This window comes from Alnus glutinosa, chromosome 3 (assembly GCF_958979055.1).
Source record: "Alnus glutinosa chromosome 3, dhAlnGlut1.1, whole genome shotgun sequence".
NCBI lineage: Eukaryota > Viridiplantae > Streptophyta > Magnoliopsida > Fagales > Betulaceae > Alnus > Alnus glutinosa.
Window position 1 is genome coordinate 5,679,301 of NC_084888.1, and position 72,089 is coordinate 5,751,389.

The 72,089-nt window shown below is 35.8% G+C and overlaps 1 long non-coding RNA gene and 4 pseudogenes across 1 annotated transcript; all 5 read left to right on the top strand.

The window, feature by feature from the left end:
- The first annotated feature begins 3,446 nt into the window (after positions 1-3,446).
- Positions 3,447-32,075, top strand: LOC133862716 (U-box domain-containing protein 33-like; annotated as a pseudogene).
- A 3,803-nt stretch (positions 32,076-35,878) lies between these two features.
- Positions 35,879-41,521, top strand: LOC133862717 (U-box domain-containing protein 33-like; annotated as a pseudogene).
- Positions 41,522-47,776: 6,255 nt separating this feature from the next.
- On the top strand, positions 47,777-49,022 carry LOC133864909 (uncharacterized). Its single transcript, XR_009899581.1, has 3 exons — positions 47,777-47,896; positions 48,550-48,672; positions 48,917-49,022. It is a non-coding gene; the product is annotated as an uncharacterized LOC133864909 (long non-coding RNA).
- A 6,536-nt stretch (positions 49,023-55,558) lies between these two features.
- Positions 55,559-59,912, top strand: LOC133862720 (U-box domain-containing protein 33-like; annotated as a pseudogene).
- Positions 59,913-63,300: 3,388 nt separating this feature from the next.
- Positions 63,301-68,778, top strand: LOC133862722 (U-box domain-containing protein 33-like; annotated as a pseudogene).
- The last annotated feature ends 3,311 nt before the right edge of the window (positions 68,779-72,089 follow it).

The following is a 72,089-nucleotide window of genomic DNA, read 5'->3' on the forward strand; positions in this document are numbered from 1 at the left end:
GCTATCTTACACACCACAATTTCACTGTACGTCATCCCACTCAGTCCTACGTGATATTTTAATTTATTTATTTATTTTCTTTCTTCTGAATCCCAAACACATTTCCCCCCATTCCCCTCTCAACGCGTTTTGCCTCTCTCAGATCCACGGCAATTTGTGTAGCACTTTTAACAATAATTTAGGCTTCTTTCCTTCTTCATGTTGTCTTCTTTCCTAGCCTTCATCTTTTTCTAAGGAAAAAAAAATCCAAAAAAAGTTTTGAGAGGTTTCTGCAACTAATTCTGACCGCAACAATTAAAAGCTTTTTTCGCTCTAAAATGTTTTTCTCTTCATTCTCTTCGATCCACGGAAGTGGGTTTTGAAAGAAAATATAATCGAATGGAAAATTAAAGATGAAATGCGGAAATAATAAAATAAGAACACAAGAGATTTTATGTGGTTCAATCGATGACCTACGTCATAGAGTAAAGCTCAAAGGGCTACATTATGCTCTTATTACTTGATATTTTCATAATACAATAAACCCCTATTTATAGGAGGGTTTGTGTAGATAAGTATGATAATCAATAAATGTGATTTGATTACCATCAATTAAATATGATTACAAATTAATTAATCAAATCAAATCAATCAGATTTGATTGATTATTATTACAATAAATTGCTCAAATCAAATCTTCTAATATATGGAGAGTATATTCTTTAACAGGTTCTCTCTCTCTCTTTTAACACTAGTTTCCTTTAGATCTGAATTTTGGATTATGGGTTTTTACTATTTTTTTTTTAGATTCTCTCTCATTCTTCGAAATTTTAAAGGCCTTTCTTTTGGTATGATTTTTTCATGGCCCACCCGTCTTCTTCTTTTCAATTTCATTGTCTTCTTCTGGCCCGTCTTTGTCAAAATTCCCTCTTCGTTTCCGAGTGACCTGGTCAGTGAAAAATGAGAACTTGTTCTGCAACAAGAAAAATGGTCGGCGAAAGTTAAAGGGAGAACGGTTGTTCTCCCCCCCAATCTCTTTCTTTTCTGGCGAAATCCGGTGGAGATTCCATCGAGAGAGAGATTATCAGGCAAGAAGAACACAGAGAGAGAGAGAGAGAGAGGGGGGGCAAAACGTGTTTTTCCCTCCCAACGCGCTTGGGATTCAAAAGATAGAAAAAAAAAAAAAAAAAATTAAAATATCACGTAGGACCGAGTGGGATGGCAGTGGGATTGTATAAGGTAGCATTTCTCTACATATTTAGTTAGGTTCTAAATTTTTAAATATTCTTTGGTCAATCGCATAATAGCTAGCTTCTAAGATACTTACAAAAATAAGATATATATATATATATCTCTTCAAACCCCTCCCTCTCCTTTTTCTGGGCGAATGGTCTTTGATACCTTACTAGGGGAGGTTGTGCATGTCGACGTACAGTTGAGTGTATTGTCTTTTAGAAATTCTTTTATGATTTTGTTAATTAATTTTCGACCTATTGAATATAGCATTTCTCATATGGGTAATATAATATGTATCAAACTTTCACTACCAAAAAAAAAAATCCTTCTTTCTAGTCGTTTTTTAACTGAGAAGAACTGATCGATAAATGACAAGAAACCTAACGTGCCGTTTTTTATTTATTTTTTTTCTCGTTCTTCGGGTTGGGTCTTGATATTGTTATTTATGGTATCCATAGTATCCGCGTCTTCTAAGACAAACAGACGACGTACGTGAGTTGATTTGTGGAGTTTGGGAGCTGCGGGACATGTTAGATATTGCCATATTGGTCCTTAACTATTTCGTATTAATTTTCGTAAAATTTACATAGAAAAATGATACATGCACTTATGGTGCACAATAAGTGCACTACCACAAGACACAATAGAGTGAGTCCCACTGTATAGGGCCCACTCCATTGTGCCTTGTGATGATGTATTTGTTGTGCATCATGATCGAGTATTTTGAGCATTTCCCCATTTAAATAGGATGAAAAAGAGATGAATTTGTATCATTTATCCAGATCTACCAGCTATTTTGAAGATACGTACAAAGAGATAGAGATAGAAGATCATGCATCTTTTTTTAGGACCCTTATTCTTTTTTTTTTGAAACATTTTAACCCTTATTCTAGATTCTCGTCATTTTAAGTCTGTGTTCAACTCCCGCGGAACTCACGGGTGACGAGTCCATGCCAGAATTTTGGCATTTGAAATTTTTGGGTAAAATTTTTAAATGCTCCGTTTGTTTCGGCGTTAAAAGATTTTTGAAAAATTATTTTGATATTTTTCGATGTTTGGTGAGGGCGAAAATAATAGTCAACTGAAAAATGATTTTCGTTTGACAAAAAATACTTAGTAAATTTCAGAAAATGATTTACGCTTTTTAAAAGCGAAAATCATTTTTCCCAGATGGCAGATGCTGTCGACCCTTTTTTAAGCAACGCAGTCGACCATCGCCGGAATCTGGAAATTTCTGCCAGAATCTGGCGACGTCCGACCACCGTCGCCAGAATGGTCGGACGTCGCCGAATTTTGGCAATACTATGCCAGATTACGGCCGGGATCCTGGCCATCTGCTCGGGATCCAACCATTTCGGCCAGATCCCTGCCAGTTCTGGCCGGAATTCAGCACAAATGGCCAAATTCCGGCAAGCACAAATGGCCGACCACTTTAAAAATAATTTTTTAAGATAATCCCAATTTTAAAAAATATGATTATCGTTAGTCAATGTGTATATTTTAATTAAACATAATTTTTTAGTTGTTTTTTTATATTATTTTACATTAATATTTTTATGTTGTGAATAAAAATTGATTTTTATAATTTAATATGATTGAATGAAAATATAAAAAATATTTGTAATTTTTCGTACGCGCCAAACATTGAAAAATGTTTTTGACGAAAATTATTTTAAGCCGAAACAAACGGAACGTAAATGACAAAATTAAAAAATAAAAAAATTTCAAAAATAAGATTCTAATTTTTAAAGAATTGTAATAATATTTTTTTAAAAAAAAAAAATTGAGGAAAACATGGTGACAAACAGTCCCTTTTACTCAGAAAACGTTCAATCCAGAGAAGCTACAGCAAGACCTCAGAAACTTCACAGAACCAACAAAACCCTTTTTTTTTTTTGGATGAATTAAAAAAAAAAAAAAAAAAAAAAACCCTTTACCAAGTCTTCGCTTTTAATACTTAAAAAAAGAAAAAAGAAAAAAGTCTATGCTTTTTAATTTGTCAATTATTTTGTGCTGAAGAATATTTGATTCTTATAAATATTCTCTTCAGAAAGTGAAGGGTAGTGATTAATGATTATAGCCAAAACTTTCCGGCCAGTACTTGTTGCAATATTAATTGCTGTGGGGTGACTTGTGAATCCCTGGTGTCTGCATTGACTTTACTAGCTAGCTTTTCAAAAGAAACATTTGGGATATGGGAAGCATGCAGGCATGAGAATTTAGAGGATCCGATGGCAATCGTGATTGAGGATATGATATACGTTGCTGTGGGAAAAGAAGTGAAAGAGTTCAAATCAATCCTGTTGTGGGCTTTACAGAACCCTGGAGGAAAGCCAATTTGCATCCTTCACGTTCATCAACCTGCACAGCTCATCCCCTTTAGTAAGTCCCAAATCCATGCAAATCCGATCCATGTATTATTTTCGGCTGGGGTTCTATATCTGATGAAAATTAATGCACTTTTTTTCCTCTGAAGAATTTGGCTTTTCTTGCCTAATTTCCAGTATTTTCAAGTGGGATTTATTTGAGTTTTTTCCTTCTTGATTTGCATTTGCAGTGGGTACAAGAGCTCCAGCAAACTCACTGAAGGAAAAGATTGTGAGGGAGCACCGGGAAACTGAAAGGCAAAAAATGCATGAGATCCTGGATGAATACCTTCTTTTCTGTCGCCAAACGGGGGTATAGATTCGATCTTCTGCCGTCTCAAAAATTTACCACATTTTTTTGTTCGTTTTATTCACTTTTCTTTTTTCCTTCGCCGTTAAATTTAGATTAGGGAAAACTTCATTTATAATTCCTGATCTTTCATCACTTTTATTTGAAAAATTGTACACAAACTTTAAAAAATGTCAATTTAGAGTATCTATCTTTCAATTTTTTTCAATTTCAACTCACTGTTAGAATTTTTTTGTTAGATCATGTTAAAATTCTTAAAATACCCATTTATTTTTTAGGAAAAAGAAAATAATGATTTAGGTGATGATCAGAATTGAACGGAATCTGAAAACATACCCATGCCTAACCTGAATCTTTGAAAAAAATTTATAATTTTTTTAAAAAAAAGATAAGTGCATGGATATTTCGAAAATTTTGATATGATTTAACGAAAAATTCACGGAAGATTGAAATTGAAAAAATAAAATAAAAATTGAAAGATTAATACTCCAAAATTGACATTTTTTAAAGTTTAGATACTTCTTTTCAAAAGTGATGAAAAATCACATGTTATAAGTGAAGTTTTCTCTTTAGATTATCTAATTGTTAGAAAGATTTTTTTTTTCTTCTTTAAATTGGGTTGGAAAAATTTTGTTTTTTTATTAAACTTAATAAATTGGGATTTGATTCTTGTACAACACCAATACAACAACTGTACAACAACCCATCACATGAGGGTGGGCCCCAGTATGTAGAACCCACCATCATGTGAGAGATTGTTGTACAGTTATTGTATTAGTGTTGTAAATCTAACATTTTCCTTATTTTAAAATCTAAGGTACGGGCACAGAAACTGGAAATTGAAATGGACCGTATCGAGAAGGGAATTTTAGAACTGATCTCTAAGCACCAGATCAAGAGGCTTGTTATGGGAGCAGCGGCAGAGAAGCACTATAAACGGTACGTACAAACAACATGATCGAAAACTTTTTCCAAACCATCATGCATGTCCATTAATGATCATCATATCTAATGGATTGAATTGCTCTACTACTGCTCTTGACATTGCAGAAAAATGACAGAACTCAAGTCTAATAAAGCTAAATATGTGTGCGAACAAGCACCTATTTCCTGTCATATACAATTTATCTGCAAAGGCCACCTCATCTTCACCAGGTTTGGCACACGTACAGTTTCTGTTCATTACTCTTTTTCATGCAACCGTGACATTATATTAGTAATGCAAAGTAGCATATGGAATATAGGGAAGCAAGCACAGAGATGAGTGGAAGGGGAGAATCAAACCTTATGAAATCACGGTCTGTTACTTTGGGGTACGAAAGGAACAGCATGAGTGAAATCCGAGAATCAGACTATTTGAGATCACAATCATCTGTTGCAGCGGGGCACAATAGGGATCGGATAGCAGTGGAAGGAGGATGAGCATCTTAGATATGATCTCTTTACCGGCAGGCGGCGCTAACGAAGAGGCTTCATCTCCAAAGACTAGTCCTTCGGCTTCTGATCATGAATGGGATGGCTTAAGAAGGAGTCCCTCCGGTTCGGTTTGCTCAACAAGCTCTCCCAGAAGAGTGGTTGATGTAACTGTGACTGCATGGAAAGAGGCGAATGAGAATGGGCTACCGCCGTTTAGCGTACTCTCTCCGGCGTCGGCTTATTCAAGAAGCTCTTATGTGGAAGTCGGATCTCCATTGCCGCTGCCACACAGTTCAAGATTGGTTTCTAGTGCAAGTACCATCTCAACAAGCTCTTCTAATGGAGCTCTAAGTGTTTTGGTATGTGCAAATTAAAAATTTTCATTTTTGCCTTTCTTCCCTTTTTTATTTATTTATTTATTTATTTATTTATTATTATTATTATATACAATTTTTCTGAAGCATTAGCCTTTTTGTAATTGTAATCTCAAATTTTTAATTTTTGCAATGTCGGTATTTTAAGAATTTTTCTCTCCCACATTGTGGCCGTGGGTTAGTCCAAATCCACGACTCGCCGTGAGTCTAGAGAATTTTCAATTTTTTTTTGAAAGGGTCATTTTGAGCATTTTTATAATAAAAAATTGATGAAATTAAAAGGAAAAAGTTATTGGAATACCGACATTGTAAAAATTAAAAAATTTGATGTTATAATAGCAAAATGCATAAACTTTGGGGCTAATCAGCTAAGTGAAGTTTTCCTTGTATATTTATGAAGCATGTGGAAGCTTTGAGTTATGGTTTAAATTTTGGATTAGAATCCTCTATAATTATTTGTCTGAATTTGAGAGAATTCAGATAGGTGATTGTGAGAGACCACTTATGGGACCCACCTGATCAAATAAAAATTGGGCTGTCCAACCACTTATCCGGTCAAATAGGTCTCATAAGTAGTCTCTCACAATCACCTGTCCGAATTCTATCAAATTCGGACAAATAATTGTAGAGAATCCTTATCCTTAAATTTTGGGGTTTCTATAATTAAAAAGCATTTTACCTTTCTCTTTAGCATTTATTCATCGAAGTTGATCAAATATTAAGCAATTAAGGGCCCATTTGGGTTTTATATTTCAAATAATGAGATTTTAAAATGTGTTTTTAAATTTTAAAAACGTAGTTAAAAGTTTGACAAAATTGTAGTTTGACCTTTAAAATTATAGTTTTAGCCTTTAAAATTATGTGTTTTCGATCAAACAAGCATCAAATTGTCTGCAATTTGAAATCGCAATTTTATTAAAAAGCAATTCTAAATATTCGTTTTCTACGGTTTAGTTTAAAATCGACTTTTTGTCTACGAAATCATGATACTAGACGCATACTAAACAATATGAAAAGGCTTTAAATTTAATCGTTTAAGGGATCCTAGCAGGACGGAAGTTTAGATAATACTCTTTATGAGCAACTTTAACAAGTGATGGCAGAGAATGAAAAAGAGACACTCAGGCGTCAGAGAGCAGAGAGAGATATGATTGATGCTAAACGCCGGGTAATTAGGATTTTAGTTATTTTGAACTTCTTCGCCATTTCCTGAAAGATAATATGATGCAAATTGTCGATCGATGATCCAATGAACAGGGCCAAGAAGAGTCAAGGCAAAGAAAAGAAGTGGAGGAAGCGCTGGTGAAGGCGAAAGAAGAGATTGAAAAAGTGAAGAACCAGAAAGACCAAGTAATGGAAGAACTCGAGAGTTCTCAAGAAAAGGAAATATCATTAAAGGTTCAAATTGCAGAGTTACACAAAACGATGAACGAGTTGGTGATGGAGCGTGATAATGCACTGAAAGAAGCTGAAGGGCTAAGAAGGATGACTGATCATGATCAGTGCTCTGAGTTCCCGCTCTCTAAGCTCGAAGAAGCGACTCAGAAGTTCGATGAATCCAGGAAAATTGGACAAGGAGGATATGGAAACATTTACAAAGCTCTCGTGTCAAAAAGAGGTTGCAATGAAGATGCTACAATCTCCTGGCGCCCACGGCACCTCGCAATTCCAAATGGAGGTTTGTCTATTCATTCCAAAATCACTACAAATTCTACAATGATTTATTTTTAGTTAAATATTTATGAATAATATTAAATAATATACTTCTATTTTACCCCGAATATCTCATTGGACTGATGTGCTAGTATATGTTAAAAAAAGAAATAAAAGGAAAAGATAACGTTACATACAAATTAAACACTATCCATGGCTGTGCCTATCAACATTTGATTTTTATTTTTATTTGATTTTTATTTTTTTATTTTATTAACAAGAGTTTATCAAAGGGCCGATGGGTACGTAGCCCATCAGCCTAGTAGGATCAATGAAAGTAAGATGAGGATATAGTATTTGGCATTACTCAAAAAAATCTAAGAATTGATTGGTATATATAGTATAATATGAGTAATTCTAAATACTCAACTCTCATACTATTGGACTAATTCATGTGACAATGTCCATCAAACTTTAATTTAATTTTTTTTTTAATGCAAGCTGATTCAAGGACTTATGGATATTGCCACATGAAATGAGAATTGAGAATGTGATATTAGTCGTATGATGTTAGCACCTGGACCAGGTTGCTTTGGTTTTCTAGGTTGTCGAATTTATTGATAGGTTACATACGCTTCCATGAGCGGTTCACAAATTATTTACTTTTTAAATTGTTAAAGTATATATATATATGCAACAAGAGCAATTTGCTTTTAATATATATATATATATACCTTGAAACAGGAGTGCTTACTTTGAAGTCTGACGTTTACTCGTTTGAAATCATATTACTACAATTGTTGACTGGGAGACAACCTTTCTTGATATCAAATGAAGTGAAAAATGCCCTGGATGCCGGAAATTTGAAAACTCTCTTGGATCCATTGGCTGGAGACTGGCCGATTGCGGTTACTCAAAACTTGGCTCACTTGGGATTGAGATGTTGTGACCGGAACCAAAGGAGCCGGCCGGACCTCAAGTCAGAAGTCTGGAAGGTACTTGAACCAATGAGGGCCGCTTCATGTGGAGCCTCATTTTCATCCCAGCTGGGATCTTGAAGATCATTTTGCCAATTAATTAACCACTTTTTTTTGTGTGTGTGTGTGTGTGTGTTTTTTTTTTTAATATTCTTATCCTTTCCTGTCCTTTTTCATCATCATCTTTTAAAAACCGACCATTAAAATTGTAAGGATAAGATAAGCGAAGGTATGAGCTCTATTCAATAGTTAATTTTAAAAAATAAAGGATAAAAGAAGGATGAGAAAATATTAAATAGTATTTTTTTTATTATTCATGTGGAGTCATTGATCATTAATATATATAGTTTAGTTTACGATTTTAAAAAGTGTAATTTTAAAATATGTTATTTGAAAATGTGATTTTTAAAAACAAAATTAATCGTTCGATAAAATTACAATTTAATTTTTAAAATCGTACATTTTTTAAAACACATTCTTTATCTACGATTTGAAACACAATTTTTTTATATTTTTAAATCATAATTTTTTAAAAAACAAATAGCCATATATATGAAATGTGGGGATTGTCATATAAAATTATTAATAGATTAAAATTTAAGAAATATATATATATATATATATATATATATATATATATATATATATATATATATAATATTCCTATGTATAAAATGACAGAAAATCGACTGTGATCAATGTCTTTTTCTTACGTTGTTCTTTGTGAAATGACGGTCTTGTTTGATAGGTTACGGAACATAACAGCATAATGCTGTTGCTATTTATGTAATTTTTTTTATCACCAATCAATATCAAAATATTTTTACTTTTTTTATTTTTTATATTACATCAATAATTTTTTATTATTATTCAAATAAAAAAATTTACTACAATACAATTTTTTTTTTTTATACAAATTTTATTTTATTTTATATCACATCATCACTTTTTACTAATTTTAAAACTAACAATTCACTACTTGTTCTGTTCTGTATACGTCTTTGTTAAACAAACTCGAAAATACAAGCCTGACGCGAAACAGCGAGATGTAGATTGGCATTATTAGGCCTACATAACATAAAGTGATAAGGATTGATTAACATTAACCCGTGGCATCCAGTGAGGTCCACGGTCCATTTCGGCGGCTGAATCGTAGCTGGATTGATTGATTTAGATTTTGCAAATCATCCAATATTTTCTAGGGCTGAAATTTCTTTTATGTGATCCAGCAAACTGGATACATGCACGAATTCAACAATATATTAGGACGTTAGAATTGAGAAATTTTATCCATTTGATAATATGAATCAAAGTAAGATTGACATATATAATAATGCTTTATTATCTAAATTTGATACGTAAAAATAAATTACAACCCCTAATATTTTTTACTGAATGAGTGTCGATCAATATGAGCAAAGTGTACTTGTTAATGTGTCAATATGAGCTACTAATATTTTTAATTTTCCCTAATAATTTTTCTCTTAATTATCAACAAAATGGTGGGTATAACCTTTTAAGTCGCATCATTATTAGTTTGATTTCAAATTTCAAGTTCTCTCAGTTCTCGCATGATGCAAATTTTTTTCAAACTAATTTGTAATTAGCCTCTTAAAGCGACATGTGTCATTTAAGTTAACATGCCATTAAAAAAAATATTTATATATTTTTCATATAAAAAAACACATGTCAATATTAGAGTTGGTTTGTAGATGCCTATGTTAGGTAGTATGTTAGTGCATCCTTATCAATTTGGATAACAATTTATTTTAGTAAATAAAAATCTAATTGAGAAATAAAAAAATAAATAAAGGATGCTTTTTTCTAAATTAGATTGATTTTTTTTTATTCATTTTGTTAAATTATTATTATATTTAAAATATATAGTAATTGTATATAAACTTTTAATAAAATTAACAGTAACTTGTCAAGAAATCAATTAATCATAATAAAGACACAATAAGGCATTTACATAGAGCTAGCCAAAATAGCTATAAGGTTATTTTGGTTAGTTAAAAATTCTCATAATAGCTAACAATTTGATGAGCACTCATTCTCAAATAATTTATAATTTATATTAATAAAAAAAATTAATTTGATCTTTTTTTTTTAAAGAACAGTGAAAGTAGATAATTCTCTCATTTTATTTTTTTTATTTTTTTTTAAGAATAGTGCAAGTAGATAAAGAATGAATTTTTTAAATGAAGAAGTATTGAAAGTAAGTAGCTAATTATAAAAAAAAAAAAAAAAATAGAAGTATTCTTTAGCTAAATTTTAACTAAATATTTACCTAGCAAATATGAATGCTCTAAACATAAAGGCAATGGAGTACAACAGTTAAAGGCCAGCTATTTTGTACATATGCAAGCCCCTAGATCACGCGGGTCAATGCCATTAATACACTGACAATTGATAGTCTATAACGAGACAAGTAATGCTATACATTTTTATTGATTTTTAAAATTATAATTAAATTTAAAATAAATTATTATTAAATTTTAAATTAGTGGCAATTTTAAAAGCCATGTCAAAAAGCATGAGAGTTAAAATAAAGTATACATAACATTTCTCCTTTTGCGCCGATCTCGGAAGCTACCGACAATCAACAAATTAATTAAAGAATTTATATTAAATTTACCCAAAGTTTTATCAAATCAAAACACCTATTTTTCAACGAAAAAAATAAAAGAAAAATGATAAATTTATAACAACACCACAACAATTGCACAACACTCTCTCGTATAGGGGTGTGCCCCACACACTGAGCTCCACCCCATGTGAGGGGTATTGTGAAGTTGTTGTGTAGGAATCAAGGCCCTACCCCCTCGCATGGGGTGAAGCTCAGAGTGTTGGGCCCGGAAAATGTTAGATTTACAACACCAATACAACAACTGTACAACAATCCCTCACATGAGGGTGGGTCCCACATACTAGGGCCCACCCTCATGTGAGGTGTTGTTGTGCAGTTGTTGTATTGGTGTTGTACAAGAATCAAATTTCGTTGGGCCCACCCTTATATGAGGAAGTGTTGTGCAGTTGTTGTGGTGTTGTTGTAAATTTATCATTTTTCTATGATGAAATATAGATGGGCATGTAACAATCAAATACATTTTGGCTGGGCTTTCCTCGCTTAGATATTAATTAGGAATTTATTTGATTTTTTTTTTTTTAATTGGTTTGCGGTGGGTGGAAAAGCTCCAGCTAGCTCACTGAAGGAAAGTATTGTAAGGGAATACCATGAAACTGAGAGGCAAAAAATGCATGAGATCATGGATGAATATCTTCTCATCTGTCGCCAAAAGGGGGTATAAATCCTTCTTAATTTATTTTTTTAGAACATTTTTCTTGTTAATTAGTTTTTTTCCTTTTTTTTTCTTTTTCTTTTTCTTTTTTTTTTAAAAAAATTGTGGTAAATATAAACAGAAATAGTTAAAGATGTAGACTGCATATATGCATGTCCAATAAAGTTGACATAAGAGTTGGCCGGTGATAAGTTCAAAACTTGACAAAAATAATTAGCACGTACGTACCAATTCACATTTTAGACCCAATGACATAATAGGTGGTTTTTTCCTTAAGCTCTAGATAATATTATACGTAATAGGGTTTAAGGCTTTAAGCGTTCAATTAATTAGGTTAATTATCTAATAGTTCGGAACTTCCAAGTTTCGCAATATTTGATAGCTAGTACTTTAAGTCGTTCCAGTGAGTCCTTTCCAACAATTGCTGATTAATTTCTGATATATTATTATATTATTATATTTATATGGTTTTTCAAAATCTAGGCACCAGCTCATAAGCTTATAGCAGAAACGGGTTGTGTCAAGAAGGAAATTGTACAACTCGTCTCTCGGAATGGGATCAGGAAGCTTGTCATGGGAGCAGCAGCAGAGAAGCACTATGGAAGGTATCCAAGAATATACCTTTATATCCCACTTTTAACTTAGTTATTATGCTGGCGTGGCAGGATCTAAAAATATTATTGATGTCAAAAATGGTGCTTTAATTTTCAGTCTGTTTTCTTGTTAATTAATTTGTTGAAATTTCTTATATATGTTGGTGATCATGATTAAATACCTTATGGTTAATTTTCGGGAGCTTGGTGCTTGTACACTCACCTTTGGATCGATATTTGCTTCACTACTCGTTGACATTGCAGAAAAATGATGGATCTCAAGTCTAATAAAGCTAAATATGTGCGCCAACATGCACCAGTCTCCTGTCACATACAATTTATCTGCAAGGGCCACCTCATCTTCACCAGGTTTGTTTGACAGTTTTGTTAATTAATTACACTTTAATGATGGTATGCATAAAACTACTGGAAAAATATAAGAAAGGCAAAAGGCATATTAGATTATTTGTATTTTATCACAGAGATATGTAGAGAAATATGGTGTCCAATTATTAAGAACAACCGATTCTCAAGTAGTGCAACAAAGTTACATTAGCCCAAAGACTCACAACCAAAAGTAGAAGAAAGATAAAAACTAATGCTCCGTTTGTTTCGACGTAAAATGATTTCGGCATTTTACGGTGTTTGTAAGGGCGAAAATAATGGTCAACGAAAATCATTTTCAGTTTGACCGTAAAAGCTTATTTAATTTTCGGAAAACGATTTACGGTTTTTAAAACCGTAAATCGTTTTCCGAAATTAAACTCTTCGTCCTTACACGCACGTTTGATATCCGATTGTCAGAATTTAGCAATTGTCGGTCGTCAGAATCCAATCGGCGCCGGAGTCCGACAACATCCGGTCGCCGGTATCCTGCCGGCGCTGGATTCTGGTCATCGACGCCGGATTCCGGCCACCAGATTCTGGCTGGAATATGGCAGGAATCCGGCCGGCTCTTGCCAGATCTGGCCAAAACGGCCGGATATGACCGGATCCGGCCATTGATCGGGCTGGATCTAGAAGATTCCGATCGGATATGACTTGATCTGGCCATTGATCCAGCCGGATCCGGTCAAACTTTCTCGTCGGAATCTGACAACGGCGACCGGACGTTGTTGGATTCTGGCGGCATTTGTCAAACTCTGATTTCTGCATTTTGTAATTTTTTCGTGCGAGCCAAACACCGAAAAATATTTTCGAGAAAATCATTTCTCCTGAAAATGATTTCGTCGAAATTATTTTACGAAGGAAATCATTTTACGTCGAAACAAACAGAGTATAAATGGAAAATGTTCTTCTTATTTATGAAATAATACAACAATAGAAAAAACATGAGTTGGACAACACACTAGCACAAGATAGAAGAAGGTTTTGGTGGGATATGATGGAATGAATGACTTGGAAGCATGCCTAGGGTATATATATAAGGTTTAGGGAAGGGTTCTAGAGTATTCTCACACTTAACTAGGAAGATAAGCATGACTTTTCATGTGACCAAGGAAGAACAACGAATTTGTACATGAAATAATAATAATGTTCCTTGGTAAGGTATAAGGTTGTATTGAAAGATGAAGTGGGCAGAATAAGGGTAGTGATGGTTAGATGACCTAGGTAGAAGATGGTAGGGTGGAAAGACTAAGAAGGAGAGAATGACATGTGTCATCCATCATGTGCAAGTGAGTCCCCCCACATTTAAAATTACGTTAGTTCCTCACTACATCACTCAAAACAAGAAAATTAATAATTGTGGATTCTAGAAAATACACTTTAAAATTTAACACTCCCCCTTAAAATGATTTTCTAGAAATGATACCAAGCTTCTCTCTTACGAATTCAAATGGACCTTTAGAAAGTGACTTGTGAAGATGTCAGCAATGTTGTCCTTACTTTTCACATCCAAAACTTCAATTAAACCCATTAGCACCTTTTCACGAATAAAATGATGCTCAATCTCAATATGCTTTGTCCTTGCGTGACAAACCAAATTTGTTGCGAGCTTTAAAGTACTTTGATTGTCACCATATATAATTGTTGGTTTGTGAATTGGTGAATAAATATCCTCGATCAGCAGACGTAGCCAAACACATTCTTGTGCAGCAAGAGAAGCCGCTTTGTACTTTGCCTCAGTTGTTGAAAGAGATACCAAATCTTGTTTCTTACTACACCAAGAAATATAAGATGAACCACATGAGAAAGCATAACCGGATGTAGACTTCCGGTCATCCAAGTCACCACCCAAATCAGCATCGAAAAATCCATGTAGCTCAAAGGCACCTCCTTTCTTAAAGAAAAGGCCCATGTCAATTGTAGAATATATATACTTCAAGATACGTTTTGCCGCCTCTAAATGTGGTTTTCGTGGTGCTTGCATGTAACGACTAACAAGGCCAACCGAGAATGCAATGTCGGGTCCTGTAATAGTTAAGTAGATCAAACTTCCTACAAGAGCCCGATAAGGACGAGGATCGGGAAGAAGCTTGCCCTCTTCACGCCTTAGCTTAATGTTCGTATCAAGAGGAGTAGAGCACCACTTGCTTTGGTTCAACCCAAATCTTCCTACAAGCTTCTTTGCATAACTTTGTTGTGACACAAATATTCCACCCTTGAGAGAGCTAACTTCCAAACCAAGAAAATGACTAAGCTCTCCCAAATCTTTCATCTCAAACCAAACAGAAAGTTCAGCTCGAAGCTTTGCAATTTCTTCATTATCGTTGCCAGTAACAATCATGTCATCAAAGTACAAGAGAACAATGACATGCACCTTGCTTTGCTTCTTAACAAACGAACTAGAATCTGAGTTAGAAGCAAAATAGCCACAAAATTGTAAGTATTCGGCAATCTTACCATACCAAGCTCTAGGTGCTTGCTTTAATCCATATAAGGCATTCTTTAGCTTGCATACATATTCCGGGTGCACTTGAGAAACATAACCATCAGGCTACTCCATGTAGATATCTTTGTCAATTTCACCATATAAAAAGGCATTTTTTACATCAAGCTGCCAGAGCTCCCACTCATGATGTGCTGCCAAGGAAATGACAACTCTAACGGAAATCATCTTTGCAACCGGACTAAATGTCTCATCATAATCCTCCCCATACTTTTGAGAGAATCTGCGAGCAACCAGTCTTGCCTTGTATCTATCAACAATGCTATCTGCCTTACGTTTGATTTGTAAACCCATTTGCAAGTGATAGGCTTCACTTCCTTAAGCTTTGGCACGAGATCCCATGTTTGATTTTTTATGAGAGCACTCATCTCATCATTCATAGCACTATCCCACTCCTTAACACCTGTGGCTTCATTAAAACAAGAAGGTTCACAATCATCAATAGAATTAGCAAGAAAACATGAGTGCATGCTCACCAAATATCCATCCTTATACCGAGTTAGCAATATGACTTTCCTCTTAGATCTCCTAAGAGGTGGTACACTTTCTACTTCCTCATCAACATGTTGTCCTTCCAACTCATGGCAATCAACACTACTCCCTCTATTGGATTGCTCCTCCGTAGGTGAAAAAGAAGAAGAAGAAGAAGAGCTGTTTGATGGCATAGGAGCATTAGGTTACAATGGTAAACTGATTTCTGTATGTGGTTGATTGTGAACACTAGTGTCACCAGCAGTACTCCCAATAATAGCACATTCCGCCTTATAATATGAAGAGACTTCATCAAATACAACATCTTGAGAAACAATAAATTTATAGGTCTCGGGATCCATGCATTTCCACCCTTGTTTTCTTTCATCATATCCAATAAAGATGCATTTATGAGCCTGGGCATCCAATTTAGTTCTTTTTGCATCCGACACATGAACATAACAAATAGAGCCAAACACCTTGAAGTGCTTGACACTATGCTTTTCTTCAAACATTAGCTCATATGGTGATTTCATGTTTATCGGGCTAAGAGGCACCCGATTAATCACATAAGCAGCACATGCAATACCTTCCGCCCATAAGGCTTTGGGTAAGTTCTTTGCATAAAGCCAACTCTTGCAAGTCTCCACTATTAGTATTTTGGCCTTATTCTGTGTTTGGACAAAATCACTTATGTGTAATAATGCGGCAAACAGGGATTCCACTTTAAAGAGTGAAGTAAGAAGAATTACAAAGTTCTCTGTCAGCCGTCTGGACGATGTGTCATCCCGTCCAAACGCCCATCTGTCTACTGTTCCATCCGTCCGGACGACGTGTCACTCCGTCCGGACATCAGACAGACAAGCATCACCTGTCCGGACGACGTGCTTATTCCATCCGGACACCTACTTCGTATCGAAAAGCTTCTGTGCAAACTTGCTCCGTCCGGACGTTTCAGCAGCACGTCCGGACGCCTATCAGTTCTCGAACGGATCACTGATTCTTTCCAAGTTTCAAGAAAGGGAAGATATCTCAACCGTCCGGACGATGTGGTATACCGTTCGGACGCGTATCTCTATAAGGCAAGAATCGCAGTTCAAAATGAACCGTCCGAACATCTGACAGCTGTGGTCTGGACACTGGTGCATCGTATATGGTAACTGCCGATTCAACTTCAATCGTCCGGACGTCTCTCCCTCATGGTCCAGACGCATGCGCATCAAATATGGAAATTGCGTGTTGAAGTTTAGCCGTCCAGACACTCCTGCCCCATGGTCCGGACGCGCGAAGCCTGTTATGGAAATTACTTGCAGCAGACGTGTGTCCGTCCGGACGATCGAGCCATCCCGTCCGGACGATGTTCTTATACAGGAAAGATTTCTCCGCAAAAATCTCGAAAAATCCTGTCGCACAATTGTCCGTCCGGAAGGCCATGGTCCACTGTCCGGACGGCTCCCAAGCAAAATTTGCCTGACGCCCATTAGAGCTTAGAGCTGCAAGAATTCGATGTGAATTCCATTAGAGCTCAGAGACGTGATATCTCCTCTGAAGCCGTTTTTCAAGTGTGCTGTGCTACAAACCGAAGTCTATCTTAGAGGTCGGCTCTAAGGTAAGGATTTCCATTGAAGACCCCTTCAGGTAGGTGAACATGGTTGGGAAGCGTTCGTGTTGGGTTACACATCAGAGATCAAGGTACGACCACTGCATCGGTACATGTGAGTGTTACTATTTTGTATCTAGCTTTGTCTTCTGAATAGTGGAATTCCTGGGTTTGGCTGCCCCAGAGTGGTTTTTCTCTTAACTGAGTTTCCACTTCGTCAACAAAAATATCTGTGTCATTTACTTTCGGCTGTGCTTTAATTTTTGTTGACACTTATGCACACACTTTACTTTTAGAAGTCATTTCAATTTTACAATTGGTATCAGAGCTTGGTACACTCTGAGAAGATTAATTTCTTGAGTGTTTTTAATATTTGACTTCTATCTTTATTATGTCTCAAACTCTTAATTATGTTCCTGCCTTCGATGGCTCGAACTATGGCTATTGGAAGGCACGTATGCGTTTCTTTTTGAAATCTATTGACTGTTGGGGTATTGTTGAGACTGGTTGGACTAAACCAGAGGATACAACACCTGAACTAGTCCCTCAAAAGAACGCTCGTCTTTCAAATGACAAAGCCCTCCATGCTCTATGCCAAACACTTTCTCCATCTGAATTCGCCAAAATTTCAAATTGCGAATCAGCCAAAGCAGCATGGCAAATTTTGGAAACAACATATGAAGGCACAAAACTTGTAAAATCTGCCAAACTTCAGATGTTGATTTCAAAATTTGAAGAAATTAAGATGTTAGAGGAAGAGACATTTGGAGAGTTTTACTCCAAAATAAGTGACCTAAGGAGCTCCATAGTGAGTCTTGGGAAACCTATCTCGGATGTAAAACTCATCCGAAAAATTCTCAGATCTTTGCCCGAGCGTTTCAGGATTAAGGTAACAATTATTGAGGAAAGCAAGGATCTTGAAGAAATGAAGATTGAAGAGCTGGTTGGATCTCTTCAAACATACGAGCTGTCTCTGCCCTCGGTCAAGAAATTAAAGACCATTGCTCTTAAGGCTTCCAAGAAGAAGGTAGAAGCCTCCTCTGAAGAAGAATCTGAGGATGAAGAAAAGGCTGTGGCGATGCTTGCCAAAAATTTCAGAAGACTAATAAAAGATGATCGGTTCAAGAAGAAGTTTTCTGAAAAAGCCAAGAAACCTCTCAGAGAAGCTGAACCAGAGGATGAAAAAGATCCCAGAGGACCCCGATGTTTTGAATGCTCAGGCTATGGGCATATCCGGGCCGATTGCGGGAATCTCAAGAAGGGCAAGGGGAAGGCTTACAATGTGACTCTTAGTGATGAGTCCAAAGAAGATGCTCCAGAGGCTGACAAATTTCTGGCTTTTGTGGCCCCTTATATTGAAAAAGAAGACTCTTATTATTCGGAGCATAGTGAGAATGAGGTAGAGCTCAAGGAAGCATACAAAACTCTCTACAAAGAGTTTGAGAAGCTGAGGGAAGGCCAAAAGCAGCAAGTTAATGATCTGAACAGTCTGCATACTGAGAAGAGCTCACTGCTGCTCAATATACATGAGCTCGAGGAAAAGCTACTTGAGACACAGCTCCAGCTAGAAAGAGTCACTGATGAGAAGTTGACTCGTATGCTGTCCATCCAGAAGAGCCCACATGACAAGACTGGTCTCGGGTAAGTAGCTTCCTCTTCTGATATTCCTTCTTCCTCAAAGACTGTGTTTGTGCCTCCTACAGTCCCAGAGCTTCCTCCAGTTATTGAAGATAAACAGAAGGAAAAGGTCAACGATGATGTTCCAGGCACTCAGCAGCCTCATTCCATCAGAAGACCTCCTGTTTGCCATCACTGCAGTCTCAGTGGGCATATATGGCCTCAGTGCTCCCTCTTGAAAGCACAAAAGGCCAAAGCCAAGAAAGAAGTGCCTAGACAAGCTCAGTATGGCACTGTACCTGCAACTCAGCATCAGACTCCTTGGCATCAGGCATCCTATCAAGCACCATGGGGACAAGCACCAAGACATCAGTTCCAAGCCCCTTGGTTTCATGCTCCTCAGCGTCAGCGTCCTCAATAGCGGTTTGTACCAGCAAATCAAAGTGTCACTTACAAGAGCAAACCTAGGCAATTGAGAAGGCCTCAAGAGCAATACTCCGGTGAGCCTCATGTTTGGATGCAAAACATGATGGAGTGGATGATACAGTCTTGTCAGCAACCACTTACTGGAAGGCAAACTTGGGCTGAGAAGGACAGTTACCCCAGGAGGGGGAACCGACGCACCTAGCAGGTTCGGGTGTTCATGCCTAGGATTCTGTTCCTAATCCTATGGCATCAGGTTTGATTGCTCATTGTATTTTTTATATTTTTCTAGGAACAAGTTATGTTTGCCCCCTTGTGTTTTCTTGAGAAAACTTTGCAGGTATTTTTGGGGAAGACAGAAAAAGCAGGTCGGGCGACTGTTTTTTTGTAATGGCATCATTGAGCGGACACAGGTTTGATCGTGCCTTAGCATATGATGTTTTTTTTTTTTCCTATTGCTTGTTTTTTTTTTTTTTTTTAATAATAAAAAATAAAAAAAAAATTTGGGGAAAATTTGCAGGATCTTTTTCTCTTGGCTTATTAGATATTGCATGCATTCTTGCCTGATATCTTAATTCGGTTTGCATTGATTAAATATGCTTAGATATAATTGAGAGTTTTGACTATATTGGCCAAGTGTTTTTCCTGTTTATGCAAAAGTAGGATAGCTTCTTTCTTCATGCGATGAAAAAGTGCACTATCCCGGACTCCCCTAAAGGTACATCTTTCCTTCTCTGACTCTTTGCTTTTGGAAATTTTGGATAAGAGAAGAAGCCCTTGATAAGATGGCCAAATTGACCACAGGCTAGTTGAACCTAGCATCTATAAACTCTGGCACTCCCTACAGTTTGCAGTACCATAAGATTCGAGCGGTAATTCTTAAAAAGTTTTGTGCTTTAAATCTGTTTAATCACTGCTTATGTACTTAAAATTACCTTGCCCTCTATGAGCAAGTAAAATTTTATCTTGTCCTATATGGTACAAGTAAAACAAAATATGTGCTGCATCTTAGGGGGAGTGTATCAGATGAGGATGTCTAGGCCCTAGCAAGTTAAAAGGTTTGACTTTTGGCTAATGTCTAGAAAATCTAGTTGCTATTTGTCATGTCTTGGAAAGTCTTACCTAGTGGGAAAAGAGTCTCCACACACACATGCATTGCTTGAGTTGAGGTGCCTATTTGATTTTTATATGATCAAGAAAAATTATTTGTGCCAATTGAAATCTTAACTTCCTTTTATCTCTCTGTTTATTTTTGAGATGCGTTCTGATTGTGTTATCAGTTGATTATGTATGCGTATTCTGACACTGACTTGAGAAAATTTGATCTCTGTAATTTTTTTTATTTTTTATTTTTTTATTTTTATTTTTTTTCAGTTTTTCTGGTGTTTCAGTGTGGAGCGTCCGGACGATATTCCTTGGAGTCCGGACGGGTGTAGCATGGTAGTCCGGACGGTATTCTCTGGAAGTCCGGACATGTGCAGTGCCTCGTCGTCCGGACAGGTCTTGTTGTACGTCCGGACTCACGTGCAATGTCACCATCGTTCGGACGGGTAATTTATCTCGTCCGAACGAGCATGACCATTACGCACGTTCCCGAGCCCCACGAGTCCGGACGTCTGGAAAACTCTGTCTGGACGGGTCACCCACAGAGGCTATAAATTGCCCAGAATCGATCATTCTCTCCCTCATACCCCACCAAATCCACCTTTTGGCTTTTTGTGAGTAATTTTCTTAGGTGTTTTTGGAGTAATATCATCCCTTAGTGTCTCTTTGCATTCTCAATCACTCTTCAGGTATTTTTCTTGTTGAAAAATTGAAATGACTTCTAAAAGTAAAGTGTGTGCATAAGTGTCAACAAAAATTAAAGTACAGCGGAAAGTAAATGACACACAGATTTTTGTTGACGAAGTAAAAACTCAGTTAAGAGAAAAACTACTCCTTGGCAACCAAACCCAGGAATTCCACTATTCAGAAGACAAAGCTAGATACAAGATAGTAACACTCACATGTACCAATGCAGTGGTCGTACCTTGATCTCTGACGTGTAACCCAACACGAACGCTTCCCAACCAGGTTCACCTACCTGAAGGGATCTTCAATGGAACTCCTTACCTTAGAGCCGACCTCTAAGATAGACTTCGGTTTACAGCACAACACACTTGAAAAACGGCTTCAGAAGATATATCACGTCTCTGAGCTCTAATAGAATTCACACCGAATTCTTGCAGCTCTAAGTGCCTAGAGGCCCCTATTTATAAGCTGGGGGTTAGAATGGGTGTCAGGCAAAATAAGCCAGTGAGCCGTCTGGACGGTGGACCATGACCGTCCGGACGGACAACTGTGCGACAGGATTTTCCAAAATTTTCGCGGAGAAATCTTTCCTGTATAAGAACATCGTCCGGACGAGATGGCTCGATCGTCCGGACGAACGCACGTCCGCAACAAGTAATTTCCATAACAGGTTTCGTGCGTCCGGACCAAGGGGCAGGAGCGTCCGGACAGCTAAACTTCAACACGCAATTTCCATATCTGATACGCGTGCGTCCGGACCATAAGGGGGAGACGTCCGGGCGGTTGAAGTCGAATCGTCATTTACCATATACGATGTACCAGCGTTCGGACCACAGCTGTTAGATGTCCGGACGGTTCATTTTGAACTGCAATTCTTGCCTTACGGAGATACGCGTCCGGACGGGATACCACATCGTCCGGACAGTTGATTGATCTTCCCTTTCTTGAACTTGGAAAGAATCAGTGAACCGTTCGTGAACTGATAGGCGTCCGGACGTGCTGCTGAAACGTCCGGACGGAGTAAGCTGGCACAGAAGCTTCTCGATACGATGTAGGTGTCCGGACGAAAGAAACACATCGTCCAGACAGATGATGCTTGTCTGTCTGACGTCCGGACGGATGGAACAGTAGACAGATGGGCGTCCGGACGGGATGACACAACGTCCGGACGGATGTTGCTGACTAATAAGCGTCCGGACGGAATACCACGTCATCCGGAATGCTGACAGGGAACCGAAATAAATCCTTGAAAACTTCACAGAATCTTCTCGAAGAACATAGCTGAAAGTAGACTCTAGATAAAGCAGCATCCCTGTGAAAGCAGCAACATTACATAGAAGTGATTTTGTCTAACAGAATGCAGCCAACACAAAAACTAACACTTGTACTATTCTTTTCAGTTCTTACACTGTTAGAATTTCTATATTTGATTAGAAGTGTTATTAAGAGTTTGAGATGCTTATATCATGTTGGGATTATTTGTAGGACTGTGATAATTTGTGTCTGAATTTATGATAGTCCTCTTACTGCTGTTATTCTGCCAAAATTTTTGCTAACCTAACAAGATTTTTTTTGGGATTATTTTTTTTGGAATATTCTTGTTGGTTTTCTTTTTGCAGAATCATGTCTGCCATCAGTTCCCAGCGCCGGGTCCGTCAGTAGATAGAAGCAAAACAGAATGAAATACAAGCGAAGATTATGGAACGGACTGTCATTGCTGAACGGAACGTGACCCGTGTAGATATCATGGTGCCTCCGCTGAACAGTATTCATAAGACTATCCAGCATTATTAGTGGACCTACCTCTATCCATGTGCCTGCATCGTCCTCAGTCCTCACTAGGCTGGTCCGACTCTTTTATGCAAACTTGGAGGTTGCTCAGGATGATGAGCGTGGGACGATACTGTAGTCCACTGTTGACGGACACATAATCACTGTTGATCCCCAGATCATCAGCCAGTTTATGAAGGTACTTGTTCTCGATCTACCTGGCAGTCCATTCAACGAGGTGGTGCTTCCTCCCTCTATGGATGAGCTCCGAGAGTTTTTCCATGCTGCTCCACAAGGTGAGGAGCATCAGACCTCCATCAAGATTGGTGCTCTAGGTCAAGCTCATTGTATGTTGGCCAAAATTATTTTGCACAATCTGTGGCCGGTTACCAGGCGTAGTAATCTGATATTGAAGAAGGCCCAGTTTGTCTATGCTGTTCACTTTTGCCTTCCTTTCTGTCTCTGTAAGCATATTCTGGGAGTCATGCTCGAGGCTCGTGATGAGGGCACTGCCGGTTTTCCTTTTGGCTGCCTCATTACTCAGATCATCCTGCAGTCCGGTATCAATGTAAATGGAGAGCCTAGGATGAAGATGCAACAGCCCCTCAGCAAACAGACTTTGCTGAAGTCAAATGCACAGCTACGAAGAGAGGAGTCTGATGAGGATATACCTGCTGCGATGCATGTTGGTTTTCAGGACGTAGCTTCATCCTCTCACACTGTCCCGCCATCTGAGCCGGTGGTAAATTTTTCTCAAATTATGGAGGCTCTTGCTACTCTTCAGGGGGGGATGAGCAATATGCAGGTATCGATGTCTTCCATGCAGTAGTCTGTGTCCTCCATGCAGCTGGAAATGCGGTCCATCAGCAAGAGGGTGGAGCAGACCCACTTGGACCTTCAGGAGTGTCTCCAAGTCCATCATCCAGAGAGCAGTGATGATGAGGCTGCTGCACCAAAGGCTGCCCGTCGGACTCCCGGAGCTACACCTATGGCAGAGGATGTTTGATTCCCTCGTATCTATTTGTTGACTTTTTATTTTGTTTTGTTATTCTGAGACAATTTGTTGTTTATTACAACTGTTGAACTTATATTACTTTGTTTCCCGGGTCCTTCTGAGACTGTTAGGGGGAGTAATTTTTATTTCAGTTGGTTGTTTTATTACTTTATTTACCCTTTATCCCTTTGTGACAAAAAGGGGGAGTAATTTTTATTTTGGACCAGGAATGTATTTCCAAACCGGTCAAGTGATTTTTGTCCCAGAATGGCCAAAGGGGGAGTTTGTTAGTATTTTGGCCTTATTCTGTGTTTGGACAAAATCACTTATGTGTAATGATGCGGCAAACAGGGATTCCACTTTTCAGAGTGAAGTAAGAAAAATTACAAAGTTCCCTGTCAGCCGTCCGGACGATGTGTCATCCCGTCTGGACGCCCATCTGTCTACTGTTCCATCCGTCCGAACGACGTGTCACTCCGTCCGAACATCAGACGGACAAGCATCACCTGTCCGGACGACGTGCTTATTCCGTCCGGACACCTACTTCGTATCGAGAAGCTTCTGTGCAAACTTGCTCCGTTCGGACGTTTCAGTAGCACGTCCGAACGCCTATCGGTTCTCGAACGGATCACTGATTCTTTCCAAGTTTTAAGAAAGGGAAGATCAATCAACTGTCCGGACGATGTGTTATACCGTCCGGACGCGTATCTCCGTAAGGCAAGAATCGCAGTTCAAAATGAACTGTCCAGACATCTGACAGCTATGGTCCGGACGCTGGTACATCGTATATGGTAACTGCCGATTCGACTTCAACCGTCCGGACGTCTCTCCCTCATGGTCCGGACGCATGCGCATCAAATATGGAAATTGCGTGTTGAAGTTTAGCCATCCGGACACTCCTGCCCCATGGTCCGGACGCGCGAAGCCTGTTATGGAAATTACTTGCAACGGACGTGCGTCCGTCCGGACGATCGAGCCATCCCGTCCGGACGATGTTCTTATACAGGAAAGATTTTTCCGTAAAAATCTCGAAAAATTCTGTCGCACAGTTGTCCGTCCTGACGGTGACCATGGCCGTCCAGACGGCTCCCAGGCAAAATTTGTCTGACGCCCATTCTGACCCCCAGCCTATAAATAGGGGTCCATGGGCACTTAGAGCTGCAAGAATTCAGTGTGAATTCCATTAGAGCTCAGAGACGTGATATCTCCTCTGAAGCCGTTTTTCAAGTGTGCTGTGATGCAAACCGAAGTCTATCTTAGAGGTTGGCTCTAAGGTAAGGAGTTCCATTAAAGACCCCTTCAGGTAGGTGAACCTGGTTGGGAAACGTTCGTGCTGGGTTACACGTCAGAGAACAAGGTACGACCACTGCATCGGTACATGTGAGTGTTATTGTCTTGTATCTAGCTTTGTCTTCTGAATAGTGGAATTCCTGGGTTTGGCTGCCCCGGAGTGGTTTTTCTCTTAACTGAGTTTCCACTTCGTCAACAAAAATATCTGTGTCATTTACTTTCCGTTGTGCTTTAATTTTTGTTGACACTTATGCACACACTTTACTTTTAGAAGTCATTTCAATTTTTCATCCACCAAGTGCCGAATCTTCCTTTCTGCCACACCATTTTGTTGCGGTGTATATGCACATGAAAGCTCCCTTCGAATGTCGTGCTCTTGACAAAAATTGTGAAAGTTGATAGAAGTGAACTCTCCCCCATTGTCGATTCGAAACCTTTTAATCTTCTTGTCGAGCACACTTTCCACAGTTGCTTTGAATTCTTTGAACCTGGAGAATACTTCGGATTTTTCTTTCATAAAATATACCCACGTAAATCGTGTATAATCATCAACAAGAACAAGCATATAAAGAGAACCCGAATACGATGGTGTAGTACAAGGCCCTATCAAATCACCATGAATAAATTCTAAAGGTGATTTGCACCGTGAAAAAGATTTGTCAAATGGAAGGCGATGTGCTTTTCCATATTGACAACCCTCGCATACTTCATCCCTACCAAAAGTAGTCAACATAGGCAACCCATTCACCAAATTTTTCAGAACCATAACTTTTAATTTATCCATGCTAAGATGTCCTAATCTAGCATGCCAAATTGATGCTCCATCATTTGTACTCATTTATCAATATAAGAAACTGTGGATACTAAAACAAATAAGTCTTTAATTCTCTTACTAGTATGAACAACATCTGCATCTATGATTCTGATATTCTGAAGAAACTTCACATCCTTTGGCCCAAACAAGACATAGTGGCCAGCATCAACAGCATTGACCATTGAAAAGAGGTTCTTTTTCATCCCGAAAACTTGAAACACACTTTTAAGCGTGATTTGTTCATCTCCATTGCCTTTGATAGTCACGACCCCTTCCTTCTCAACGGGATGAATGGAGTTGTCTGCTATGACGATTGCATCATTTCCTTTGTAATCTCGAAAGCTTGAAAATTTGGATTCGTCACTTGTGAGATGATGCCCGCAACTGAGTCAACGACCCAATCATTTTTATAATCGATTGATGACAAGGCATCAATCGTAGTGGTTCCTGCCATAAAGCACTTTCCCCACTCTTCTTCATGTTCAAGTTCACCTTCCTTCTTGGCTACGGATCCTCCTTCGAGTTTCACATGGCAATTCTTCTTTATGTATCCAAGTTTACTACATCGATAACACTTGACACCTTTTTTATTTACATCTCGCTTTTCGAATAATTCTCCATCATCTTCATACTCGCTAGAACCATCGTTTTTACTTTTGTTGAAATTTTTCTTTTTATTGGAAAAGAGCACATCTCCTTCACTTCCCGAGATGGAGCATCCAGCCATTTGTCGAGCCAATGATTCTTGTGATGTGAGAAGACTTTCAAACTCTACCAAGGTGGGTTGAACAGCCCATCCTTGAATAGACGTAACATGGGGAATATATTCCCTTTTTAAACCACAAATAATATGAAGCTTCATTCGTGCCTCCGATATAGGTTCTGCTGGATCAAGGGTTGAAATCTCCGAACAAAGATTTTTAATCTTCAAGAAAAACTGAGAAATAGAGAGATCACCTTGAGTTGCATTTGCCAACTCGTTCTCCATTTGTTGCAATCGAGCCACATCCTTTTCATTGAAAAACCCATCAAGGGTAGTCCAAATCTCTCCAGCCGACTTACACCTAATGATATGCTCAAATAGCCCATGGGAAATAGATCTCTTCAAAATAGATTCCGACTTTGCATTCGCTATCCGCCATTTCTTAAAGTTATCAACGTTCTCTGGAGCGTCTTCCAGAGGATTCACATCACCTCCACCAACAACCTCCCATAAGTCTTCTCCAACAAGATAAGACTTCATGCACGATCTCCATATCTTGTAGTTAGAATGGTTGAGCACCTCAACCCCAAAATTGTTAAACCGTCCACCCGAATCCATTTCCACACCACCAATTGATCTTCTTCACCAAGGATGAATCACCACAACCCTTGAAGCTCTGATACCATGTAGAGAAATATGGTGTCCAATTATTAGGAACAACCAATTCTCAAGTAGTGCAACAAAGTTACACTAGCCCAAGGACTCACAACCAAAAGTAGAAGAAAGATCAAAACAAAATGGAAAATGTACTTCGTATTTATGAAATAATACAACAATAGAAAAAATTTGGGTTGGACAACACACTTGCACAAGATAGAAGAAAGTTTTGGTGGGATATGATGGAATGAATGACTTGGAAGCATGCATAGGGTATATATAAGGGTTAGGGAAAGGTTCTAGAGTATTCTTACACTTAAATAGGAAGATAAGCATGACTTTTCATGTGACCAAGGAAGAACAACGAATTTGTACATGAAATAATAATAATGTTCTTTTGGAAGGTATAAGGTTGTATTGAAAGATGAAGTGGGTTGAATAAGGGTAGTGATGGTTAGATGACCTAGGTAGAAGATGGTAGGGTGGAAAGACTAAGAATGAGAGAATGGCATATGTCATCCATCATGTGCAAGTGAGTCTCCCCACATTTAAAATTACATTAGTTCCTCACTACTTCACTCAAAACAAGAAAATTAATAACTATGGATTCTAGAAAATACAATTTAAAATTTAACAAGATCAACATATGTTACTTTGTTGCGCAATAGGGACATCACCAAAACTGGGCAATCAAACTTCTTGAGATCACTATCTGTTGTACTATTGGGGTTCAATAGGGACAGAGATATTCCAATACCAGAAGTCATTGAAGAGCTTTCATCTCCAAAGAGCTCCTTCTTTACTCCAGAAGAGAGTTTTGATCAATGGGATTTACCGAGGAGTTCCAAGCTGGGAGTGGTTGATGAAACTCTGACTCCATGGAATGAGGGAAATGAGAATGGGTTAGAGTTTAGCACACTCTCTTCGGCTTCGGCTTCGGCTTCGGCTTCTGGTTATTCAAGAAGCTCTTCCAATATGGACGTCACATCTTCTTTGTTGCCACCAATTATTCCGTCTTTGATTTCTAGTCCAACTCTCATGTCAACATGCTATTCTTCTTCTTCTTCTAGTGGAGTTCACAGTGTTATTGTGGTAAGTGCAAAACATTCGTCTGTGCATATAAATAAGTAACGTTTGAAATTATATTTTTAATTCATAATGTTGAAAACATAGAAAATTTTGTATTTCAAATTACAAGTATGAATGTGTTTTTTAAAATGCATGATTTTAATGATTAAACTAAGATTTTACTATCAAGGTAACTGAGTTTTTAAAAATTAGATATTTTGAAATTACTATTTGTAAATCCCACGTTTTAAAATCACATAAATAAAAAATGAACCTTGGTCCCAATTGATCAACGACTAATGATACATCTGAACATGAAGGAAGTCTAGATAATACTCTGTACGAGCAACTTTGGCAGGCGATGGTAGAGGCTGACAAAGATGCACTCAAGCGTCGAAAAGCAAAAAGAGACATGATTGAGGCTATACGTTGGGTAATGCTTTTAGCAATCTACAAACTTCTTTAATGTTATTATTGTTATTTTTTTCATTGATAAAGATGTGAGCTTGATTTGGTAAAGTTTTCAAAAACAACACTCTCACACGTACAAATGTTATCAAACAGATTTTCAAAACAAATACCAAAATATTTCTCAGAACTAACAGTAGCCACAATGAGGTTGTCATGCAGATCTTGTTGCTGCCACCACCTGTGTAGTGGCTTTGCAGTGGTGATCCATTTGGTAGCCCCATTATAGTTGCAAGATCTGCATATTAGCCAAAGTAAGGCCACCAAATCTCTTTGACAGCCACCGTACCATAGTAGTTGCAAACAAATTTTCTTGGCGATCATTGTGGTGTTAGCCATCGCATGATTGCCAGTTATGTTTGGCAGTCACTATGGTAGTGATCAGAGCTGCATGGGGCCCACCAAATCTGTTTGGCAGCAACCACATTAATTTTTGACAATTTGTCGGCCCTTAGAGTGGCCACTAGAGATGCATGATGGCGGTCGAGAGGCCAACAAATCTTTTGACAGTCACCACGGGGTGGTAGCCGCTATCAGTGGAGGCTAACCTCCTCCATAGAGTAAAAAAAAAAAAATTCCATTTTTTGTTTTGTTTGGTTTATTTTACTTTTTGTAAACTATTCTCGATTTTTTGCTTTTCAAAAACACTTATTAACTCACCCAATAAATTTTGTTTTGTGGATTCCACGTGTGGAGACAGATTCCGGTAGGTGACGTGTCGATCAGTGATTTGCCCGTATGCTCCTTATTCAAGTACCTGCAAGGGAAAGCTGCGTTGGGAAGGTGCCGACAATCCCGCTCCGATGCTTAAGTAAGTGCATTGTTTTGAGGATAAATGCACAGAGTAATGTCAAGGAGATAATCAGTGTACCTTAATATTTGAAGGGTCTCTGGTATTTATAGAGTTTGAGGAACAGTTAATCGATTCCTTATATATACGGGAATCGGTAGTCGAGGAAGACGTGGCTTCGGGCACATAGGTAGTTTGGGTCCACGATCGCTTATCCCGGGTGCACTATCCTTTATGGTTGATGTCACTGGCGAAGCTCCGAGCGCACGATCTTGTTTTGGTTTGCGCCCAACATCCCCTAGATCCCGGGTAATCCCGAGATCTACGCGGGCGTAGGTGTCAATTGGTACCCGGGTCAAGTGAACAGGTTGGGTCCAGATGATCTTGGCAGGCTTGGATAGATTAATTTCTCTTGAATTGCTTTGGCCCGGTCGGGTGGACCCAATGGGCCTTGTGCTCAGGCTGGGCCTGGCTACCGAGGAGGCCAATATTTTCCCTAACACCACGTAAAACACTTTTTTCTTTTCAAATTTGGCCTCACCAAAAGAATTATCAAGTTCCACTCTTTCACAAATTTTTTGTAAATGTTTAATACCTAACCTAAATGATGTAAATAAATATTAACTCGTGAAAGAAAGATTTCTACTTGACTACTATTGACACTAAGCTTGAAAAAAAAAACCAATATGAACTTTTTAAAGGTCCAAAATCTTATGCAAATTGCAAATAATCCAGTCAACGTACAGGCAGAGTTGAAACAAAGATTAGAAATTGAGGAAGCACTAGTGAAGGTGACCTAGCGGAAGTGGTAGAACGTGAAAGAGAAGCTGTGTTCTTAATAAACAAACATCAACACACACGTTGATAGAGAAAACTAAGATATTGTTGATAATAAACTTGAATGAATTTTCAATACAACTGTCCTCTATTTATAATGAAACTATAAAGCTACTAAAAGGAAAAAAAATCTCCTGCAAACGGAAATAAAACAAAAGAAGGAAAAATAAACTAGTTATGGCAAAACTTGGTGCCAAAAAAAAAAAAAAAAACTAATTATGGTAAAACTTGGTGTCAAAGAAAATCTAAATATGAGAATTATTATATGGATTATTCTTCGATTGTCACCTCACTCGGCTCTTTCCTTTCTTGATTAATATTCTGACTCAATCGGCTCTTTCCTTTCTTGTTTAATATTCTGCAATAATCTGTCCTACATTAGAAGGAGAAAGAAAAACTTGAAAAGGTGAAGAATCAGAGAGATCAACTCATGGAAGAACTCCAAATTTCTCAAGAACGGGAAACATCACTAAAATGCCAAATTGCAGTGTTACATATGGAGCATGATGATGCGCTGAAAGAAGCTGAAGGGCTAAGAAGAAAACAAGGTGAGGCCTCAAGTAGACACAGATTGCCTGATGATCAGTTCTCTGAGTTCTCGTTCACTGAGATTGAAGAAGCTACTCTATGGTTTGATGAATCCCTTAAAATTGGAGAAGGAGGATATGAGAACATTTATAAAGGCCTCCTTCGTCAAACTAAGGTTGCTATAATTAAAGATGCTAAAATCTCATGACTCACAAGGCACCTCACAATTCCAAATGGAGGTTTGTGTATTTATTTCTTCTTGTTGGGCTTATGGCTTTGACGTCAATACCTGGACTAGATTTGTTGGTTTCTTGTTTGGTGCAATATTTCATAGAAAATGTAGATCGATCTTATTGAAACACTTCAAAAGAAAAAAAAAATGCAAAAACAGAGAATCAAAAGCATGGCATTCTATGTCACTAGTTGGTTGTATATCAGGTTGATGTATTGAGTCAGCTAAGGCATCCCAATCTTGTGAAACTCATAGGATCTTGCCCCGAAGTTTTCGCGCTCATCTACGAGTATCTTCCCAACGGAAGCCCTGAATATAGACTGAGCATGAGGGACAACACTCCTCCATTATCATGGCAAACTCGAATACTCATCGCCATAGAGTTGTGCTTTGTTCTTGTGTATCTTCACTCCATTAAACCTCACAGTATAATGCATGGTGATTTGAAACCCTCAAACATCCTCCTTGATGCCAACTTTATTTGTAAACTAAGTGACTTTGGAATCTGTCGTATGTTATTGCCTAATGCAAGTTCAAGCAAAAACACAACGACGACACTGTCTCATAGAACTGTCCCGAAGGGTAATTTCGCTTTCATAGATCCTGAGTTCCTTGAAACAAGAGTGCTTACTTTGAAGTCTGACGTTTACTCGTTTGGAATCATATTACTACAATTGTTGACTGGGAGACCACCTTTTCGGATATCAAATGAAGTGAAAAATGCCCTGGATGCTGGAAATTTGAAAACTCTCTTGGATCCTTTGGCTGGAGACTGGCCGATTGTGGTTAATTACTCAAAACTTGGCTCATTTGGGATTGAGATGTTGTGACTGGAACCGAAGAAGCCGGCCAGACCTCAGGTCAGAAGTCTGGAAGTACTTGAACCAATGAGGGCCGCTTCATGTGGAGCCTCATTTTCATCCTAGCTGGGATCTTGAAGACCATTAATATTGCCAACCACCTTTCATTTTTTATTTTTTTTTTTAAATGAGAAATGCTATTTAATATTATTATGACTTACATAACCATTAATATTGCCAACCACTTTTCTTTTCTTTTTTTTTCTTTTTTTTAAATGAGAAATACTATTTAATATTCTTATGACCTACATAAGTGAAGGTATGGGTCTTATAGATCTAATGGTTAATTTTAAAAAAGATGAGGATATGAGAAGGATTAGAAAATATTAAATAGCATATTTTTTTTATTATTCATGTGGAGTAATTGATCATTAATATATACAGATTGGTTTACGATTTCAAAAAGTATAATTTAAAAATAATAATTATAAAACATGTGATTCGAAAATGTAATTTTTAAAAACATTATTAATCGTTTAGTAAAATTACAATTTAAATTTTAAAATCGTACATTTGTAAAAAAGGACTCCCTTTTTTATTATTTGAAACACAATTTTTTACATTTTTAAATCTCTATTTTTTAAAAACAATTAGCCATATGAATTATGAATGGTTCGTTGGGGTATTGAATTTTTTGAATTAGAATTCAATTCTAATTCTATTTACAAATATCGAGGTAAAAAATTGTGTTTGGGTGTTGAATTTTGAGATTGAAAAATATTATATTTTAATGGTAAGAAATGATTGGAAGTTTAAAAAGTTGTATATAATGATTGGTATTTTGAAAAGTTGTGTGAAATAATAATATAAATAATAATAATTTATTATATATTGATTATTTAATTAAAAAAAATAAATAATTTTTTTTACAAAAAAATAATTGAAATCAAAATTAAAAATTAAAAAATAAATAAAAAATGAAGCAAGAGGTGGCTGTCAGACAATGGGGGTGGCCGTGCGCCACCCCCAGAGGAGGTCGGGGGTCACCGCGCGGCCACCACCAGTACTTGGGGGAGGCCGCTCGGCCACCCCCAGTAGTCGGGGGAGGCCGCGCGGCCTCCCCCAAGGGTCGGGGGTGGCTTCATTTATTATTATTTTTATTTAAATTATTAATAGTTTATTATTTAAATGTGAGACTCACACGTTTTTTTGAGTCAACTTTTCCTACGCACGGGTTCCACCATTAATCTGAAAGACAGCCTTTAGTGGATTCAAAATTCGGGTCAAAATCTGAATTTTTAAGCGGGTGGGTGGGTTTTAAAAAAAAATCCGAATGAAATAATTATTCCACTCTGTTGTCAAACCAACCAGAAAATGTGTGGGCTGTCATATAAAATTATTAATATATTATTCCTCTGTATAAGACAGAAAATGGTCTGTGATCAAGTATGACGGGAAGCAGCGAGATGTAGATTTAAGATTTGCATCCTCGACTCAAGGGAGATATGATTGTCATTCAAAAAAAAAAAAAAAGAAGGGACATTATTAGGCCGACAGAACATAAAGTGATAAGATTTTCAGGCCATTTTATGTTAAAGGATTAACCCGTGGTATCCGTGAGGTCGATCTACGGTCCATTTCAGCGGCTGAATTAATGTAGCTGGATTGATTGATTTAAATTTTGCAATCCGTCCAATATTTTCTAGGGCTGAAATTTCTTTTATGTGATCCAGCAAACTGGACACATGCACGAATTTAACAATATATTAGTAGGTTGGAATTGAGAATTTTTATCCGTTTGATAATAAGGATCGAATTAGGATTAACATATATAATAATGCTTCATTATCTGAATTTGATACGTAAAAATGAATTACCACCTCCAATATTTTTTTATTGAACGGGCGTCGATCAATATGAGCTATTAATATGGAGAAATGCTAAACATCATCCACTCATTCCCCCTTCATCATCCCCTTTTCCTAAAAAAAATTAATTTTTATTAAAAAGTTGTCTCTGATGTGACATCAGAGACAACTTTTTAATAAAAATCAATTTTTTTATTATAAAAAGGTGATAAGAGGGGGATGAAGGGAGGATGTGTAGAATGACTCATTAATATGTGTATGGTGTACTTGTTAATGCATGTGTCAATATGGGCTACTAATATTTTTATTTATCCGTAATGATTTTTCTCTTAATTATCAACAAAATGGTGGGTATAACCTTTCAGCATAAAAGAAAAGTCGCATCATTATTATTTTGATTTCAAATTTCAAGTTTTCTCAATTCCGGTAGGATGTAAATTTCTTTTAAACTGATTTGTAATTAGCCTTTTAAAACAACATGTGTCACATACAAACTAATTTGTAAAAAATTTCAATCAATTTGGATAACAATTTATTTTAATAAATAAAAATTGACATGTATTTAAAATACAAGTGAGAATCACATACTCTATTAAAAATGAATATGAAAGATTAAAAATTTGGACACATCAATTTAATACAATGGATTGGAGCAATTTTTTTCCCAAATTCAGTTTAAAGGAAAACTTTGTTCATTCACAAAATTTGGTCCAAAAAGCCTACACTTATTTGAAATTTTTGGGTAAAATTTTTAAATGCTCTGTTTGTTTCGGCGTAAAAAAGTTTTTGAAAAATTATTTTGGTATTTTTCGGTGTTTGGTGGGGGCGAAAATAATAATCAACCGTAAAATGATTTTCATTTGACAAAAAATGCTTAGTAAATTTCGAAAAATAATTTACGCTTTTTGAAAGCGTAAATCATTTTTCCCAGACGGCAGACGCTATCGACCATTTTTTAAACAACGTAGTCGACCATCGCCGGATTCTGACAAGCCAGATTCCGGCAATGGTTGGAATCCGGCCGGTGTCGAAATTTGAAAATTTTCGCCGGAATCCTGCGACGTTCGACCACCGTCATTGAATTCCAGTGATACTGTGCCAGATTTCGACTAAATTAGTCGGGATCTGGCCAGAACGGCCAGGATCTTGGCCATCTGCTCGGGATCCAACCATTTCGGCCAGATCCCTGCCAATTCTGGCTTGAATCCGGCACAAATGGCCGGATTCCGACAAGCACAAATGGCCGACCACTTTAAAAATAATTTTTTAAACTAATCCTAATTTTAAAAAATATGATTATTGCTAGTCAATGTGTATATTTTAATTAAACGTAATATTTTAGTTGCTTTTTTATATTATTTTACATTAATATTTTTATGTTGTGAATAAAAATTGATTTTTATAATTTAATATGATTGAATGAAAATAAAAAAAAAAAATTTGTAATTTTCTGTATGTGCCAAACAATGTGCCAAACATCGAAAAATGTTTTCAACGAAAAATATTTTCCTGAAAAAATGACTTCTCAAAAAATATTTTATGACGAAAATTATTTTACGCTAAAACAAATGGAGTATAAGGGATAAAATTAAAAATTAAAAAGAATTTCAAAAATAAGATTCTAATTTTTAAAGAATTGTAATAATTTTTTTTAAAAAAAAAAAATTGAGGAAAACATGGGTCTAGCTGAAGGACCTACGCCCAAAGCCACCTGCAGACAAACAGTCCCTTTTACTCAGAAAACGTACAATCCAGAGAAGCTACAGCTAGACCTCAGAAACTTCACAGAACCAACAAAACCCTTGACCTCAGGTCTTCGCTTTTAATACTTAATTACAAAAAAAAAAAAAAAAAAAGAAAAGAAAAAAGTCTATGCTTTTTAATTTGTCAATTATTTTGTGCTGAAGAATATTTGATTCTTATAAATATTCTCTTCAGAAAGTGAAGGGTAGCCAAAACTTTCCGGCCAGTACTTGTTGCAATATTGCTGTGGGGTGACTTGTGAATCCCTGGTGTCTGCAGCGTTAACTTCATTAGCTTTCCAAAAGAAACATTTGGGACATGGGAAGCAGGCATGAGAATTTAGAGGATCCGATGGCAATCGTGATTGAGGATATGATATACGTTGCTGTGGGAAAAGAAGTGAAAGAGTTCAAATCAATCCTGTTGTGGGCTTTACAGAACTCTGGAGGAAAGCGAATTTGCATCCTTCACGTTCATCAACCTGCACAGCTCATCCCCTTTAGTAAGTCCCAAATCCATGCAAATCCATGTATTATTTTCGGCTGGGGTTCTATATCTGATGAAAATGCACTTTTTTTCCTCTGAAGAATTTGGCTTTTCTTGCCTAATTTCCAGTATTTTCAAGTGGGATTTATTTGAGTTTTTTCCTTCTTGATTTGCATTTGCAGTGGGTACAAAAGTTCCAGCAAGCTCACTGAAGGAAAAGATAGTGGGGGAGCACCGGGAAACTGAAAGGCAAAAAATGCATGAGATCCTGGATGAATACCTTCGTTTCTGTCGCCAAACGGGGGTATAGATTCTTCTGCCGTCTCTTTAATTTACCACATTTTTTTGTTCGTTTTATTCACTTTTCTTTTTTCCTTTCGCCGTTAAATTTAGATTAGAAAAAACTTCACTTATAATTCCTGATCTTTCATCATTTTTGTTTGAAAAAATGTACACAAACTTTAAACAGCATCAATTTAGGGTATCCATTCTTTAATTTTTTTCAATTTCAACTCCCCGTTAGAATTTTCCGTTAGATCATGTCAAAATTCTTAAAATACCCATTTATTTTTTAGGAAAAAGAAAAGAATGATTTAGGTGTTGGTCATAATTGAATGGAATCTGAAAACATACCCATGCCTAAATCTTTGAAAAAAGTTTATAATTTTTTTAAAAAAAAAAAAATTGAAAGATTGATATTCTAAATTGACACTTTAAAAAATTTGGGTACTTTTTTTTCAAAAGTAATGAAAAATCAAAGGTTATAAGTAAAGTTTTCCCTTTAGATTATCTCATTATTGGCTAGAAATAATTTTTTTTTTCTTTAAACTGGGTTGGAATTTTTTTCGTTTTTTATTAAACTTAATTACATGTATCCAAAATAAACATGAACCTCAAATGCACGTAAGAATCTAGAGATCGAGTGGCTTTTGAGATGCTGCATGGATTGGTACATTAATATATAAGTGTCGAGTTTTCTCATTTATTTTAAAATCTAAGGTACGGGCACAGAAACTGGAAATTGAAATGGACCGTATCGAGAAGGGAATTTTAGAACTGATCTCTAGGCACCAGATCAAGAGGCTTGTTATGGGAGCAGCGGCAGAGAAGCACTATAAACGGTACAAACAACATGATCGAAAACTTTTTCCACATCATCATGCATGTCCATTAATGATCATCATATCTAATGGATTGAATTGCTCTACTACATGCTCTTGACATTGCAGAAAAATGACAGAACTCAAGTCTAATAAAGCTAAATATGTGCGCGAACAAGCACCTATTTCCTGTCATATACAATTTATCTGCAAAGGCCATCTCATCTTCACCAGGTTTGGCACACAGTTTCTGTTAATTACTCTTTTTCATGCAACCGTGACATTATATATACGTAATCCCAAAAGTTTAATTATGGATTTATGATAGTACGTATGAAAGTAAAGATTATATTAGTAATGCAAAGTAGCATATGGAATATAGGGAAGCAAGTGCAGAGATGAGTGGAAGGGGAGAATCAAACCTCATGAAATCACGGTCTGTTACTTTGGGGCACGAAAGGAACAGCATGAGTGAAATCCGAGAATCAGACTATTTGAGATCACAATCATCTGTTGCAGCGGGGCACAATAGGGATAGTAGTGGAAGGAGGATGAGCATCTTAGATATGATCTCTTTACCGGCAGGCAGCGCTAACGAAGAGGCTTCATCTCCAAAGACTAGTCCTTCGGCTTCTGATCATGAATGGGATGGCTTAAGAAGGAGTCCCTCCTGTTCGGTTTGCTCAACAAGCTCTCCCAAAAGAGGGGTTGATGTAACTCTGACTGCATGGAATGAGCCGAATGAGAATGGGCTACCGCCCTCTAGCACACCCTCTCCGGCGTCGGCTTATTCAAGAATCTCTTATGTGGAAGTCGGATCTCCATTGCTGCAGCCACAGAGTCCAAGATTGGTATGTGCAGAACATTTTCATTTTTGCCTGTGTTTATATATATATATATATATATATATATATATATATATATATATATATATACAGTATCAGTATTTTTGTAATCATAATCTCAAATTTTTAATTTTTGCAATGTTGGTATTTTAAGAATTTTTCTCTCCCACATTTTGGCCGTGGGTTAGTCCAAATCCACGGCTTGCCGTGAGTCTAGAGAATTTTCAATTTTTCTAAGGGGAATTTTAATAATAAAAAATTGATGAAATTAAAAGGAAAAAATTCTTGAAATACCGACATTGCAAAAATTAAAAAATTCGATGTTATAATTGCAAAACACTGAAATTCTGGGGTTAATCGGGTAAGTGAAGTTTTCCTTGTATAGTTATGAAGCATGTGGACGCTTTGAGTTATGGTTTGGATTAGGATCATTTATAATTATTTGTCCGAATTTGAGAGAATTCAAACAGGTGATTGTGAGAGACCACTTATGGGACGACTAAATAAAAATTGGGCTACCCAACCACTTATCCGGTCAGGTGCATGGGTCCCATAACTAGTCATTCAAAATCACATTCCCGAATTTTTTCAAGTTCGAACAAATAATTGTAGAGAATCTTTATCCTTAAATTTTTGGGTTTTTATAATTAAGAAGTGTTTTAGCTTTCTCTTTAGCATTTATTCATCGAAATTGATCAAATATTAAGTAATTAAGGGTCCGTTTGGGGTTTATAGTTCAAGAAATGAGATTTTAAAATGTGTTTTTAAATTAAAAACACAATTAAGAGTTTGATAAAATCGCAATTTGACCTTTAAAATTGTTTGTTTTTTAAAAAAATCAAATTATCTGCGATTTGAAATTGCAATTTTTTTAAAAAGCAATTCTAAATATTCATTTTCTATGATGTAGTTTAAAATCAACTTTTATCCTCAAAATCATGATACTAAACGCATACTAAACAATATAAAAAAGGTTTTAAATTTAATCGTTTAACGGATCCTAGCAGGATGGAAGTTTAGATAATACTTTTTATGAGCAACTTCAACAAGTGATGGCGGAGAACGAAAAAGAGACACTCAGGCGTCTGAAAGCAGAAAGAGATATGATTGATGCTAAACACCGGGTAATTAGGATTTTAGTTATTTTGAACTTCTTCGCCATTTTCTGAAAGATAATCTGATGCAAATTGCTGATCGATAATCCAACGAACAGGGCCAAGAAGAGTTGAGGCAAAGAAAAGAAGTGGAGGAAGCACTAGTGAAGGCAAAAGAAGAGATTGAAAAGGTGAAGAACCAGAAAGACCAAGTAATGGAAGAACTCAGGGTTTCTCAAGAAAATGAAATATCATTAAAGAATATTCAAATTGCAGAGTTACACAAAAAGATGAACGAGTTGCTGATGGAGCGTGATAATGCGCTGAAAGAAGTTGAAGGGCTAAGAAGGATGCTTGATGATTATGATCAGTTCTCTGAGTTCCCACTCTCTGAGCTTGAAGAAGCGACTCAAAAATTTGATGAATCCCGAAAAATTGGACAAGGAGGATATGGAAACATTTACAAAGCTCTCTTGCGTCAAAAAGAGGTTGCAATCAAGATGCTACAATCTCTTGACACCCATGGCACCTTACAGTTCCAAATGGAGGTTTGTCTATTATATTCATTCGAAAATCACTGCAATGACCTTTTTATTTTTTTTTTAGTTATATATTTATGAGTAATATTAAATAATATACAGTTATTTTACCCCAATATTGATCTCATGGGGCTGATGTGTTAATGTAAAAAAAAAATGATAACGTTACATGCTACATTCTATCCTACTAGGCTGATGTGGTTGTCTGTGCCAGTCAACACTTCTACTCTTTTTTTTAACAAGAATTGATTCAAGGGTTGATGGGATGCCCATCAGCCTAATAGGATTAATAGAGGGTATAGCATTTAGTATTACTCAAAATAATCTAAGGAATTAAGGATTGATGGATATAGTATAGTATGTGTAATTTTAAATACTCAACTCTTATATCATTGGGCTAATGTGGTAGTGTCGTCCATCAATCTTTAATTATATATATATATATATAAAAGCTTATCCAAATATATACTAACGGGCATTGCGGTATTAGTCAATTAAGGGTCCGTTTGAGATTACGATTTTATAGACAAAAAGTGTGATTTTAAACCAAATCGCAGAAAATGAACCGTTTGGGAATTACGTTTTTAAAAAATTGCAATTTGAAAACTCAAAAAACTGTTTTTTCAAATCGCATGCAATGTGGTGCTTTTTTGAAAATGCAGAATTTTAAAGGCTAACATGCGATTTTAAAGGTCAAATTGCAATTTTGCCAAACGCTTAACTGCGTTTTTAAAGGTCAAATTGCAATTTTGCCAAACGCTTAACTGCGTTTTTAAAAATCACTTTTTCAGATTGCACATTTTAAAATCGCTAATTTAAAATCGTACATTTTGAAATCGCAATTCCAAGTGAACCCTAAGTGGAATGACAGTTGAAAATGTAATATTCCTCATATGATGTTAGCACCTAGACCAGGTTGCTTTGGTTTTCTAGCTAGGTTGTTGAATTTATTGATATCTAGGTTACATACTTCCATGAGCGGTTCACAAAATATTTACTTTTTAAATTAATTTTGTTAAAGTTTTCACCATTTAAAAGGGATAATGCATATATATATATATATATGCAACAACAACAATTTGCTTTTAAAGAATAGAATGAAGTTAGACCAAAAAGTTGGCATTTCTTGATCTCATTTGTTGTTTGTATATATATTATATATGATCTGCAGGTTAGTGTATTGAGTCAGCTGAGGCACCCCAATCTTGTGAAACTCATTGGATCCTGCCCGAAGGTTTTTGCGCTCATCTACGAGTATCTTCCCAACGGAAGCCTTGAAGATAGACTGATCAACATGAGGGACAACACTCCTCCATTATCATGGCAAACTCGAATACGCATCGCCACAGAGTTGTGCTCTGTCCTTGTGTATCTCCACTCTGCTAAACCCAGCATAGTGCATGGTGATTTGAAACCCTCAAACATCCTCCTTGATGCCAACTTTGTTTGTAAACTAAGTGACTTTGGTATCTGCCGTATTTTATTGCCTCATGCAAGTTCAAGCAACAACACAACGACATTGACTCATATAACTATCCCGAAGGGCAGTCCCGGTTTCATAGATCCCGAGTTCCTTGAAACAGGAGTGCTTACTTTGAAGTCTGACGTTTACTCGTTTGGAATCATTTTACTACAATTGTTGACTGGGAGACTACCTTTCCGGATATCAAATGAAGTGAAAAATGCTCTGGATGCTGGAAATTTGAAAACTCTCTTAGATCCTTTGGCTGGAGACTGGCCGATTGTGGTTGCTCAAAACTTGGCTCGCTTGGGATTGAGATGTTGTGACTGGAATCGAAGTAACCGGCCGGACCTCAAGTCAGAAGTCTGGAAGGTACTTGAACCAATGAGGGCCGCTTCATGTGGAGCCTCATTTTCATCCTAGCTGGGATCCTGAAGACCATTGATATTGCCCACCCCTTCTTCTTCTTCTTCTTCCATTTTTTTTATTTTTTTATTTTTTATAAATGAGAAATACTATTTAATATTCTTACTACTTACATAAGTAAAAGTATGTGTCTTATAGATTTAATGGTTAATTAATTTTAAAAGATGAAGATGAGAAGGATGAGAGAATATTAAAAATAATGTTTTGACTCTTTATTACATTTGTCTCATTTCCTAGTTAGGTTTTCTGTCTATGATGTAATAATAGAAATGTCTCAAGTACTTGTACAATTCCTCTTAGTGTATACTGGTCACTTAGAACAATATTTGCTACATGATTTCCACCACACGCCCCCCCCCCCCCCCCCCCCCCTTCCAAACCTCAACTCAAAAGAGCTACGTAACTGAAAAGAAATTGCCATCACAATTATCTTTTTCAACTATTAATTTTTATAACTCTGAATCTTTTATTACTTTATAATTAAATATTTAAATTTTAAAAAGTGTCAATTTATAAAATATGTATTCTCATTTTCTTCCTTTAATAAAATATCTATTCATTAAAAAAATTATTTCCGTACAATAAACCTGAAAATGTTGAATTTTCTTTATTGGGTTTGAATTAAATATGGTTAGGATGGCGAAAGGATGACTTCCTCCTTCATTGACTTTTTTTTTTGCTGATATATATAATTAATATATACCTTATTTCGAACTTTGATACATGGTTTCTTAACTAATTGTCTTTCTATTAACTTGTACATATATCTACAAAATAAAAAACCATATAATATTTGGATGTAAATAATTTTCTTTTGGTAAACTTAATAAACTATTATAGTTTATAGTACAAAATTCCTCTTGTGCCGGGAGGTAGAATGCTTTACGGTGAATGATTGAAATAATGAGATGGGTTTGGTGTCATTTTATAAATCTATCATTAATAATTTAAATTTGTAGAATCCACGTATGGTCCTACAAAATTTAAGGGATAATTGCATCATTAGTCCATGTAGTATGTCATAATTACAAATCATTCCCTATAGTTTAAAAAGTTCATAGGAGGTCATTGTGATAAATTATAATTACAAATTGATTACTGGAGTCAAATTCTGTTAAATTTTTTGACAGATTCTATTAAATGCTACGTTAGCGCCACGTCAAACCAATAAGATGGCGACACATTTCCATCTTAATAAAAAAAAATATAAATTTATTAAAAAATAAATAAATAAACTTATTTTTTAAAAAAAGAAGAAAAAATAAATAAAAAATAAATAAAAAAATAAATAAAAAGGGAAGGGAAGGGCAAAGGGGTGGCTGGGCCACCCCCCCCAGCCAATGGGCCTCAACTCAAGGGAGATATGATAGGCCATTATTAGGCCGACTGAACATAAAAGTGATAAGATTTTCATGCCATTGTTAAAAGGATTAACCCGTGGTATCCAATGAGGTCCACGGTCCATTTCGGCGGCTGAATTGTAGCTGGATTGATTGATTTAGATTTTGCAATTCGTCTAATATTTTCTAGGGCTGAAATTTCTTTTATGTGATCCAGCAAACTGGATACATGCAGGAATTTAACAATATATTAGTTGGTTAAAATTAAGAATTTTTATCCGTTTGATAATATGGATCGAATTAAAATTGACATATATAATAATACTCTATTATCTGAATTTGATACGTAAAAATGAATTACAACCCCTAATATTTTTTACTGAACGAATATTGTCTATCAATATGAGCTACTAATATTTTTAATTTTCCCTAATGATTTTTCTCTTAATTATCAACAAAATGGTGGGTATAGCCTTTTAAGTAGTATCATTATTAGTTTGATTTCAAATTTCAAGTTCTCTCAATTCTCGCATGATGCAAATTTTTTTCAAATTGATTTGTAATTAACCTCTTAAAGCGATATGTGTCATTTAAGTTAACATGCCATTAAAAAAAATATTTATATATTTTTCATATACAAAAAACACATGTCAATATTAGAGTTGGTTTGTAAAAATTTTTACAAACCAATTTGTAAGACATTTCTATTGATTCTTGCACGCCAATGTTAGCTAGTCAGTTAGTGCATCCTCATCAATTTGGATAACAATTTATTATAGTAAATAAAAATCTGATTGAGAAATAAAAAAATAAATAAAGGATTTTTTTTCTAAATTAGATTGATTTTTTTATTCAGTTTGTTAAATTATTATTATCTTTAAAATATATAGTATTTGTATATAAACTTTTAATAAAATTAACAGTAACTTGTCTTAAAAGAAATAAATTAATCATAATAAAGACACAATAGGGCATTTACATGGAGCTAGCCAAAATAGCTATAAGGTTATTTTGGTTAGTCTGATAGTGAAAAATTCTCAAAATAGTTAACGTTTTGTTGAGCACTCATTCTCAATAATGTTTAATTTATATTAATAAAAAAAATTAATTTGATCTTTTTTTTTTTTTTAAAGAACAGTGGAAGTAGATAATTCTCTCATTTTTTTTTTTTTTAGAATAGTGCAAGTAGATAAAGAACGAATTTTTTAAATGAAGAAGTATTGAAAGTAAGTAGCTAATTAAAAGAACAAAAAAAAGAATGGTTCTTTAGCTAAATTTTAAATAAATATTTACCGAGCAAATATGAATGCTCTAAACATAAAGGCCATGGAGTACAACAGTCAACAGTTAAAGGCCAGCTATTTTGTACATATGCAAGGGCCTAGATCACGCCGGTCAATGCCATTAATACACTGACAAGCAACGCTATACATGTTTATTGAATTTTAAAATTATTATTAAATTTGAAATAAATTATTATTAAATTTTGATTAAATAATAATTTTAAGGGTTAAATACATAATTTTCCCATGTAGTTTGAAAACTTTATTTTTTTGTCTCCTGAGTTTTACTTTTTATCATAGGTGGTACTTGTGATATGTGAAAAGACGAAAATGGTACCTTCGTCTAATTTTCCATCCAAACCTAACGTCCAGCCACGCCATCCTACAGGTGTCGGCTTGCATGCGCGACACCTGTCCCCATGATACACTTCAACGCTGACGTGGCTATCATTTTTCTTTATTATTATTTGTTAAAACCACCCCAACAATTTTTTTTTTTAAAAAAAAAAAATCTTTAAAATAATATATATATATATATGGTACAAAATATATTTATTTTTTTTTTTTTTTTTGACATATCCGCATAAGAGGAGGAGGGGGGATTCAAACTAGTAACCTCAATTTCATGTGGCGTGGTCCCCAGCTGATTGAGCTACTCCTTGGAGGCAAAAATATATTAATTGTGTACAAAGTACCATGTGTGATATATTTATAAAACCAAGGTACCATTTCTAGTAATTATTTAAACCACAAGGGCCACATCATGAAATCTATAAACCACAAGGGTATACATTGAGAAAAAAAATTGTGTTTAAGTAACAAACATTTGGTCATTTTTTGGGTTATATCAATTGGTCACACAGATTATTTTGTGTTTCCAATTGTTACACAAGACTGATAGCATTTTTATTTATTTATTTATTTTATGAAGGGTTCAATTCTTGTCAACATATTATTTTGATACACGACAGTCATATAGGTTACTTTTAGTTCAAAACAGGCATACCAAATATATCAAATATTATTTTTGTACAAAGTACCATTTGTGATATAATTACAAAAACAAAGTATTATTTTCGGTACTCATTAAAATCACATTGGGCATATCGTGAAATTTATAAAATGGTGGTGGCCGGCCACCCCATGTGGCCCAAAGGGGTGGCTGGGCCACCCCAACAATTATTATTATTTTTTTTTAAAGAACCACAATTTTTTTTTCCAATAGATACCCCTGTAGTTTTATAATTTTCAGGACTAAGCTCTTAAATCATATAGCATATCATGTCGCTATCTCTCCAAAAGCCTACTCTCACTATCTCTCCAAAAGCCTACTCTCACTCAAGACTGGAGAATCTCTCCTATTATCTCTTAGATCATGTCGACTATTCCACCAACATCTAGCTGGTCGGCTATACATGTTAACCGAAGTGCAAACTTCTGTGCCCATCATGTGGTAAACTGGACCGCAACTAGGTTTTTATCTAGCTGCATTCTCAATTTCTCTTTCTGCTTTGGATCCTTTCCTCCATGTTTTGGAAGGGAATCCATTTCTTCTTTTCTGGTGCCTTAAGCACTTTTTTAAGCTCTTTCTGTTGTATTTACAAAAAAAAAAAAAAAAAAAATGAGCAAAGTGTACTTGTTAATGTGTCAATATGAGCTACTAATATTTTTAATTTTCCCTAATAATTTTTCTCTTAATTATCAACAAAATGGTGGGTATAACCTTTTAAGTCGCATCATTATTAGTTTGATTTCAAATTTCAAGTTCTCTCAATTCTCGCATGATAGCAAATTTTTTTCAAACTAATTTGTAATTAGCCTCTTAAAGCGACATGTGTCATTTAAGTTAACATGCCATTAAAAAAAATATGGGAAAAATATATATTAGCCTCCCAAAATACCACCTTTTTTCCGGATGGCCCCCCAAACTACCAATGCTTAGATTCTGGCCCCCCAAACTACCACTTTCTGATTTTTTGACCTCATCCGTCCATTTATGCCTTCAATTTTAAACAGAATTCCGAAAATAACCCTCCTACACTTTGAAATTCTCACAGTTAAGGGAGGGGTATTTTCGGGTTTTTGACAAATTTCTGTTAGAATTAACGGTATAAATAGACGGATGGGGCCAAAAAATCATAAAGTGGTAGTTTGGGAGGTCGGAGTGCAAGTGTTGGTAGTTCGGGGTGCCATCCGGAGAAAGGGTGGTAATTTGGGGGGCTAATATATATTTTTTCCAAAAAATATTTATATATTTTTCATATAAAAAAACACATGTCAATATTAGAGTTGGTTTGTAAAAATTTCTATCCATTCTTGCACGCCTATGTTAGCTAGTCAATTAGTGCATCCTTATCAATTTGGATAACAATTTATTTTAGTAAATAAAAATCTGATTGAGAAATAAAAAAATAAATAAAGGATGCTTTTTTCTAAATTAGATTGATTTTTTTTATTCAGTTTGTTAAATTATTATTATCTTTAAAATATATGGTATTTGTATATAAACTTTTAATAAAATTAACAGTAACTTGTCAAGAAATCAATTAATCATAATAAAGACACAATAGGGCATTTACATTGAGCTAGCCAAAATAGTTATAATGTTATTTTGGGTAGTCCGTAGCGAAAAATTCTTAGAATAGCTAACAATTTGTTGAGCACTCATTCTCAATAGTTTATAATTTATATTAATAAAAAAAATTAATTTGATCTTTTTTTTCTTAAAGAACAGTGAAAGTAGATAATTCTCTCATTTTTTTTTTTTTTTAAGAATAATGCAAGTAGATAAAGAATGAATTTTTTAAATGAAGAAGTATTGAAAGTAAGTAGCTAATTTTAAAAAACAAAAAGTAGGAGTGTTCTTTAGCTAAATTTTAACTAAATATTTACCGAGCAAATATGAATGCCCTAAACATAAAGACAATGGAGTACAACAGTTAAAGGCCAGCTATTTTGTACATATGCAAGCCCCTAGATCACGCGGGTCAATGCCATTAATACACTGACAATTGATAGTCTATAACGAGACAAGTAATGCTATACATTTTTATTGATTTCTAAAATTATAATTAAATTTAAAATAAATTATTATTAAATTTTAATTTAGTGGTAATTTTAAAAGTCATATCAAAAAGCACGAGAGTTAAAGTAAAGTGTATATAACATTTCTCCTTTTGCGCCGATCTCGGAAGCTACCGACAATCAACAAATTAATTAAAGAATTTATCTTAAATTTACCCAAAGTTTTATCAAATCAAAACACCTATTTTTCAATGAAAAAAAAAATGATAAATTTACAACAACACCACAATAACTGCACAAAACTCTCTCATATAGGGGTGTGCCCCACACACTGAGCTCTACCCCATGTGAGGGGTATTGTGAAGTTGTGGTGTTGTTGTGTAGGAATCAAGGCCCTACCCCCTCACATGGGGTAAAGGTCAGAGTGTTGGGCCCACCCCGGCCTATATGAGGGAGTGTTGTGCAGTTATTATGGTATTGTTGTAAATTTATCATTTTTCTATGATGAAATATAGATGGGCATGTAACAATCAAATACATTTTGGCTGGGCTTTTCTCGCTTAGATATTAATTAGGAATTTATTTGATTTTTTTTTTTAATTGGTTTGCGGTGGGTGGAAAAGCTCCAGCTAGCTCACCGAAGGAAAGTATTGTAAGGGAATACCATGAAACGTACTGAGAGGCAAAAAATGCATGAGATCATGGATGAATATCTTCTCATCTGTCGCCAAAAGGGGGTATAAATCCTTCTTAATTTATTTTTTTAGGACATTTTTCTTGTAAATTAGTTTTTTTTTTTTTTATCTTCTTTTTTTTTCATTTTTTTTTGGTGGTAAATATAAACAGAAATAGTTAAAGATGTAGGAGGAATGCTACATATCATCCCCTTGTCCTCTTTTTGTCCTCCCAAAATTGATGTGGCTCTTAAAATCACCATTGAATTTATGATAGATCATTGTTGGATTTTGATCCAATGGTGATTTTAAGAGCCACATCAATTTTGGGAGGACAAAAGGAAGACAATGGGATAATATGTAGCATTCCTCCTTGTAGACTGCATGCATGTCCAATAAAGTTGACATAAGAGTTGGCCGGTGATAATTAAGTTCAAAACTTGACAAAAATAATTAGCACGTACGTACCAATTCACATGTTAGACCCAATGAAATAATAGGTGGTTTTTTACTTAAGCTCTAGATAATATTATACGTAATAGGGTTTAAGGCTTTAAGCATTCAATTAATTAGGTTAATTATCTAATAGTTTGGAACTTCCAAGGTTCGTAATATTTGATAGCTAGTTTAAGTCGTTCCAGTGAGTCCTTTCGAACAATTAATTGCTGATCAATTTCTGATATATTATTATATTAATATGGTTTTTCAAAATCTAGGCACCGGCTCATAAGCTGATAGCAGAAACGGGGCTGTGTTGAGAAGGAAATTGTACAACTCGTCTCTCGGAATGGGATCAGGAAGCTTGTCATGGGAGCAGCAGCAGAGAAGCACTATGGAAGGTATCCAAGAATATACCTTTATATCCCACTTTTAACTTAGTTATTATGCTGGCGTGGCAGGATCTAAAAATATTATTGATGTCAAAAATGGTGCTTTAATTTTCAGTCTGTTTTCTTGTTAATTTGTTGAACTTTCTTATGTTGGTGATCATGATTAAATACCTTATGGTTAATTTTCGGGAACTTGGTGCTTGTACACTCACCTTTGGATCGATATTTGCTTCACTACTGGTTGACATTGCAGAAAAATGATGGATCTCAAGTCTAATAAAGCTAAATCTGTGCGCCAACATGCACCAGTCTCCTGTCACATACAATTTATCTGCAAGGGCCACCTCATCTTCACCAGGTTTGTTTGACAGTTTTGTTAATTAATTACACTTTAATGATGGTATGCATAAAACTACTGGAAAAATATAAGAAAGGCAAAAGGCATATTAGATTATTTGTATTTTATCACAGAGATCTGTAGAGAAATATGGTGTCCAATTATTAGGAATAACCGATTCTCAAGTAGTGCAACAAAGTTACATTAGCCCAAAGACTCACAACCAAAAGTAGAAGAAAGATAAAAACTAATGCTCCGTTTGTTTCGGCGTAAAATGATTTCGGCATTTTACGGTGTTTGTAAGGGCGAAAATAATGGTCAATGAAAATCATTTTCAGTTTGACCGTAAAAGCTTATTTAATTTTCGGAAAACGATTTACGGTTTTTAAAACCGTAAATCGTTTTCCGAAATTAAACTCTTCGTCCTTACACGCACGTTTGATATCCGATTGTCAGAATTTAGCAATTGTCGGTCGTCGGAATCCAATCGGCGCCGGAGTCCGACAACATCTGGTCGCCGATATCCTGCCGGCGTTGGATTCTGGTCACCAACGCCAGATTCCGGTCACCAGATTCTGGCTGGAATATGGCAGGAATCCGGCCGGCTCTTGCCGGATCTGGCCAAAACGGCCGGATATGACCGGATCCGGCCATTGATCGGGCTGGATCTAGAAGATTCCGATCGGATATGACTTGATCCGGCCATTGATCCAGCCGGATCCGGTCAAACTTTCTCGCCGGAATCTGACAACGGCGACCGGACGTTGCCGGATTCTGGCGGCATTTGTCAAACTCTGATTTTTGCATTTTGTAATTTTTTCGTGCGAGCCAAACACCGAAAAATATTTTCAAGAAAATCATTTTTCCTGAAAATGATTTTGTCGAAATTATTTTACGAAGGAAATCATTTTACGTCGAAACAAACAGAGCATAAATGGAAAATGTTATTCTTATTTATGAAATAATACAACAATAGAAAAAACATGAGTTGGACAACACACTAGCACAAGATAGAAGAAGGTTTTTGTGGGATATGATGGAATGAATGACTTGGAAGCATGCCTAGGGTATATATATAAGGGTTAGGGAAGGGTTCTAGAGTATTCTCACACTTAACTAGGAAGATAAACATGACTTTTCATGTGACCAAGGAAGAACAACGAATTTGTACATGAAATAATAATAATGTTCCTTGGTAAGGTATAAGGTTGTATTGAAAGATGAAGTGGGTAGAATAAGGGTAGTGATGGTTAGCTGACCAAGGTAGAAGATGGTAGAGTGGAAAGACTAAGAAGTAGAGAATGACATGTGTCATCCATCATGTGCAAGTGAGTCCCTCCACATTTAAAATTACGTTAGTTCCTCACTACATCACTCAAAACAAGAAAATTAATAATTGTGGATTCTAGAAAATACACTTTAAAATTTAACACTCCCCCTTAAAATGATTTTCTAGAAATGATACCAAGCTTCTCTCTTACGAATTCAAATGGACCTTTAGAAAGTGACTTGTGAAGATGTCAGCAATGTTGTCCTTACTTTTCACATCCAAAACTTCAATTAAACCCATTAGCACATTTTCACGAATAAAATGATGCTCAATCTCAATATGCTTTGTCCTTGCGTGACAAACCAGATTTGTTGCGAGCTTTAAAGCACTTTGATTGTCACCATAGATAATTGTTGGTTTGTGAATTGGTGAATAAATATCCTCGATCAGCAGACGTAGCCAAACACATTCTTGTGCAGCAAGAGATGCCGCTTTGTACTTTGCCTCAGTTGTTGAAAGAGATATCGAATCTTGTTTCTTTCTACACCAAGAAATATAAGATGAACCACATGAGAAAGCATAACCGGATGTAGACTTCCGGTCATCCAAGTCACCACCCAAATCAGCATCGGAAAATCCATGTAGCTCAAAGGCACCTCCTTTCTTAAAGAAAAGGCCCATGTCAATTGTAGAATATATATACTTCAAGATACGTTTTGCCGCCTCTAAATGTGGTTTTCGTGGTGCTTGCATGTAACGACTAACAAGGCCAACCGAGAATGCAATGTCGGGTCCTGTAATAGTTAAGTAGATCAAACTTCCTACAAGAGCCCGATAAGGACGAGGATCGGGAAGAAGCTTGCCCTCTTCACGCCTTAGCTTAATGTTCGTATCAAGAGGAGTAGAGCACCACTTGCTTTGGTTCAACCCAAATCTTCCTACAAGCTTCTTTGCATAACTTTGTTGTGACACAAATATTCCACCCTTGAGATAGCTAACTTCCAAACCAAGAAAATGACTAAGCTCTCCCAAATCTTTCATCTCAAACCAAACAGAAAGTTCAGCTCGAAGCTTTGCAATTTCTTCATTATCGTTGCCAGTAACAATCATGTCATCAAAGTACAAGAGAACAATGACATGCACCTTGCTTTGCTTCTTAACAAACGAACTAGAATCTGAGTTAGAAGCAAAATAGCCACAAAATTGTAAGTATTCGGCAATCTTACCATACCAAGCTCTAGGTGCTTGCTTTAATCCATATAAGGCATTCTTTAGCTTGCATACATATTCCGGGTGCACTTGAGAAACATAACCATCAGGCTACTCCATGTAGATATCTTTGTCAATTTCACCATATAAAAAGGCATTTTTTACATCAAGCTGTCATAGCTCCCACTCATGATGTGCTGCCAAGGAAATGACAACTCTAACGGAAATCATCTTTGCAACCGGACTAAATGTCTCATCATAATCCTCCCCATACTTTTGAGAGAATCTACGAGTAACCAGTCTTGCCTTGTATCTATCAACACTGCTATCTGCCTTACGTTTGATTTTGTAAACCCATTTGCAAGTGATAGGCTTCACTTCCTTAAGCTTTGGCACGAGATCCCATGTTTGATTTTTTATGAGAGCACTCATCTCATCATTCATAGCACTATCCCACTCCTTAACACCTGTGGCTTCATTAAAACAAGAAGGTTCACAATCATCAATAGAATTAGCAAGAAAACATGAGTGCATGCTCACCAAATATCCATCCTTATACCGAGCTGGCAATATGACTTTCCTCTTAGATCTCCTAAGAGGTGGTACACTTTCTACTTCCTCATCAACATGTTGTCCTTCCAGCTCATGGCAATCAACACTACTCCCCCTATTGGATTGCTCCTCCGTAGGTGAAAAAGAAGAAGAAGGAGAAGAGCTGTTTGATGGCATAAGAGCATTAGGTTACAATGGTAAACTGATTTCTGTATGTGGTTGATTGTGAACACTGTATGTGGACGATGTGGTATACCGTCCGGACGCGTATCTCCGTAAGGCAAGAATCGCAGTTCAAAATGAACCGTCCGAACATCTGACAACTGTTGTCCGGACGTTGGTGCATCGTATATGGTAACTGCCGATTCAACTTCAACTGTCCGGACGTCTCTCCCTCATGGTCCGGACGCATGCGCATCAGATATGGAAAATTGCGTGTTGAAGTTTAGCCGTCCGGACACTCCTGCCCCATGGTCCGGACACGCGAAGCCTGTTATGGAAATTACTTGCAGCAGACGTGCGTCCGTCCGGACAATCGAGACATCCCGTCCGGACGCTGTTCTTATACAGGAAAGATTTCTCCGCAAAAATCTCGAAAAATACTGTTGCACAGTTGTCCGTCCGGAAGGCCATGGTCCACCGTCCGGACGGCTCCCAGGCAAAATTTGTCTGACGCCCATTCTAACCCCCAGCCTATAAATAGGGGTCCTTGGGCACTTAGAACTGCAAGAATTCGATGTGAATTCCTTTAGAGCTCAGAGACGTGATATCTCCTCTGAAGCCGTTTTTCAAGTGTGCTGTGCTGTAAACCGAAGTCTATCTTAGAGGTCGGCTCTAAGGTAAGGAGTTCCATTGAAGACCCCTTCAGGTAGGTGAACCTGGTTGGGAAGCGTTCGTGTTGGGTTACACATTAGAGATCAAGGTACGACCACTGCATCGGTACATGTGAGTGTTACTGTCTTGTATCTAGCTTTGTCTTCTGAATAGTGGAATTCCTGGGTTTGGCTGCCCCGGAGTGGTTTTTCTCTTAACTGAGTTTCCACTTCGTCAACAAAAATATCTGTGTCATTTACTTTCGGCTGTGCTTTAATTTTTGTTGACACTTATGCACACACTTTACTTTTAGAAGTCATTTCAATTTTTCATCCACCAAGTGCCGAATCTTCCTTTCCGCCACACCATTTTGTTGCGGTGTATATGCACATGAAAGCTCCCTTCGAATGTCGTGCTCTTGACAAAAATTGTGAAAGTTGATAGAAGTGAACTCTCCCCCATTGTCGATTCGAAACCTTTTAATCTTCTTGTCGAGCACACTTTCCACAGTTGCTTTGAACTCTTTGAACCTGGAGAATACTTCGGATTTTTCTTTCATAAAATATACCCACGTAAATCGTGTATAATCATCAACAAGAACAAGCATATAAAGAGAACCCGAATACGATGGTGTAGTACAAGGCCGCATCAAATCACCATGAATAAGTTCTAAAGGTGATTTGCACCGTGAAAAAGATTTGTCAAATAGAAGGCGATGTGCTTTTCCATATTGACAACCCTCGCATACTTCATCCCTACCAAAAGTAGTCAACATAGGCAACCCATTCACCAAATTTTTCAGAACCATAACTTTTAATTTATCCATGCTAAGATGTCCTAATCTAGCATGCCAAATTGATGCTCCATCATTTGTACTCATTTATCAATATAAGAAACTGTGGATACTAAAACAAATAAGTCTTTAATTCTCTTACTAGTATGAACAACATCTGCATCTATGATTCTGATATTCTGAAGAAACTTCACATCCTTTGGCCCAAACAAGACATAGTGACCAGCATCAACAACATTGACCACTGAAAAGAGGTTCTTTTTCATCCCGAAAACTTGAAACACACTTTTAAGTGTGATTTGTTCATCTCCATTGCCTTTGATAGTCACGACCCCTTCCTTCTCAACGGGATGAATGGAGTTGTCTGCTATGACGATTGCATCATTTCCTTTGTAATCTCGAAAGCTTGAAAATTTGGATTCGTCACCTGTGAGATGATGCCCGCAACCTGAGTCAACGACCCAATCATTTTTATAATTGATTGATGACAAGGCATCAATCGTAGTGGTTCCTGCCATAAAGCACTTTCCCCACTCTTCTTCATGTTCAAGTTCACCTTCCTTCTTGGCTACGGATCCTCCTTCGAGTTTCACACGGCAATTCTTCTTTATGTGTCCAAGTTTACCACATCGATAACACTTGACACCTTATTTATTTACATCTCGCTTTTCGAATAATTCTCCATCATCTTCATACTCGCTAGAACCATCGTTTTTACTTTTGTTGAAATTTTTCTTTTTATTGGAAAAGAGCGCATCTCCTTCACTTCCCGAGATGGAGCATCCAGCCATTTGTCGAGCCAATGATTCTTGTGATGTGAGAAGACTTTCAAACTCTACCAAGGTGGGTTGAACAGCCCATCCTTGAATAGACGTAACATGGGGAATATATTCCCTTTTTAAACCACAAATAATATGAAGCTTCATTCGTGCCTCCGATATAGGTTCTTCTGGATCAAGGGTTGAAATCTCCGAACAAAGATTTTTAATCTTCAAGAAAAACTGAGAAATAGAGAGATCACCTTGAGTTGTATTTGCCAACTCGTTCTCCATTTGTTGCAATCGAGCCACATCCTTTTCATTGAAAAACCCATCAAGGGTAGTCCAAATCTCTCCGGCCGACTTACACCTAATGATATGCTCAAATAGCCCATGAGAAATAGATCTCTTCAAAATAGATTCTGACTTTGCATTCGCTATCCGTCATTTCTTCAAGTTATCAACGTTCTCTGGAGCATCTTCCGGAGGATTCACATCACCTCCACCAACAACCTCCCATAAGTCTTCTCCAACAAGATAAGACTTCATGCACGATCTCTATATCTTGTAGTTAGAATGGTTGAGCACCTCAACCCCAAAATTGTTAAACCGTCCACCCGAATCCATTTTCACACCACCAATTGATCTTCTTCACCAAGGATGAATCACCACAACCCTTAAAGCTCTGATACCATGTAGAGAAATATGGTGTCCAATTATTAGGAACAACCAATTCTCAAGTAGTGCAACAAAGTTACACTAGCCCAAGGACTCACAACCAAAAGTAGAAGAAAGATCAAAACTAAATGGAAAATGTACTTCTTATTTATGAAATAATACAACAATAGAAAAAACTTGGGTTGGACAACACACTTGCACAAGATAGAAGAAGGTTTTGGTGGGATATGATAGAATGAATGACTTGGAAGCATGCATAGGGTATATATAAGGGTTAGGGAAAGGTTCTAGAGTATTCTTACACTTAACTAGGAAGATAAGCATGACTTTTCATGTGACCAAGGAAGAACAACGAATTTGTACATGAAATAATAATAATGTTCCTTGGGAAGGTATAAGGTTGTATTGAAAGATGAAGTGGGTTGAATAAGGGTAGTGATGGTTAGATGACCTAGGTAGAAGATGGTAGGGTGGAAAGACTAAGAATGAGAGAATGGCATGTGTCATCCATCATGTGCAAGTGAGTCCCCCCACATTTAAAATTACATTAGTTCCTCACTACATCACTCAAAACAAGAAAATTAATAACTATGGATTCTAGAAAATACACTTTAAAATTTAACAAGATCAACATATGTTACTTTGTTGCGCAATAGGGACATCACCGAAACTGGGCAATCAAACTTCTTGAGACCACTATCTGTTGTACTACTGGGGTTCAATAGGGACAGAGATATTCCAATACCAGAAGTCATTGAAGAGCTTTCATCTCCAAAGAGCTCCTTCTTTACTCCAGAAGAGAGTTTTGATCAATGGGATTTACCGAGGAGTTCCAAGCTGGGAGTGGTTGATGAAACTCTGACTCCATGGAATGAGGGAAATGAGAATGGGTTAGAGTTTAGCACACTCTCTTCGGCTTCGGCTTCGGCTTCTGGTTATTCAAGAAGCTCTTCCAATATGGACGTCACATCTTCTTTGCTGCCACCAATTATTCCGTCTTTGATTTCTAGTCCAACTCTCATGTCAACATGCTATTCTTCTTCTTCTTCTAGTGGAGCTCACAGTGTTATTGTGGTAAGTGCAAAACATTCGTCTGTGCATATAAATAAGTAATGTTTGAAATTATATTTTTAATTCATAATGTTGAAAACATAGAAAATTTTGTATTTCAAATTACAAGTATGAATGTGTTTTTTAAAATGCATGATTTTAATGATTAAACTAAGATTTTACTATCAAGGTAACTGAGTTTTTAAAAATTACATATTTTGAAATTACTATTTGTAAATCCCACGTTTTAAAATCACATAAATAAAAAACGAACCTTGGTCCCAATTGATCAACGACTAATGATACATCCTAACATGAAGGAAGTCTAGATAATACTCTGTACGAGCAACTTTGGCAGGCGATGGTAGAGGCTGACAAAGATGCACTCAAGCGTCGAAAAGCAAAAAGAGACATGATTAAGGCTATACGTTGGGTAATGCTTTTAGCAATCTACAAACTTCTTTAATGTTATTATTGTTATTTTTTTCATTGATAAAGATGTGAGCTTGATTTGGTAAAGTTTTCAAAAACAACACCCTCACACGTACAAATGTTATCAAACAGATTTTCAAAACAAATACCAAAATATTTTTCAGAACTAACGGTAGCCACAACGGGGTTGTCATGCAGATCTTGTTGCTGCCACCACCTGTGTAGTGGCTTTGCAATGGTGATCCATTTGGTAGCCCCATTATAGTTGCAAGATCTGCATATTAGCCAAAGTAAGGCCACCAAATCTCTTTGACAGCCACCGTACCATAGTAGTTGCAAACAAATCTTCTTGGTGATCATTGTGGTGTTAGCCATCGCATGATTGCCAGTTATGTTTGGCAGTCACTATGGTAGTGATCAGAGCTGCATGGGGCCCACCAAATCTGTTTGGCAGCAACCACATTAATTTTTGATCAATTTGTCGGCCCTTAGAGTGGCCACTAGAGATGCATGATGGCGGTCGAGAGGCCAACAAATCTTTTGACAGTCACCACGGGGTGGTAGCCGCTATCAGTGGAGGCTAACCTCCTCCATAGAGTAAAAAAAAAAATTCCATTTTTTGTTTTGTTTGGTTTATTTTACTTTTTGTAAACTATTCTCGATTTTTTGCTTTTCAAAAACACTTATTAACTCACCCAATAAATTTTGTTTTGTGGATTCCACGTGTTGAGACAGATTCCGGTAGGTGACGTGTCGATCAGTGATTTGACCGTATGCTCCTTATTCAAGTACCTGCAAGGGAAAGCTGTGTTGGGAGGGTGCCGACAATCCCGCTCCGATGCTTAAGTAAGTGTATTGTTTTGAGGATAAATGCACAGAGTAATGTCAAGGAGATAATCAGTGTACCTTAATATTTGAAGGGTCTCTGGTATTTATAGAGTTTGAGGAATAGTTAATCGATTCCCTGTATATACGGGAATCGGTAGTCGAGGAAGACGTGGCTTCGGGCACACGGGTATTTCGGGTCCACGATCGCTTATCCCGGGCACACGATCCTTTATGGGTGATGTCACTGGCGAAGCTCCGGGCGCACGATCTAGTTTTGCTTCGCGCCCAACGTCCCCTAGATCCCGGGTAATCCCGAGATCTACGCGGGCGTAGGTGTCAATTGGTACACGGGTCGGGTGAACAGGTTGGGTCCAGATGATCTCGGCAGGCTTGGATAGATTAATTTCTCTTGAACTGCTTTGGCCCGGTCGGGTGGACCCAATGGGCCTTGTGCTCGGGCTGGGCCTGGCTACCGAGGAGGCCAATATTTTCCCTAACACCACGTAAAACACTTTTTTCTTTTCAAATTTGGCCTCACCAAAAGAATTATCAAGTTCCACTCTTTCACAATTTTTTTGTAAATGTTTAATACCTAACCTAAATGATGTAAATAAATATCAACTCGTGAAAGAAAGATTTCTACTTGACTACCATTGACACTAAGCTTGAAAAAAAAATACCAATATGAACTTTTTAAAGGTCCAAAATCTTATGCAAATTGCAAATAATCCAATCAACGTACATGCAGAGTTGAAACAAAGATTAGAAATTGAGGAAGCACTAGTGAAGGTGACCTAGCGGAAGTGGTAGAACGTGAAATAGAAACTGTGTTCTTAATAAACAAACATCAACACACACGTTGATAGAGAAAACTAAGATATTGTTGATAATAAACTTGAATGAATTTTAAATACAACTGTCCTCTATTTATAATGAAACTATAAAGCTACTAAAAGGAAATAAATCTCCTGCAAACGGAAATAAAACAAAAGAAGGAAAAATAAACTAGTTATGGCAAAACTTGGTGCCAAAAAAAAAAAAACTAATTATGGTAAAACTTGGTGTCAAAGAAAATCTGAATATGAGAATTACTATATGCATTATTCTTCGATTGTCACCTCACTCGGCTCTTTCCTTTCTTGATTAATATTCTGACTCAATCGGCTCTTTCCGTTCTTGTTTAATATTCTGCAATAATCTGTCCTACATTAGAAGGAGAAAGAAAAACTTGAAAAGGTGAAGAATCAGAGAGATCAACTCATGGAAGAACTCCAAATTTCTCAAGAACGGGAAACATCACTAAAATGCCAAATTGCAGTGTTACATATGGAGCATGATGATGCGCTGAAAGAAGCTCAAGGGCTAAGAAGAAAACAAGGTGAGGCCTCAAGTAGACACAGATTGCCTGATGATCAGTTCTCTGAGTTCTCGTTCACTGAGATTGAAGAAGCTACTCTATGGTTTGATGAATCCCTTAAAATTGGAGAAGGAGGATATGAGAACATTTATAAAGGCCTCCTTCGTCAAACTAAGGTTGCTATAATTAAAGATGCTAAAATCTCATGACTCACAAGGCACCTCACAATTCCAAATGGAGGTTTGTGTATTTATTTCTTCTTGTTGGGCTTATGGCTTTGACGTCAATACTTGGACTAGATTTGTTGGTTTCTTGTTTGGTGCAATATTTCATAGAAAATGTAGATCGATCTTATTGAAACACTTCAAAAGAAAAAAAAAATGCAAAAACAGAGAATCAAAAGCATGGCATTCTATGTCACTAGTTGGTTGTATATCATGTTGATGTATTGAGTCAGCTAAGGCATCCTAATCTTGTGAAACTCATAGGATCTTGCCCCGAAGTTTTCGCGCTCATCTACGAGTATCTTCCCAACGGAAGCCCTGAATATAGACTAAGCATGAGGGACAACACTCCTCCATTATCATGGCAAACTCGAATACTCATCGCCATAGAGTTGTGCTTTGTTCTTGTGTATCTTCACTCCATTAAACCTCACAGTATAGTGCATGGTGATTTGAAACCCTCAAACATCCTCCTTGATGCCAACTTTGTTTGTAAACTAAGTAACTTTGGAATCTGTCGTATGTTATTGCCTGATGCAAGTTCAAGCAAAAACACAACGACGACACTGTCTCATAGAACTGTCCCGAAGGGTAATTTCGCTTTCATAGATCCTGAGTTCCTTGAAACAAGAGTGCTTACTTTGAAGTCTGACGTTTACTCGTTTGGAATCATATTACTACAATTGTTGACTGGGAGACCACCTTTCCAGATATCAAATGAAGTGAAAAATGCCCTGGATGCTGGAAATTTGAAAACTCTCTTGGATCCTTTGGCTGGAGACTGGCCGATTGTGGTTAATTACTCAAAACTTGGCTCATTTGGGATTGAGATGTTGTGATTGGAACCGAAGAAGCCGGCCAGACCTCAGGTTAGAAGTCTGGAAGGTACTTGAACCAATGAGGGCCGCTTCATGTGGTGCCTCATTTTCATCCCAACTGGGATCTTGAAGACCATTAATATTGCCAACCACCTTTCATTTTTTATTTTTATTTTTAAATGAGAAATGCTATTTAATATTATTATGACTTACATAACCATTAATATTGCCAACCACCTTTCTTTTTTTTTTCTTTTTTTTTTTAAATGAGAAATACTATTTAATATTCTTATGACCTACATAAGTGAAGGTATGGGTCTTATAGATCTAATGGTTAATTTTAAAAAAGATGAGGATATGAGAAGGATTAGAAAATATTAAATAGCATATTTTTTATTATTATTATTCATGTGGAGTAATTGATCATTAATATATACAGATTGGTTTACGATTTCAAAAAGTAATAATTTTAAAACATGTTATTCGAAAATATAGTTTTTAAAAACACAATTAATCATTTGATAAAATTATAATTTAAATTTTAAAATCGTACATTTTTAAAAATGCGCTCCCTTATTTATTATTTGAAACACAATTTTTTACTTTTTTTAAATCTCAATTTTTTAAAAACAAATAGCCATATGAAATTTGTGGCCTGTCATATAAAATTATGGGAAATGATCCCTACACTCATTTCTCACAACAGCCCCACAACAAGCTGATGTGGCTGGTAATATTTTATTATTTTTTTACCAAAAAAAAAAAAACAAAAAAAATAATAATAATAAAATATTATCAGTCACGTCAGCTTGTTGTGGGGCTGTTGTGAGAAATGAGTGTTGAGAAATGAGTGTAGGGATCATTTCTCTAAAATTATTAAGAGAAGTGATTGTTACACTCACACTCCACAACTCCAGCACTCACACCAGACACAAGGAAGTGAGACTCAGTATGTGGATCTCACTTCTTTGTGTCTAGTGTGAGTATACGTTAGAGTTGTGCAATGTGAGTGTAATAATCATTTTTCAATTATTAATAGATCATTCTTCTGTATAAGACAGAAAATGGTCTGTGATCAGTGTCTTTTTCTTACGTTGTTGTTTTCGAAATGACAATTAGTAGGCCGACAGAACATAAAGTGAGATATAGATTTAAGATTTGGACATTATTAGGCCGACAGAACATAAATGACGCGAAGCATCGAGATGTAGATTTAAGATTTGCATCCTCCACTCAAGGGAGATATGATTGTCATTGAAAAAAAAAAAGAAAAAAAAAAAGGAGATATGATTGGACATTATTAGGCCGACAGAACATAAAGTGATAAGATTTTCAGGCCATTGTTAAAGGATTAACCCGTGGTATCCAGTGAGGTCGATCTACGGTCCATTTCGGCGGCTGAATTAATGTAGCTGGATTGATTGATTTAAATTTTGCAATCCGTCCAATATTTTCTAGGGCTGAAATTTCTTTTATGTGATCCAGCAACCTGGACACATGCACGAATTTAACAATATATTAATAGGTTAGAATTGAGAATTTTTATCCGTTTGATAATAAAAAATTGAATTAGGATTAACATATATAATAATGCTTCATTATCTGAATTCATCAATACATAAAAATGAATTACCACCTTTAATATCTTTTTACTGAACGAGTGTCGATCAATAAGAGCTATTAATATGTGTAAGGTGTACTTGTTAATGTGTCAATATGAGCTACTAATAATTTTTAATTATCCCTAATGATCGATTTTTCTCTTAATTATCAACAAAATGGTGGGTATAACCTTTTAGTATATATAAAAGAAAAGTCGCATCATTATTATTTTGATTTCAAATTTCAAGTTTTCTCAATTCCAGTAGGATGTAAATTTCTTTTAAACTAATTTGTAATTAGCCTTTTAAAGTAACATGGGTCATTTAAGCTAACATGTGCGCCATTAAAAAAAAAAAAAAAAAAACATATTTTTCACATACAAACTAATTTGTAAAAAATTTCTATCAATTTGGATAACAATTTATTTTAATAAATAAAAATTGACATGTATTTAAAATACAAGTGAGAATCACATACTCTATTAAAAATGAATATGAAAGATTAAAAATTTGGACACATCAATTTAATACAGTGGATTGGAGGAATTCTTTTCCAAATTCAGTTTAGAGGAAAACTTTGTTCAGTCACAAAATTTGGTCCAAAAGCCTACACTTATTTGAAATTTTTGGGTAAAATTTTTAAATGTTCTGTTTGTTTCGGCGTAAAAAGGTTTTTGAAAAATTATTTTGGTATTTTTCGGTGTTTGGTGGGGGCGAAAATAATAATCAACCGTAAAATGATTTTCATTTGACAAAAAATGCTTAGTAAATTTCGAAAAATAATTTACGCTTTTTGAAAGCGTAAATCATTTTCCCCAAACGGCAGACGCTATCGACCATTTTTTAAACAACGTAGTCGACCATCACCGGATTCTGACAAGCCAGATTCCGGCATTGGTTGGAATCCGGCCGGTGTCGAAATCTGAAAATTTTCGCCGGAATCCGGCGACGTCCGACCACTGTCATTGAATTCCAGCGATACTGTGCCAGATTCCGGCTAAATTGGTCGGGATCTGGCCAGAACGGCCGGGATCCTGGCCATCTGCTCGGGATCCAACCATTTCGGCCAAATCCCTGCCAATTCTGGCTTGAATCCGGCACAAATGGCCAGATTCCGACAAGCACAAATGGCCGACCACTTTAAAAATAATTTTTTAAACTAATCCTAATTTTAAAAAATATGATTATTGCTAGTCAATGTGTATATTTTAATTAAACATAATATTTTAGTTGCTTTTTATATTATTTTACATTAATATTTTTATATTGTGAATAAAAATTGATTTTTATAATTTAATATGATTGAATGAAAATAATAAAAAAAATATTTGTAATTTTCTGTATGCGCCAAACATCGAAAAATATTTTTAACGAAAAATATTTTTCTGAAAAAATGACTTCTCAAAAAATATTTTACGATAAAAATTATTTTACGCCAAAACAAATGGAGTATAAGGGACAAAACAAATGCAGACAAACAGTTCTTTTACTCAGAAAACGTACAATCCAGAGAAGCTACAGCTAGACCTCAGAAACTTTACAGAACCAACAATACCCTTTACCTCAAGTCTTCGCTTTTAATACTTAATTACAAAAAAAAAAAAAAAAAAAAAAAAAAGTCTATTAAAAAGTGTAAAAAACTTAGAATATTTTTTATTTAATATTTTTGAAAGAAATGAAAAAAAAATAGGGGAAGAATGAAAATAGTTTGCTAAACTAGGCCTATGCTTTTAATTTGTCATTTATTTTGTGCTGAAGAATATAATATTTGATTCTTATAAATATTCTCTTCAGAAAGTGAAGGGTAGCCAAAACTTTCCGGCCAGTACTTGTTGCAATATTGCTGTGGGGTGACTTGTGAATCCCTGGTGTCTGCAGCGTTAACTTCATTAGCTTTTCAAAAGAAACATTTGGGACATGGGAAGCAGGCATGAGAATTTAGAGGATCCGATGGCAATCGGGATTGAGGATATGATATACGTTGCTGTGGGAAAAGAAGTGAAAGAGTTCAAATCAATCCTGTTGTGGGCTTTACAGAACTCTGGAGGAAAGCCAATTTGCATCCTTCACGTTCATCAACCGGCACAGCTCATCCCCTTTAGTAAGTCCCAAATCCATGCAAATCCATGTATTATTTTCGGCTGGGGTTCTATATCTGATGAAAATGCACTTTTTTTCCTCTGAAGAATTTGGCTTTTCTTGCCTAATTTCCAGTATTTTCAAGTGGGATTTATTTGAGTTTTTCCCATCTTGATTTGCATTTGCAGTGGGTACAAGAGCTCCAGCAAACTCACTGAAGGAAAAGATAGTGAGGGAGCACCGGGAAACTGAAAGGCAAAAAATGCATGAGATCCTGGATGAATACCTTCTTTTCTGTCGCCAAACGGGGGTATAGATTCTTCTGCCGTCTCTTTAATTTACCACATTTTTTTTGTTCGTTTTATTCACTTTTCTTTTTTCCTTCGCCGTTAAATTTAGATTAAGAAAAAATTCACTTATAATTCATGATCCTTCATCATTTTTGTTTGAAAAAATGTACACAAACTTTAAATAGTGTCAATTTAGGATATTCATCTTTTAATTTTTTTTCAATTTCAACTCCCCATTAGAATTTTTCGTTAGATCATGTCAAAATTCTTAAAATACCCATTTACTTTTTAGGAAAAAGAAAATAATGATTTAGGTGTTGGTCAGAATTGAACGGAATCTAAAAACATACCTATGCCTGAATTTTTGAAAAAAATTTATAATTTTTTTTTTAAAAAAAATAAACACATGAATATTTCAGGAATTTTGATATATATGATTTAACAAAAAATTCTAACATAGGGTTGAAATTGAAAAAAAAAAAAAATTGAAAGATTGATATTCTAAATTGACACTTTTTAAAATTTGATATTTTTTTTTCAAAAGTGATGAAAAATCAAAAGTTATAAGTAAAGTTTTCCCTTTAGATTATCTCATTATTGGCTAGAAATAATTTTTTTTTTCTTTAAATTGGGTTGGAAATTTTTTTGTTTTTTATTAAACTTAATTACATGCATGTATCCAAAATAAACATGAACCGATCTCAAATGCACGTAAGAATCTAGAGATCGAGTGGCTTTTGGGATGCTGCATGGATTGGTACATTAATTAATATATAAGTGCCGACTAGTTTTCTCATTTATTTTAAAATCTAAGGTACGGGCACAGAAACTGGAAATTGAAATGGACCGTATCGAGAAGGGAATTTTAGAACTGATCTCTAAGCACCAGATCAAGAGGCTTGTTATGGGAGCAGCGGCAGAGAAGCACTATAAACGGTACGTACAAACAACATGATCGAAAACTTTTTCCACACCATCATGCATGTCCATTAATGATCATCATATCTAATGGATTGAATTGCTCTACTACTGCTCTTGACATTGCAGAAAAATGACAGAACTCAAGTCTAATAAAGCTAAATATGTGTGCGAACAAGCACCTATTTCCTGTCATATACAATTTATCTGCAAAGGCCACCTCATCTTCACCAGGTTTGGCACACGTACAGTTTCTGTTCATTACTCTTTTCATGCAACCGTGACATTATATTACTAATGCAAAGTAGCATATGGAATATAGGGAAGCAAGCACAGAGATGAGTGGAAGGGGAGAATCAAACCTCATGAAATCACGGTCTGTTACTTTGGGGTACGAAAGGAACAGCATGAGTGAAATCCGAGAATCAGACTATTTGAGATCACAATCATCTGTTGCAGCGGGGCACAATAGGGATAGCAGTGGAAGGAGGATGAGCATCTTAGATATGATCTCTTTACCGGCAGGCAGCGCTAACGAAGAGGCTTCATCTCCAAAGACTAGTCCTTCGGCTTCTGATCATGAATGGGATGGCTTAAGAAGGAGTCCCTCCGGTTCGGTTTGCTCAACAAGCTCTCCCAGAAGAGTGGTTGATGTAACTGTGACTGCATGGAATGAGGCGAATGAGAATGGGCTACGGCCGTTTAGCGTACTCTCTCCGGCGTCGGCTTATTCAAGAAGCTCTTATGTGGAAGTCGGATCTCCATTGCCGCTGCCACACAGTTCAAGATTGGTTTCTAGTGCAAGTACCATCTCAACAAGCTCTTCTAATGGAGCTCTAAGTGTTTTGGTATGTGCAAATTAAAAATTTTCATTTTTGCCTTTCTTCCCTTTTTTATTTATTTATTTATTTATTTATTTATTATTATTATTATATACAATTTTTCTGAAGCATTAGCCTTTTTGTAATTGTAATCTCAAATTTTTAATTTTTGCAATGTCGGTATTTTAAGAATTTTTCTCTCCCACATTGTGGCCGTGGGTTAGTCCAAATCCACGACTCGCCGTGAGTCTAGAGAATTTTCAATTTTTTTTTGAAAGGGTCATTTTGAGCATTTTTATAATAAAAAATTGATGAAATTAAAAGGAAAAAGTTATTGGAATACCGACATTGTAAAAATTAAAAAATTTGATGTTATAATAGCAAAATGCATAAACTTTGGGGCTAATCAGCTAAGTGAAGTTTTCCTTGTATATTTATGAAGCATGTGGAAGCTTTGAGTTATGGTTTAAATTTTGGATTAGAATCCTCTATAATTATTTGTCTGAATTTGAGAGAATTCAGATAGGTGATTGTGAGAGACCACTTATGGGACCCACCTGATCAAATAAAAATTGGGCTGTCCAACCACTTATCCGGTCAAATAGGTCTCATAAGTAGTCTCTCACAATCATCTGTCCGAATTCTCTCAAATTCGGACAAATAATTGTAGAGAATCCTTATCCTTAAATTTTGGGGTTTCTATAATTAAAAAGCATTTTACCTTTCTCTTTAGCATTTATTCATCGAAGTTGATCAAATATTAAGCAATTAAGGGCCCATTTGGGTTTTATATTTCAAATAATGAGATTTTAAAATGTGTTTTTAAATTTTAAAAACGTAGTTAAAAGTTTGACAAAATTGTAGTTTGACCTTTAAAATTATAGTTTTAGCCTTTAAAATTATGTGTTTTCGATCAAACAAGCATCAAATTGTCTGCAATTTGAAATCGCAATTTTATTAAAAAGCAATTCTAAATATTCGTTTTCTACGGTTTAGTTTAAAATCGACTTTTTTGTCTACGAAATCATGATACTAGACGCATACTAAACAATATGAAAAGGCTTTAAATTTAATCGTTTAAGGGATCCTAGCAGGACGGAAGTTTAGATAATACTCTTTATGAGCAACTTTAACAAGTGATGGCAGAGAATGAAAAAGAGACACTCAGGCGTCAGAGAGCAGAGAGAGATATGATTGATGCTAAACGCCGGGTAATTAGGATTTTAGTTATTTTGAACTTCTTCGCCATTTCCTGAAAGATAATATGATGCAAATTGTCGATCGATGATCCAATGAACAGGGCCAAGAAGAGTCAAGGCAAAGAAAAGAAGTGGAGGAAGCGCTGGTGAAGGCGAAAGAAGAGATTGAAAAAGTGAAGAACCAGAAAGACCAAGTAATGGAAGAACTCGAGAGTTCTCAAGAAAAGGAAATATCATTAAAGGTTCAAATTGCAGAGTTACACAAAACGATGAACGAGTTGGTGATGGAGCGTGATAATGCACTGAAAGAAGCTGAAGGGCTAAGAAGGATGACTGATCATGATCAGTGCTCTGAGTTCCCGCTCTCTAAGCTCGAAGAAGCGACTCAGAAGTTCGATGAATCCAGGAAAATTGGACAAGGAGGATATGGAAACATTTACAAAGCTCTCTTGTGTCAAAAAGAGGTGCAATCAAGATGCTACAATCTCCTGGCGCCCACGGCACCTCGCAATTCCAAATGGAGGTTTGTCTATTCATTCCAAAATCACTACAAATTCTACAATGATTTATTTTTAGTTATATATTTATGAGTAATATTAAATAATATACTTCTATTTTACCCCGAATATCTCATTGGACTAATGTGCTAGTATATGTTAAAAAAAGAAATAAAAGGAAAAGATAACGTTATATACAAATTAAACTCTATCCATGGCTGTGCCTATCAACATTTGATTTTGATTTTTATTTGATTTTTATTTTTTTATTTTATTAACAGGAGTTTATCAAAGGGCCGATGGGTATGTAGCCCATCAGCCTAGTAGGATCAATGAAAGTAAGATGAGGATATAGTATTTAGCATTACTCAAAAAAATCTAAGAATTGATTGGTATATATAGTATAATATGAGTAATTCTAAATACTCAACTCTCATACTATTAGACTAATTCATGTGACAATGTCCATCAAACTTTAATTTAATTTTTTTTTTTAATGCAAGCTGATTGAAGGACTTATGGATATTGCCACATGAAATGAGAATTGAGAATGTGATATTAGTCGTATGATGTTAGCACCTGGACTAGGTTGCTTTGGTTTTCTAGGTTGTTGAATTTATTGATAGGTTACATACGCTTCCATGAGCGGTTCACAAATTATTTACTTTTTAAATTGTTAAAGTATATATATATATGCAACAAGAGCAATTTGCTTTTAAAGAATATATATATATATATATATATATATATATATATATATATATATATATATATATATATATAATTTTAAAGAATGAAATGAAGTTAGACCAAAAGTTTGGCATTTCATGATCTCATTTGTTGGTTGTATATATATGATCTGCAGGTTAGTGTATTGAGTCAGCTGAGGCATCCCAATCTTGTGAAACTCATTGGATCCTGCCCGGAGGTTTTTGCACTCATCTACGAGTATCTTCCCAACGGAAGCCTTGAAGATAGACTAAGCATGAGGGACAACACTCCTCCATTATCATGGCAAACTCGAATACGCATCGCCACAGAGTTGTGCTCTGTCCTTGTGTATCTCCACTCCGCTAAACCTCACAGCATAGTGCATGGTGATTTGAAACCCTCCAACATCCTCCTCGATGCCAACTTTGTTAGTAAACTAAGTGACTTTGGAATCTGCCGTATGTTATTGCCAGATGCCAATTCAAGCAACAACACGACGACACTGTCTCATATAACTGTCCCGAAGGGCAGTTTGGCTTTCATAGATCCCGAGTTCCTTGAAACAGGAGTGCTTACTTTGAAGTCTGACGTTTACTCGTTTGGAATCATATTACTATAATTGTTGACTGGGAGACAACCTTTCTTGATATCAAATGAAGTGAAAAATGCCTTGGATGCCAGAAATTTGAAAACTCTCTTGGATCCATTGGCTGGAGACTGGCCGATTGCGGTTACTCAAAACTTGGCTCACTTGGGATTGAGATGTTGTGACTGGAAACGAAGGAGCCTGCCGGACCTCAAGTCAGAAGTCTGGAAGGTACTTGAACCAATGAGGGTCTCTTCATGTGGAGCCTCATTTTCATCCCAGCTGGGATCTTGAAGATCATTAATATTGCCAATTAATTAACCACTTTTTTTTTGTGTGTGTCTTATCCTTTCTTGTCCTTTTTCATCATCATCTTTTAAAAATCGACCATTAAAATTGTAAGGATAAGATAAGCGAAGGTATGAGCTCTATTCAATAGTTAATTTTAAAAAATAGAGGATAAAAGAAGGATGAGAAAATATTAAATAGTATTTTTTTTATTATTCATGTGGAGTCATTGATCATTAATATATATAGTTTAGTTTACGATTTTAAAAAATATAATTTTAAAATATATTATTTAAAAATGTGATTTTTAAAAACAAAATTAATCGTTTGATAAAATTACAATTTAATTTTTAAAATCGTCCATTTTTTAAAACGTATTCTTTATCTACGATTTGAAACACAATTTTTTTATATTTTTAAATCATAATTTTTTAAAAATCAAATAGCCATATATATGAAATGTGGGGACTGTCATATAAAATTATTAATAGCTTAAAATTTAAGAAATATATATATATAATATTCCTATGTATAAAATGACAGAAAATCGACTGTGATCACTGTCTTTTTCTTACGTTGTTCTTTGCGAAATGACAATACAAGTATGACGCGAGACAGCGAGATGTAGATTGGCATTATTAGGCCGACAGAACATAAAGTGATAAGGATTAACCCGTGGCATCCAGTGAGGTCCACGGTCCATTTCGGCGGCTGAATTGTAGCTGGATTGATTGATTTAGATTTTGCAATTCGTCCAATATTTTCTAGGGCTGAAATTTCTTTTATGTGATCCAGCAAACTGGACACATGCACGAATTCAACAATATATTAGGACGTTAGAATTGAGAATTTTTATCCTTTTGATAATATGAATCAAATTAGGATTGATACGTAAAAATAAATTACAACCCCTAATATTTTTTTACTGAATGTGTGTCGATCAATATGAGCAAAGTGTACTTGTTAATGTGTCAATATGAGCTACTAATATTTTTAATTTTCCCTAAAAAATTTTCTCTTAATTATCAACAAAATGGTGGGTATAACCTTTTAAGTCGCATCATTATTAGTTTGATTTCAAATTTCAAGTTCTCTCTCGCACGATGCAAATTTTTTTCAAACTAATTTGTAATTAGCCTCTTAAAGCGACATGTGTCATTTAAGTTAACATGCCATTAAAAAAAATATTTATATATTTTTCATATACGAAAAACACATGTCAATATTAGAGTTGGTTTGTAGATGCCTATGTTAGGTAGTATGTTAGTGCATCCTTATCAATTTGGATAACAATTTATTTTAGTAAATAAAAATCTGATTGAGAAATAAAAAAATAAATGAAAAGGATGCTTTTTTCTAAATTATATTGATTTTTTTTTATTCATTTTGTTAAATTATTATTATATTTAAAATATGTAGTAATTGTATATAAACTTTTAATAAAATTAACAGTAACTTGTCAAGAAATCAATTAATCATAATAAAGACACAATAGGGCATTTACATGGAGCTAGCCAAAATAGCTATAAGGTTATTTTGGTTAGCTAAAAATTCTCAGAATAGCTAACAATTTGATGAGCACTCATTCTCAATAATTTATAATTTATATTAATAAAAAAAAATTAATTTGATCTTTTTTTTTTTAAAGAACAGTGAAAGTAGATAATTCTCTCATTTTTTTTTATTTTTTTTTTAAAGAATAGTGCAAGTAGATAAAGAACGAATTTTTTAAATGAAGAAGTATTGAAAGTAAGTAGCTAATTAAAAAAACAAAAAATAGAAGTTCTTCTTTAGCTAAATTTTAAACAAATATTTACCGAGCAAATATGAATGCTCTAAACATAAAGGCAATCCCCTAGATCACGCGGGTCAATGCCATTAATACACTGACAATTGATAGTCTATAAGAGAATTCACATTGGATCGTCTATATTTCAATCTATAATAGTTAATCAAAACTTACTTTATCTAGTTTAGCTAATGGGTTTTAAAAGACACACTTTATCCAATTATCTATTCTTAACTCTATATTCTTATTTTATTATTTTTTTCTCTTTCTTACTTTTTGTCATTTTATTTTACCAACCAACTTTTCATACCTTTGTTTTTATGTTCATAAAATTATTGAAGGACCATTTGTTGCATTATTCAATTAACTCTACTTTTTGTCATTTGTTGCATGCATACTATTTAAAAACGAAAATTATCAAACGAAACACTTATACTTAAAAAATAATACAAGGGCTATTGTATAAAATAACTATTAAATTCTGGAAAATTTTATTAAAGTGGATGTAGCATCAACCACTTGGCTACATTCAGTAGTGACACTAGCATCAACGAAATTAGGAAAATGAAAAGGACATTTAACAACAATCAATTCAAAATTCTGTTTGGCCAATCCGTGACAACCCCACAACAAAGAGTAAAATGCCGAGTCCCTTCTCTATTAAAGCAACAAGCATGCCAAAGCAGAATATTCACGACAATGCATAAAATCATTCATAACCAAAAAAGCAATTCCTAGTCATCACCATATTCATAACCATTTCAGCAATACTCACTAAATAACTCATTTCAGCAACTCAAATATGTTAGTCCGGAAAAAAATATGTTAGTGACACTAGCATCAACAAAATTAGGAGAATGAAAAGAACATTTAACAACGATCAATTCGAAATTCTGTGCTGGACCATCTACAAGCTTCTAGAAAATTCAGTGTTGGACCATCTTTCAACAAAATATTTAGTCCACAAAATATACTAACTACTTAGTCCACAAAATATACTTTCAACAAAATACAACCCACCTAATTGTCACAGGCACAGTTTCACTCACAGCTCTGTTCTGTCTCTCTTCATGGTTGAGCCTCAAACGAATTAAGTGTCTTAATTATCAAGCAGTATTGCAATTATGTAAAGAAATCATGGAGATCTAATTATTAAACATGGAGATCTACTTAAGCTAATCACCGAGTATAAGAGCATCACCAACACAATCATCCTCATATCATGTGAAGATTCAGATTGCAATACTGCTTGATAATTATGATTCTCGAATTACAGAAGGGTGGAAAGGTTTTGGTTTTCTCTTTTATTAAGTAAAGAAGTGGGGTCTAGGATCAATTGATGTTTTGATATCGAAAGCATACTGCCTCACATGGATTTCGTGCTTCCAAGCAAAATCCTAAGGAAAAAAGGAAATGATTTCAAAGATAAGTTGGACTGTCAACTCACTCCTCACACTTTCTAGGCTGTCTTCAAATAAAAGAAATGCCGTGATTCACTTATTGGCTGCACAAGGAGCAGCTTGACCAC